The sequence below is a fragment of the Anomaloglossus baeobatrachus genome, chromosome 5 (genome assembly GCF_048569485.1).
Source record: "Anomaloglossus baeobatrachus isolate aAnoBae1 chromosome 5, aAnoBae1.hap1, whole genome shotgun sequence".
Lineage (NCBI taxonomy): Eukaryota > Metazoa > Chordata > Amphibia > Anura > Aromobatidae > Anomaloglossus > Anomaloglossus baeobatrachus.
The window spans coordinates 284996492-285068580 of record NC_134357.1 but is presented as its reverse complement, the minus strand read 5'-3'; positions in this window follow the sequence as shown (position 1 = coordinate 285068580).

Below are 72089 nucleotides of genomic sequence, written 5' to 3'. Positions count from 1 at the left end.
ACAGACCAGGCAAAGAGACAGACCAGGCAAAGAGACAGCTCTGGAAAAGAGACAGCCGGGTAAAGAGACAGCCGGGCAAAGAGAGAGCCCAGCAAAGAGACAGCCCAGCAAAGAGACAGACCAGGCAAAGAGACAGACCGGGCGAAGAGACAGACCGGGCGAAGAGACAGCTGGGCAAAAAGACAGACCTGGAAAGAGACAGCCCAGCAAAGAGACAGACCAGGCAAAGAGATAGACCAGGCAAAGAGACAGACCAGGCAAAGAGACAGTTATGGAAAAGAGACAGCCCAGCAAAGAGACAGCCCAGCAAAGAGACAGACCGGGCAAAGAGACAGACCGGGCAAAGAGACAGACCGGGCAAAGAGACAGACCAGGCAAAGAGACAGCCCTGGAAAGAGACAGCCCTGGAAAGAGACAGACCTGGAAAGAGACAGACAGGCAAAGAGACAGACGGGCAAAGAGACAGATGGGAAAAGAGACAGACAGGCAAAGAGACAGACCGGGCAAAGAGACAGACCAGGCAAAGAGACATACCGGGCAAGGAGACATATCGGGCAAAGAGACAGCTCTGGAAAGAGACAGCCCTAGAAATAGACAGTCGGGCAAAAAGACAGACCAGGCAAAGAGACAGACCTGGAAAGAGACAGCCCTGGAAAGAGACAGACGGGCAAAGAGACAGATGGGCAAAGAAGCAGCCCTGGAAAGAGACAGACCTGGAAAGAGACAGCCCTGGAAAGAGACAGACGGGCAAAGAGACAGATAGGCAAAGAGACAGATGGGCAAAGAGACAGACCTGGAAACAAACAGACCTGGAAAGAGAGACCTGGAAAGAGAGACCTGGAAAGAGACAGACGGGCAAAGAGACAGATGGGCAAAGAGACAAACGGGCAAAGAGACAGATGGGCAAAGAGACAGATGGGCAAAGAGACAGACCTGGAAAGAGACAGACCTAGAAAGAGACAGACTTGGAAACAAACAGACCTGGAAAGAGACAGACGGGCAAAGAGACAGACGGGCAAAGAGACAGACGGGCAAAGAGGCAGTCCTGGAAAGAGACAGACTGGGCAAAGAGACAGCCCTGGAAAGAGACAGCCCTGGAAAGAGACAGCCGGGCAAAGAGATAGCCGGGCAAAGAGACAGCTGGGGACAGAGACAGCCGGGCACAGAGACAGCCGGGCACAGAGACAGCCAGGTACAAAGACAGCTGGGGAAACTGACAGCCGGGGAAAGAGACTGCCGGGGAAAGAGACAGCCGGGGAAAGAGACAGTCAGGGAAAGAGACAGCCGGGGAAAGAGACAGTCAGGGAAAGAGACAGCCGGGGAAAGAGACAGTTGGGCAAAGAGACAGACCGGGCTAAGAGACAGACGGGCAAAGAGACAGACGGGCAAAGAGACAGATGGGCAAAGAAGCAGCCCTGGAAAGAGACAGCCCTGGAAAGAGACAGACTGGGCAAAGAGACAGATGGGCAAAGAGACAGACGGGCAAAGAGACAGACGGGCAAAGAGACAGACCTGGAAACAAACAGACCTGGAAAGAGAGACCTGGAAAGAGAGACCTGGAAAGAGACAGATGGGCAAAGAGACAGATGGGCAAAGAGACAAACGGGCAAAGAGACAGATGGGCAAAGAGACAGATGGGCAAAGAGACAGACCTGGAAAGAGACAGATGGGCAAAGAGACAGATGGGCAAAGAGACAAACGGGCAAAGAGACAGATGGGCAAAGAGACAGACCTGGAAAGAGACAGACCTAGAAAGAGACAGACTTGGAAACAAACAGACCTGGAAAGAGAGACCTGGAAAGAGACAGACGGGCAAAGAGACAGACGGGCAAAAAGACAAATGGGCAAAGAGACATATGGGCAAAGAGACAGACGGGCAAAGAGACAGACGGGCAAAGAAACAGCCCTGGAAAGAGACAGCCCTGGAAAGAGACAGCCGGGCAAAGAGATAGCCGGGCAAAGAGACAGCCGGGCAAAAAGACAGCCGGGCACAGAGACAGCCGGGCACAGAGACAGCCAGGCACAGAGACAGCTGGGGAAACTGACAGCTAGGGAAACTGATAGCCGGGGAAAGAGACTGCCGGGGAAAGAGACAGCCGGGGAAAGAGACAGTCAGGGAAAGAGACAGCCGGGGAAAAAGACAGACCTGGAACGAGACTGACAGACAGATAGAAGAAAGAGACAGACAGACACAGACAGACACAGAGAAAGAGAGAGACACAGAGATAGAGAGAGACAGACAGAGTGACTGATACAGACACAGACAGAAAAACTGATACAGACAGAGACAGACAGAAACTTGAAGAATGACAGTTACTATCCCAGGCAACGCCCGGGTGCTACAGCTAGTATAAAATACAAATCAAGTACAACAGCAACAAACTGGTATAGTGGAAAAGCAGGTCCAATGGTTCTCATGGAAGCTCAAGTACATAAAATAAACCTCTATAATTGTGACACTAAAAATTCTAATTCATATTGTATTATAAAATCTCTCATTCATTGAAAATTTTTAGCGACTGTCTGCAAAGGATTAAAATAGTGTCAGACTATTGTTATGATTCTTATGCAGCTTAATGAGGTGTAAATAATTGGTTCACTGTCTCTGCTCATTCATTATTTTTCATTTACAGCTAATAAGTTCTTTCTATTATTAGTCTAAAGAATGAATCTTCACAAATGTGCATAGATATTTCCTATTAGGGAAGATCCCATAAAAACTAGCAATATCTAGTGGATTTACGTTACATAGTTTTGATAGTTACACAATAATTTAGTGTATTTTCAATTTAGATTAATAGAACCTTTCACATCCAAAAATGCTATTTGCCTGCAGATATAATCATAATCTTCAGTTGGATAGTGGTTAATTCATGTCTGGCAGACTTATTGAAAGTGTAGCTACAGAGTAAAAAGAAAGTTATATTCTCCCAGTAGCCCTTCACTTTCAGTCATCGAGGTGGTGCAGAGAGCTGTTACATTGACACACCAATCATTGAGCGTGCTGTAAATTGCAGGGTAATGATTATAGCATATTTGCAGCATAGGAATTGGTGAATGTAACGTCCGTCACTGCACCAATGACCGAAAGTGAGCAGGGTGCAAGAATATAACTTCATTTTCTACCTGTAGCCGCTTCTCCAGTAAGCCAGTAAGATATTATTTAAATGCTATTTACTGACAAATAACCACTATATCTGCATATTAATAGTGTTTATGAAAGTAGCGGTTCCCTTAAAAAAGGTTTAAAGAATTTTTTTTTTAATTTTAAACTTTTCTTTATCAAGGGATAGCAACAAAAAATAGCAGTGCAGTTGTGCTTGTTATGGCATCTGAGCCTGTTCATGTGAGTACCAAAGCTCAGGTGAGTGAGAACGAGCTGCAATGCAATGCATTTTTTGGAATGCTGTTCCCCCCTTCTGCATATTACCTGGTATAATGGGGCTCAAGAACCCACAAAACATACGATGATGGCCTTAAAGTTTTCATACTTTACATGCATAATACGGAGATCACAAACAAAAGCAATCATCGCAGAAAGCTGGTGATGATATACAGCTTGGCTTTAGCTGTAATAACAAGCTTTAGAAAATTATATGATCCCAGCAACGTAAACTTTTAGATTCTCCACTAAATAACTTCCCTGGTGTCTGTTTAAGACAAAACAATCACTGATCTTGGGGAGACCAGCCAGAGAAAACACTGCCGGAAGCCAGCGAGGGCGCTCAACACAGTGAAATCCTAGGTGCCTTACCCCCTGGGAAGTATGCAAATCAAAAAGGTCCGTGGAGCCTCTGTTAGGAGTCTCATCACAGAATATTTTCTGGCTATTTTCTGTGTTGAGACTCCTAACAGAGGCTCTACAAACCTTTTTAATTTGCTTGTGTCTGTTTAACAGAAGGAGAGGCTTTCTTTGTCAACCCATTGATGCCCTGTGATATTTTTGCAGAAACCTGATGTCTGACACTGACAGGAAATACTGCTAAAGTTTACAATTAGAAATGAGCAAATCAAGAGGTTGAAGGTGAGCTGAATTTGTATCAAATATTACAAAATATGAGATTCTCTTGCATTTGAAGTTTTTTGAAATGCTTAAAAGGGTTGTCTAGTATAAATCCACAAGTCTGCATTCACGCACTGTGCGTTGTGCGGATTTGCCAGTCCAAGAGTCGGGAACGGCGGTCATATCTGCGTATCGCGGTCTCCTGGCCAAAATCGGACTAGATGGGGGTGGCCTTGCTCAATGTAAGAGAATTGAGCAAGGCTGTGCCCATCTAGTTGGATTCTAGCTGGGTGTATGTATATTGCATACATGCACATGACCAACCCTCCACCTGCAAATCCTTGCGGTGCACAGCACATGCGATGTGAGGAGTCACAAATCTCCAGTCACATAGAGTGACACAGAGTGACTGCAGACTTGTGGATTAGACTGGACAACTCCTTTAATGCAAATTCAGCAACAAATGGTGACAGTAAGACATTTTTGCTTAATTTTATAAGGTCAGGTAAGAGGTGAATAACATTTCCAAAATGCCATTGAAATGGCTTGGAAGTGCCGCTGCTGCAGATTTTCGGAAAATCCGCAGCTTTTCCGCGAGAAATCCGCGGCAAAATCCGCGGATTTTCCGCAGCGTGGACACATGGCCTTATAAGAGATCAGATTTGACTTTTGATCAGAGCCTAATGTTGGACATGAACAAAAAATTAGGCAATACATTTAATTATGAATGTCAATTACAATTGCATGAGATTGGGGGCATTTTTAATATGTTTTTCATGCATTTTAATCCAGAAAAAAAATGGTACAATAGAACAAATTTTAAAGGTTTTACCTTATCAATAATTTCCTAAACTATTTTATTTTGTAATGGAATACTGATCCTAACTTTATTCAAGAATTTGTGTAGAGATGATTATTTATTTACTTATTTATTATGTTGATAAATTTATATGCATTGATTTTTTTAATGTGTGGTTTTTTAATGCTTTATGGAGCATAATCGATATGTGCATGAATTATTTCTTTTGTGTTTTTTTTGTATTACTTATGATAAGGTTTAAAGGAGAATAGAGGAAGATATATTTTCAATTGACAGATTTAAGTATATTCGTTACCCACTTTAATAAATACATTATTTTCAAAGTATGTCCATTGAGTTAAAAATGTTCTATTAGATCATGTGTGATCACAATATTCTACTATCCCTATGTCAAGTTTAGAGGAGTCTATGGTCTAAAAAATGTAACACAAAGAAATATTTTTTGAGGTCTTCATACTTATGCTGCTTTTTCTGTCCCTAGCTGTAAATGTAGCAGGCCTGAAGAGGCAAAATAGCTTTTGACTCAACAATGATTTTTTTTTGCTTCCAGCTACCTATATATTCACCCTGAGCATTTTTGTTAGCAAATGTTCTTTACACTATTACAAATCATGTTTTGAAGACTACTGGACTCTTATGTATGAATTCCAAGTATTTTGAGAACCACTGTAATATGAAGAGCGTAAAATGACAGCAGAGTTATATGAACAGCTAAGAAAAAAGTAGTCACTTGACTGTACTATTGTAGATGCTTCCTTCTCGCTATGCACTAATCCCTTCATCCCACAGATTCCCCTTTGAATGATGACATGACACCCGCTTGGATAATTTGGCCAAATCGGCCTTTATTATACAAACATGACATTAAATAAATATCTTTCTTTAAAGCGAGGAGGGTTCTTGGAGCTCCAAAACCTGGCGGACGTTCCCATAAAATTGATAAACCATCCGGAGTTGTCCCCAGCCGCAAACGACCACAAGCTCGGGGACACCATGACCGGAAAACCATTTCCCTAACACCGACTCCCAGGGGACCCCACCCTGGAGAGCCCCAAAGTCTGCCAGGTAATTACCATTCCAAATAAAAGAAGGGGGGTTACCATCCACCTGATGTACAACCCCCCACCACCATTTTACCACCAACTCCAAGAACCCCACCTCACTACCGCAACATGACAGAAAATAAATAAAAAAAATAAAATACCTGGCCGAAATGACGCCGACACATTACTAAAATATACAAAACTTTCTCCTGATGAAAACCCACACACCCAGCATAACACAGGGCGGGAGGGCGGGACCTTTTCTGCTGGCTTCACATGCTGTTCTGATAGTACCCACCCCTTCTACTGATTCTATATTCCCAACTGACCACCCCTAGCACTTAAACCCAGCCCCCTAAACTTCTGACCCCCCACAGCCCGCGCTTTCTTTCCCTGCAACCAGTGTTAACCCCTCGTTGCCCTTCAAAGTCAGTCATGAGTCACTTTGCCCATGGCTCCGCTGTGGGCTCCGTTCAGCCTTGACTGTACTATTGTAGATGCTTCCTTCTCGCTATGCACTAATCCCTTCATCCCACAGATTCCCCTTTGAATGATGACATGACACCCGCTTGGATAATTTGGCCAAATCGGCCTTTATTATACAAACATGACATTAAATAAATATCTTTCTTTAAAGCGAGGAGGGTTCTTGGAGCTCCAAAACCTGGCGGACGTTCCCATAAAATTGATAAACCCTCCGGAGTTGTCCCCAGCCGCAAACGACCACAAGCTCGGGGACACCATGACCGGAAAACCATTTCCCTAACACCGACTCCCAGGGGACCCCACCCTGGAGAGCCCCAAAGTCTGCCAGGTAATTACCATTCCAAATAAAAGAAGGGGGGTTACCATCCACCTGATGTACAACCCCCCACCACCATTTTACCACCAACTCCAAGAACCCCACCTCACTACCGCCACCACGAGCATTACCTGAGACCTCATAATGCGAGTCACCCCACCAACAAAGCGCTCGCTCCACCTTCCTGAACACCTGCTAACCACAGGTGCATCCACCGCGCCAACCTGTCCGTTCCAAGCCAAGAAACTCCCCACTTCCCTATCCACCTTAATTTCAGTCCTGTCGATCCCCTCTATCGACCGAACCACCAGTAAGGTTTTGTAGGCACAATATCCGACCGCATCATCTTCACCTCTCGGGGAGGCGGAGCATAGCTGCAGTAAACCTTGGCAAATAACTCCAATTTAATCCCCCATAGGGGGATATCCCCACATCATTTTCACCCGTGTGCAACACCAGCACATCGGGGGCAGGATCCAACCTTAAAATGGTGAAAATCCAGTGTTACCGTAGACCACTCATACCTGGAACCAGATCCAAAGCACTAGAACGTGATCTCTCAACCAACCCAGCTGGCACTCATTCCTCCCCTCATCTGCCATCAGCCCCCCCCGAATTCAGGGCAGTGACCCAATTATCCAACCAGTGGTGCACCGCCTAGTAGAACGTAGAAAAAACGGGGGGGGGAACATTTTTTTTTTTTTTTTTTTTTTTTTTTTTTGTTTTTTAAATTATACTTTTTGCAGGAAGTCCCCCACTTTTCCACCTTGGTTGAGGCCCAAGGCCACCAATGGGTCTGAGCGATCACCCCCCCAACAAAAATAAATACCCCCTGCAACCCTCTACCGACCGCCTTATCAACCTCTTTACTGCTCACAACCTGACCCCCCCATTTTTTAATATTTATTTAAGATGTATTCAGTTTGACCATTCCAACCAAACATTCCATGGGGTAGGGTAACCCCACAACAACCTGACTCAACATGCCACCTCCACTTGACGATGGAGCCACCAATTCCCCTAATTCCCCAAAGAGCAACTAAGAACAACTAGCCGAAAACCACTTCACCTCAAATGGGGGAATTACTCACTGGTCTTGGCAGTGCCCACTGTTCCAAGCAATTAACCAGTCCAGTTACATAGTTACATAGTTACTTAGGTTGAAAAAAGACCTAGGTCCATCTAGTTCAACCTTCCTCCACCAGTTAAAGGACTCATCCCGCAAATCCCTCAAAATTTGCACTAAACAGTTTAATGACATCAACCAGACATTGAAACTTACAACCAGTATTGGTCCTGAGCCATAAATTATTAACCTCAGACCTTCCTTCAGCCGACACCCTACGTAACCAACACAGCAGTGCCCCTACCAAATCCTCCTCAGACTCCCCCGTGCCGAATTCCTGACTCCGATCCCCCGTTGCCTCACCAATCCGCCTCATATGCTAACCTAGTACCCCCAGCAAAGGATACTGTAATGCATAATAAGCCTAGTGCCCAAATACCACCTCACAAAGCTCCTCCGGCCACTTGCAGCTGGTGGACTCTGCCTCTAGTGCCAGGTACCAAAAGCTATCCCACTATCATTGAAAAAGAGCATTAACGCTAATTTCCAAACACCTGGTGCCTGCGCTGCCACTATCTTTGTACTTCTTTGTACTAAAGCAAAAAGGCGCCGTAACCCAAAATGCCTCCATAGCCCTGTTAACGGAGGAGAAACACCAAAAATTCGTTGCCAAAACACCTGTTGACGCAACGTAAACTGATGTTTTTATTGCTGAAGTAGTCCCCCCAATTGGAACTAGCCACTACCAAGAAAAACTCGAACAAAATCCGATTTTTGGTAAAATACTGCCTCCACCCAAGATTGTGGCTCTATGTCCATCCCCCATTTGCCCTGCTGAAAGCTCTGTCAACTAACCCAACCTGCCGCTACAGTAAAAGTTCACAATCAAAATAGACCACAAGCTTCAAAACCCTAACGACCATCCATTATAACTACCCAGGAAAATATATCCTGGCCCCCACTGCCAGGTCGTTGAAGAATTCCTCCGGCAACCGTATACAAAGCGTGGGGGCCTTGCCCCCGCCATAGCCACCTTCTCACTACCCGAAAAAATTCCGGCTATGGGCACATGCAAAAGCAAATTAAAGCATGCCCAGCAACAACCAAAGGTCTGCCACTGCATTTGATTTTTCTTATTTATTTTTTTAAATATATAACCCGCTTTGCCCACTTCAGTGAGGAAAGACACACTTCCTTGTCCCGTAACCTGTACTCAATCCCCCCCTGCTCTCCATCCTCCTAGAATCAATGGAGATTCCCAAGATGTTCAGACAATTGCCAGGGCCCTTCTTCCTCTCCTGGCAAACTGCTGAACTATCCATGCCCTAGCCCTTAGCAAAGATGGCAAAAAATGGGGAGCTGACCGCCCCATGTACAGAAAGTTGTTGTCTTATTTTTTTTTTTTTTTTTTTTTTTTGAGGTAAGACATCATCAGCAACCCAGCCATACTGCAACCCCCCATTCTAGAAATGAACCAAACCCTTCCAATAGGCACAAGAAAATAGGGCAAATCATAAGTAAACACCAGATCACAAAATATGAACCATCCCCAAAACAACCTAACAAATGCATGCTGTCAGGACGCCCTGGCAACGAATGGCATGTCAGAAACGATAACTCACTAGTGACCCGGAATTTATTCGGCTCCTTCTTCTGCACTACCCCTAACGAAGAAAAACCACCAGAACCAGAAATGGCAGAGATAAAACTGAACCGCCCAATACCTGCACGATACCTCGCACCAAAATTATTATTATATTTTATATACATTTATTATTATTAATATGATTCTAGAACCCACCGCAGCCTGAACCCTGGTATCTCAACGAGCCGTAAGGCCCCATCACACCCAAGAACAAATCCCCGGCAGATCCGCGGCCACAGCGAAACCCCGGACACACCGCTCCATCTGTACACAGCCACAAATCTGGCACTGATTGTCCGCAACTTCACCGTGACCACCGATCCGCCGCAGATCCATCCCCGCGCGCGACAAGACCCCCAAGGATTCATGCAGTGTCACCCATCCTTCCACTGCCTGAACTGCCCATCATTTCAACACCGGGTGTGATCGCCACAAAACCAATGAACCTTCCTTGTAGCAGAACACCCCTGAACAATTCTCAGGCCCCCCCCCCTTTTTTTTTTTTGTGTGTGTGTGCCTGGATGCTTGCAGAATGGCAAACACCTGAAGCCAGTTAACAAAATCGAAAGTTTAAACACTCACCCTTCTCTATCTGCCCTGACACCGCGACCCCCACCACAAGATGTGGCCTAACTTGATGACCAACCGGCGACCTGCCTCAATGCCCGACCCCCAAAACAGAAACGGGGGACCCCATTGACCCGACCTTTGCCTCCTCCACACGTTCCGGCAACTCCTTCCCAAACCCTAACATGCTGCAGACCCTACTAACTGACCCCACAGAGGCCCCCCAACATGCTAAAACTAAGACCGCCGCCATTTCCCCTGGGCCTAATAAAACACCTACCCAGGAAAATCGCACTAGATGAACACACAGAACATATAATTAAACTCACCAGGCTGCGTGGGGGCATGGGACCCACCAGCCGGAACACCCGATTCCAGCCGATGACTCTCCTCAGGATGTTGAGGCACTCAAGACGCTTAAGCAGCTTGCTTAGGGAGACCCCAGCAAGCCGCCGCGCTCAAACCTAGCGGGACCACCAGGGAGCAGACTACCTGTTGAACGATCTCCCAGGACGTGGATCATCCCCTCCTAGATGACGACCTCTTCCTCGACACGGACCTCATCCGCGAAGACGAGCCCCTCCGTGCTGCGGACCTCCAACATAAAGGCGACCTCTACCGTGATGACGACAGCCTCCTCCTCAATGCTGACCTCCTTCCAGATGCCGATCCCTGCGCCGACCTCCTTACCGATAACCATTACCGAGCTGAAAATGACCTCCACATTGACCTCCAGCCAGATGATGACCTCCGCACTGACCCCCACACTGAAAACGACCTCCACGCTGACCTCCAGCCAGATGATGACCTCCGCGCTGACCCCCTCACCGAAAACAACCTCCATGCTGACCGCCAGCCATATGATGACCTCCGTGCTGACCACCTCACTGAAAACAACCTCCCTGCTGCCCGCCAGCCAGATGATGACCTCCGCGCTGACCACCTCACTGAAAACAACCTCCATGCTGACCGCCAGCCAGATGATGACCTCCGCGCTGACCTCTGTCCCCGATGCCGACCTCTGCGCTGACCTCTGTCCCCCGATGCCGACCTCTGCGCTGACCTCTGTCCCCCGATGACGACCTCCGCGCTGACCTCTGTCCCCGATGACGACCTCCACGCCGACCTCTGTCCCCGATGACTACCTCCGCGCCGACCTCTGTCCCCGATGACTACCTCCACGCCGACCTCTGTCCCCGATGGCGACCTCCGCGCCGACCTCTGTCCCCGATGGCGACCTCCGCGCCGACCCCTGACCCCGATGACGACCTCCGCGCTGACCCCTGTCTCCGATGACGACCTCCGCGCTGACCCCTGTCCCCGATGACGACCTCCGCGCTGACCTCTGTCCCCGATGACGACCTCTGCGCTGACCTCTGTCCCCGATGACGACCTCCACGCTGCCCTCTGCCCCGATGACCTCTGTCTCTGAGTGTTTCTCCGGATGTCCAGTTGCTGCCACCACAAGCAGTCCCCCCACAGGTATATCACTGGGAAGGACCGCCGCCATCTTGTTGAAGCCCTGATCACTAGAGGCTTGAGCCAGAGCCTCGGTCACATGATACACCGAGGCCCCGCCCACCTCCGCAGGTCCCGGCTGCCTTGTAAGATTCCTCCCCTGTTCCATCTAGAAGCCCAGGATGGAGAGATGGACAGGGAGGGTCCCCGGGGAGGGGGCTCTTGCAGCAGCACTGAGACCTCAGGAGCTGCTCCTGGTGGCAGACTGTCAGGCACACTCGCCCTGCGTGCCCACTGGGGAAGTGGATCTTCTGCAGCATCCCCCACAGCCGAACCTCCCAATATCTCCAGCACCTGTGCTCTGATGCAGCTCCATCCACGCTGCTGGCAGCACCCTGCAGCTGCTCCAGAAGTTTTAAATCACCATGATTACAGTCACAGCAGGAGACGAGGTGAAGGGGTCTCAGCACCTTTTCTGCTGGCTTCACATGCTGTTCTGATAGTACCCACCCCTTCTACTGATTCTATATTCCCAACTGACCACCCCTAGCACTTAAACCCAGCCCCCTAAACTTCTGACCCCCCACAGCCCGCGCTTTCTTTCCCTGCAACCAGTGTTAACCCCTCGTTGCCCTTCAAAGTAAGTCATGAGTCACTTTGCCCATGGCTCCGCTGTGGGCTCCGTTCAGCCTTTTCACTTAATCAATAGGTAGTGGTCTTGAGTGCTATACAAAACAAAAAAAAAATCAAAGTTTTCACTGAATACTGGAAACTTGCAATAACTTCAATCCACTTAAGGGGGTTGTCCAATATGCTCTGCTTTTCTACCTTCCAAATCCCTGCTTCCTAAGGTGGTGTGCTCTTGAAAGTCGTACTGTTGATCCAAACTCTGTGAACATATATGTTGTAAATAGGGCCCTCTTCCCTCTGTACTAGTCTGTCTACTGTAACTTGTACATGTATTTTGTATGCAACCCCCTTCTCATGTACAGCACCATGGAATCAATGGTGCTCTATAAATAAATAATAATAATAATAATAATAATAAATAGAGTCAGCATTAACTGAAACATCAAATGTGCTCAGGGGCACTGTTAGAGATGAGTGAACCAGAGGTTTGATGTTTGGATTCAGAAACCGACTACAAAAAAACTAAGTTCAGGTTCAAAGTTTGAGTTACTTACGAGTATAAACCAGCACTGTGCTTGGGTGTGACTGATGATCAGCCTTGTGCGAGCCACTTGCAGTGTTTGAACGGCTCGCATTTGGGGTATAATTAGTGTGATCAGATGTAGTGTTCACACACACAAAAAATAAAAATTTGAAAAACAACGCCCACCCTCCGTCGGAAGTGGTCTGCTTATTGCTGGCTTGAGGGTTTCTTGAGAGATGCTATACTGGAGTATCTCAAGAAAAATAACCTTATGACAGAGTATCAACATGGGTTTATGAGGGATCGATCCTGTCAAACTAATTTGATCAGCTTCTATGAAGAGGTAAGTTCAAGCCTGGACCAGGGAAATGCAGTGGATGTTGTGTATATGGACTTTTCAAAAGCTTTTGATACGGTGCCACACAAAAGGTTGGTACATAAAATGAGAATAATGGGGATAGGGGAAAATATGTGTAACTGGGTTAAAAACTGGCTCAGTGATAGGAAACAAAGGGTGGTTATTAATGGTACGTACTCGGACTGGGTCTCAGTTCATAGTGGGGTACCACAGGGGTCAGTATTGGGCCCGCTTCTTTTCAACATATTTATAAATGACCTTGTTGGGGGCATGCGGAGTAGAATTTCAATATTTGCAGATGATACTAAACTCTGCAGGGTAATCAATACAGAGGAGGATAATTTTATATTACAGGGAGATTTATGTAAATTGGAGGATTGGGCTGAGAAGTGGCAATTGAAGTTTAATGTAGATAAATGTAAGGTCATGCACTTGGGTAGAGGAAATAACATTTATGATTATGTACTTAATTGTAGAACACTGGGTAAAACAGACACAGAAAAAGACTTGGGTGTATGGGTGGATGGTAAACTTCACTTTAGTGGACAGTGTCAGGCAGCTGCTGCCAGGGCTAATAAAATAATGGGATGTATTAAAAGAGGTATAAGTGTTCATGAAAAAAATATAGTTCTACCTCTGTACAAGTCACTAGTGCGACCGCACTTAGAATACTGTGTACAATTCTGGTCACCGATATATAAGAAGGACATAGCTGAACTGGAGAGGGTGCAGAGAAGAGCGACCAAGATTATTAGAGGAATGGGTGGGCTGCAATACCAAGACAGGTTATTAAACTTGGGGTTATTTAGTCTGGAAAAACGAAGGCTTAGGGGAGATCTAATCACAATGTATAAATATATGAGGGGACAGTACAGAGACCTTTCCAAAGATCTTTTTACACCTAGGCCTGCGACTGGAACACGGGGGCATCCGCTACGTCTTGAGGAAAGAAGGTTTAATCATAATCACAGACGAGGATTCTTTACTGTACGAGCAGTGAGACTATGGAACTCTCTGCCGCATGATGTTGTAATGAGTGATTCACTACTAACATTTAAGCAGAGCCTGGATGCCTTTCTTGAAAAATTTAATATAACCAGTTATGTATATTAGATTTTATGACAGGGTATTGATCCAGGGAACTAGTCTGATTGCCGGATGTGGAGTCAGGAAGGACATTTTTTCCCCATTGGAACTTGTTTGCCACATTGGGGTTTTTTGCCTTCCTCTGGATCAACATGTTAGGCTACGGGTTGAACTAGATGGACTTAGAGTCTCCCTTCAACCTTAAAAACTATGATACTATGATACTATGATACTATGTGGGTGGTGCCATGAACTGGTCAATTACAGACTTCCATTTAGGTTCAGATTAAGTTGGGGTCACAAACCAAACTTTTTTAAGGTTCAACTGCTCTCTACTAAAGTTGGACTTTTCCAGAGCATAGCTTCCAGGCTTAAAAGTAAAAAAACATGCAGCCAAATGCTCCTTGGCTACATAACTGGCTATCTCTGATACCCTGGCCACCATCAATACACAACAGAAAAGGATATTAGAATGATGAAAACTGAGACACAAACCCAATTGGGAAGCTGTTTATTTTTTAAACTCTATGTACATAAAGCTATAATAATTGAGGAAAATAATTGATTTCAGAGGAAAATATAACTTCCTACCAAATTTTCATCCTTCCAACTTTTTTTAACCCCTTATCAATCGCGGGTCGTACTGGTACATCCTAAGCCATATAGGTGTAATCACCTGCAGCTGCTGCGAGCAGCCGGCGATGATTCCTACAAATTTCAGCTGATTTGAACAGCTGACATGTGTGCCTTGCAGGCATGGGTGGATCTGAGATCCACTTGCGCCTGATAACCCCTTAAATCACGCTATCAAAATGTGACAGCGCAATTTAAATGCCTGCTGCAGTAAATCTTTACTCACCTGGTTTCATTAGCGATGCCGTGACATGATCACTGTAAGCTGATGTTTGCCATGGTAGCAAAGGGTCATGTGATGATTTGGCTGAGTGCTGCCTGTTACAATACATGAGCATTTTTTGTGATCTCAGCTGTGTAGCTGTTATCAATAGAAATAAGTGAGCAATCAGACTGCTGATCCTTATAGTCTCCTAGGGGGACTAATTAAAAAATAACAAAATTAAAGAAAAAGTTTTAAAAAATGTAAAAAAATAAAAAAAATCTTAAAGTTCAAATCACCCGCATTTCAATCCATTGAAAATTAAAGGGTTAAAAAAGTAAAAAATAGACACACATTTGGTATCATCGCGTTCAGAAATGCCCAATCTATGAAAATATAAAATTAATTAATCTGATCAGTAAACGGCGTAGCAAAAAAATTCCAAACGCCAAAATTATTTTTTTTGGTCACCACAAATTTAGTGCAAAATGCAATAACAGGTGATCAAAATGTAGCATTCGCATAAAATGGCACTATTAAAAACATCAGCTCGATATGCAAAACATAAGCTATCCCTGAGTCATAGATCCTGAAAAATAAGAGCGCTAAGGGTCACGGAAAATGACGCAAAAGGTGCGCCACTTCTTTTGGACAAATTCTTATTGTTTTTAACCTCTTAGATAAAAGTAAACCTATACATCTTTGGTGTCTACAAGCTTGTATCGACCTGAGACATCACACTGACATATAAGTTTTACCATATAGTGAACAAGGTGAATAAAATATCCCAAAAAACTATCATGCAATTGCACTTTTTTTGCAATTTTTCCGCACTTGGATTTTTTTGCCCTTTTCCATTACACTATATGGTAAAACTCATTTAAAAGAACAACTTGTCCTGCAAAAACCAAGCCCTCATATGGCAAGATTGATGAAAAAATAAAAAAGTTACGGCTCTCACAATAAAGTGAGGAAAAAAATAAAAAAAAATGGAAAATTGTGCAGGGCTGAAGGGGTTAAACAGATGTACACATTCAGAAAATCCTACACAGTATGTTCTAAATAATCTCTATATTGGCCCCAGGTTTAACATTGAATCTGCCCTGCTACCTATTGTTTCTGATATTGGCTACAGCAATGACAATATGAGAACTGAGCTCAGCATCTCTTTCCATGTAGACAGAACAACTCACTCAGAGCCCTTCACCAACTGACTACTATCATGATGTCAGTGTAAAACAGGTGCAAGATGCAACTATGATGACTTAAAAACAGTTATTTTTTCTACAGAAAATTAAGAATTAGCAATGCTAAAGAATGATCATAGGAAGCACAGATCACTTTACAATCAGTATTAGGCTATGTGCGCACGTTGCGTTCTCTGCAGTGCGGAAAAGAACGACCCTCTGGCAGACTGGAGAAATGTAAACACTGCGTTTATAAAATAAAATGCATCCACAACGCATGCATTTTGGATGCTTTTTCCATGCGTTTTGTATGCATTTTTGTTAGTGCGTTCCCCCGACAATTCAGCTCTGCTACATGCCGGCTCACAGCCGACACAGACAGAGTCGCGCGATGAGAATGAACTCGGGTGAACTTCACCCAACTTCATTGTCATACCGCGGCTCTGTCTGTGCAGTGTCCTGATTATCATCTTCACCGAAAACAAATCCCGACATCACCGCACACATCACAACATCACCATACAGATCCCGACATCCCTGCACAGATCCCGACATCCCCGCACACATCACAGCACACATCCTGACATTACCGCCGACGTCTCCACACACATCCCAACATTACCACCTACATCCTCGCACACATCCCGACATTACCACCGACATCACCGCACACACCCCAATATTACCGCCGACATCACCGTACACATCCTGACATTACCGCCGACATCCCCGCACACATCCTGACATTACCACCTACATCCCCGCACACATCCCGACATTACAATTACAGTCAACATCCCCGCACACATCTCGATATCCCTGCACACATCCTCACATTAGCGCCTACATCCCCGAACACAACCCGACATTTCCGCACAAATCCTGACATTACCGCCGACATCCCCGCACACAACACGATATATATATATACACAGTATATCTTTGTATCTATAGGCACGCTAGGGTTAATGTAACCCTAAAACAATCCACCACTCCACAAGTCCAACTTTAGCAAATGGCTTTTCTTTCTCAGTACTGTGCATCACAACAGGAAGCAAAATCCTGCTTACTCAGATTCTACGCCTGGGCGTATGCTCTGTCTTCAGTGCTTTCGGGATCTGCTGCTGTAGAACTGTCACGCCCTGAACTATTCGGGTCGTCACAGAGTTCTGCACACTCTGCCCACCCCGTGCAGGGCTCAAACCCCATGGTTCTGGGTCTCTATCCTGCAGTACTGCCTTCACCAGCATTCACAAATCCTAGATACATCTTGCACCACATCTGTCAGGCACACCAGTGGGCTGCTTAAGCAGGAATAGGGCCGCCCACCTAGGGGTCAGACAGGGAGGTGGGAGGTGTAAGTTAAGTCAAGTAGTAACCCTCAAGCTGTGAGGAACTCTGAGGAAGCGGGGAGTTGTAGCCCCCAGGGGAGAAGCAGACTAGGTTGCAGACGGAGGTCTGAACCTAGAGGAGTCGGACCCCCAGTCGCAGGGGATTGAGGCTAGGTGCCTGGAACCTGTCAAGGAGGATGGTCAGCAGCCTGGTGCTATCACCGGTCCGGGACCGAAGGCACATCGGGTTACATGGACCCTAAGTCGGGGAGAAACTTCAAGCGACCCGGCAATTAACCTGCGGAAGACAGGGCCTTTATGGACTGTTCCCACTAAGCTCAGATATCGGGGGCACTAGCGCAATGAGGGGGTTAGGGCTTTCCTTTTCCTAGCAAGCGGTCCACTGAAATCCCAAGCGTTAGCTCCTGAGAGCAGGCTCCTTCACTTAGCCACAGTGGGGAGCGGGGCCCAGAAAGCTCCAAGCTACCGGGCCACAATGGACAATCTAAATTTTATGAAAGGAGGCAGGTCACGGACCACCAAGCAGTGCTGCAGGGGATGGGACCCGGACAAGCTTCCCCAAGAGGGCAGCGGCGCCCAGAGACTTGGTTTACCTGATTTTCAGTGCCTGCTTTCTTACTGAGTGAGCGCCCAGTTAACCTCTGCAACCAGCGAACCTGCGCAGTCCCCTGCATTCTACAGCACCCTCCATAGTCCCAGGGCGTTCCTCCTACCCGTGGAGGGCAACGTCATCTTGCTGCCTCACTCCATCACCCCGGGTACTACCCAACGGCAGGGGCGGTACTCCCAATTACCGTACACCATGGGTAGCATCACGAACTATATCTCCCTTGTAAATACCCCCTTCTTCATTTGAGTGTGGCCCCTAACTCCTGGGTCCGGACACCCTCGAGCCATGAGTAATCACCACCCCCGGACCCGAGCGGTTCGATGCGCTGCAGGGGCGGCACAGAACCCTTCTGTTGCCATGGGGCTATTAGCCCATTCTGATGCCACACAACTCTTTGGGTGCAGGCTTTGGCACCAACTCATCAACTTCTCAGCAAGGCCTTTTATATTTTGTAACTGGGACACAACCCGGCATTTATTCAAAACTGTTCCTTGGGGAAACACACATTCCACTTTACAGCTCTTGCTGCCTTTTGTGGCCACATGGTGATGTTCTTCTGCAGACATGATGGGATATCAATTTGGTATTTCTTCTCCTATCCAGCTCCCTTACATCAGTGCCACAGTCATTATCACATACTAGGAACAGAGTTGCAGACCCAGCGGTGGACTTGGGGATGGTGAAAAATGCATGGTTTTTTATATAGTAAACTGTGTCATGAAACCAGAATATATTGAAAGGGTGTGACAGACTCTTTAAACTTTGTCTACAATTATTCAGTCACATTTTCTAGGAAATGTGTATTAAAATGGACATGTTGCGATTACAAATTGGCCAGTTGAATGAAAATGTTATTGCAGAAATCAAGGATTTTAGGAGGAAAATGTATTTGGCAAGATACAAACTTAATGAAAATACTTCAATCTGAATTAACCAGTGGCAACATAAAATCAAGTAAATTGCAAGCAAAAATAAAAAAAAAAAAACCTTAAAAAACTTTTAATGGATAAATCTAAAAACATCAAGGTAGACCCAAATATACATATAAAGTTACCATAGGAGGAATTTTACAGTGTAGGAAAATGAGACAGTAGGGAAGGGGTTAAGACCCTAAATTTGTAGGATGGTGCCACTTCTCAACATTGAACAGCTCTAAAAGTCTCAACATAAACCCTTTCTATAACCCAAATATTCAACTGATATTGAGTACAGTTTTGAAACAGGGATGAGATAAAAGACTAATCATACATATACAGTATACTGTATGTGTATATATATATATATATATATATATATATATATATATATATATACATACATATGTGACACCCTGGCCGGGCCAGGCAGTCACAAATAGGGCCCCGCATTACACCCTTCCCTGACAGGTAACACACAGCCAATCTTAAAACTCTAGTCACCCCCTCAGGGCTTGATAGACACACCAGGGGGCGGGACCAGGCGGTTGGAAGATGCTCACCAAGGAGCATAAACAGCCCGGGGCGGGGAAAACAACAGTCCTGTTCAAGAGATCAGTTGTAGCGTTCAGTGAGCGTGGAGGTCAGGCCTGTGTCTGGACCGGAGGAAAACTGACAGATACCAGGGTAGGAGCCCTTGTGCCTTTGGTTAGGAGGCAGATGGTGGTCTCCGACTGCAGGAGCCAGGAGGACGGCTCGGTGGAACCAAGGTGGACTGGGACAGGGTAGTGGCCCACCGGTACCGACCTGGGGAACCGACTCGGAAACTGGAGCACACAGGGGGGGTACTCAGACCCTGAAGCTAGGTCCAGAAGCAACTGGGACTAGTTAATTAACTGATTGCGGCCAGGACTAGAGGTCCTGTCCCACCCAAACTTCTGATTGAAGGCAACAGCCCACCGAGGGGGATAACAGGCCACCGCCATGGCTCACAGATCCCACGGGCCAGCGTCTGCGGGCAAAGGGCTCCTTAGGCAACACTTAGCCGGGAGTGGACTCCTGAAGTTGCAAGCGCAAGTAGTCCACGATTCCAAAACAGGTGCAGGAGAAAGACAGAGACCACCAGCCGGGTGGGGGAACCCGAATGCAGCTGGTTGCGGGCACCGACCACCATCACCTTGGTTTACCAGAGACTCGTGTGAGTTTCTAATATTGAGTACATCAGCACCGTGCGGTCGCCCATCTCCCTGCACCACCAGTCCCCAACGGGTCACAGGGCCATCATCCCTGCCCATGGAGGGGTTAACAACTTGCTGCGCAACATCTTCCCCGGGTGCCCCGTAACTGCAGCGGTGGTGTCCAATATCACCACATACCGTGGGTGGCATCACGAACTCCGTACGGCTCAGCCCGTACATATACGTCCTACACCCACCATCCCATCACTCCCCTTTTCATTTGAAGTGACCGCGAGACCCCCGGGTCCGGAGACCCTCGAACCACCCACAGAAGGACCGAATCCGAGCAGCTCGGCTGCCGAGAGCGGGGCGGTACACCTCAAATTTCTGGCGTCACGAACCGAATACTTACCCATCCACTTACCTTGTGGAACTGCGCCTTGTATTGAAGCCAGCGGTGATCAGTTGCAAATTTTCAGAATCCGCCATCTTGTCGCCATCTTGTTGGTGTGAAAATTCCCGCCCCCGAGAAAGGGCATGAAACTGAAGCCACGCCCCCTGGGAACACAAAGCAAAGCCGAAAGTCTAAAAATGAAACTTACCGGCCGGAGAGAGGAGTGCCAGGAAAAGACCAAGGGGGACGGGTGAAAATTCAGTGACATGTGACCGAGCAGTTAAAAGGCAGGGATAAGGTGATCGCCTACGCAAGCCGGAAGCTTCGGCCCACGGAAAGAAATCCCGAGAACTACAGTTCCTTCAAGTTGGAGTTCTTGGCACTCGTCTGGGCAGTAACTGAGAGGTTCAAACACTACCTGGCGTCAGCAATGTTCACCGCCTACACGGACAATAACCCGCTGACGCACCTGGGCATGGCCAAATTGGGGGCCCTGGAGCAGCGATGGGTCGCCCGGCTGGCCAACTATGACTTCACCATTAAGTACAGGGCTGGCCGCAAGAACACCAATGCGGACGCACTGTCTCGAATGCCGCACCTACCCGATGAAGGGATGGAGGAAGACGGTCTGGAGGAGATCGATCTGCTCACGTTTCATCAACCAAGGGATGACAAACCCTATATTGGCAAACAGCAAGCGAACCTAGACCCGATGCCCAGCAAGGGATGGCAGGGCATTCAAGATCAGGAGCCCGCCGTCCAGCTCGTCAAAAGGATGATTGCCCAGGGTGCTTCCCGATTGGAGGCTACAGCCCCCTCCAAAGCTCAGCGGTTGTGGGAAGAGAGGGACTGCCTTTACTTACAACAAGGGAAGCTGTGCAGAGGATTGATTAACCCGAAAACCCATGAGAAAGTCTGCCAGCTGTTGGTGCCGCAGGCATATGTGCCCAAGGTCTTGGAGGCTTACCATGACGGAGCCGGACACTTCGGCTAGAGGAAATTGGAGATACTGCTGAGAGAGCGCTTCTACTGGAGTGGGATGTGAGAGTCCGTAGAGGCCTGGTGCAGGGAGTGTAGTCCCTGTGCGCTGAGAAGACGGGATGAAACCAGTCAGAAGGCCCCCGCTGCAGCCGATTAGCACACGTCAGCCGTTGGAGTTGGTTGCTCTGGACCATGTCAAGCTTACGCCTAGCCGAAGCGGGTATACCTATGCCCTGAACATCGTAGACCACTACTCCAGGTTCATGGTGGTGGTCCCCGTTAAGGACTTAACAGGCTGTACTGCAGCCAGGGCCTTCCAGGCGTACTTCTGCCGGCCGCATGGCTACCCAGAGAAGATGCTCACGGACCAGGGCCCGGCTTTCGAGGCAGAGGTGTTTAAAGAATTCTGCAACTTATACGGGTGCAAGAAGATCCGGACCACGGCTTACCATGCCCAGCAGACTAATGGGATGTGTGAGAAAATGAATCACCTGGTCCTTAACCTCCTCAAGACGCTGCCCTTGGAAGAACGGAACCTGTGGCCTGAGTAGCTGCCCGACTTGGTGGACATGTACAATAATATCCCCTGTGGCTCCACCAAGTGCACACCTGCGTACCTGATGAAAGCCTGGCCGGGGAGGCTGCCGGTGGACCTGGAATTGGGCGTCGAGGTACCTGACACTCTTCCTTCCACTGCTAATTGTGATATCAAACGACAGAGGCAGTACCGGCAGATCCAAGAGTATGTGGAAAAGAACCTGCATCAGAGGCGGGAGAGGCAAGAGCAACGCTTCAACAAACGGGCTCAGGCTGCCCCGTTCGGGCCCGGGAATGTGGTGATGAAACGGAAAAGGAGGACGTATAAGCTCGATGACCAGTGGGAGAGGACCCCCTACGTCGTACAACCTACTGGATGGGAGGACAGAAAGACATATCTGATTAGTCGTGACCAGGGAAAGACCACAGCCACTGTTTCCAGGGACCAACTGAAGAAGTGCCCGGGGCCCTTGCATTGACGGACGAGATTCCTGTTCCTACGCCGAGGGTGGAAAAGAAGAAAGAGGTGATCCACACAGTGATAAGTGATTTTCCGGCTGACTGGCCTATGCAGAATGGCGTGGTGATTGTTCCCGTTATAATGTTTCCACAACCCGTGGAAGAAATAGAGCCAGAGAGTTCCATCAGCGAGTCACTAGAGCAAACACCCAGGGATGCACCTAGATCACGCCCCCGCAGGTCTCTGCCGGCCATACCTGACACTTGAGAAGAGGGACCTGTCGTCCCCTCTCCTCCATTGCCCCCACCTGAGAGTATTGGGCCCAGGAGGTCCGCACACCAGAATTTAGGTCAGCCCCCGCTTAGATACCAGGTGACCGCAATGTAGGGGTGTTGCATGTTGATCGTGTAAATAGATGTGTGAATGAATGCCAATCAATCGATATTCTCACCTGATTCCGAAGAATTTTAAGTGGTAGCGGTTCCTGTCTACCTTTCTGCAAGTCCCCGTTTAGACCCTGTTGACATTCCCATTTAATAAGTTAAATAATGACATGGCTGAGAACTTGCAGGCCAACCCAAAAACTATTGGGTCTTGTAAATAGTCCCAGACCACCCTTTTCATCATGCCGCAGTCTCTGAAGAGGCTGGTTGTAGGAAGGGCCTGCGTCAGAGTAGACCGAGGTCCCGTTACCATGGCAACCGGTGACTACCCTCTGGGTCAGGGGTAGAGATGAGCGATGTTTGAGGTTCGAGGTTCGCCAATTTCATGTTCGAGTGATTTTCGGGGGAGCTCGAGATTGAACTCAAACTCGAGCTTTATGCTAAAAGCTCGACACCTTGAGTTACGTTCGAGAACGGTTCAATCACCAAAAATGTGGCTTTTCACAGTAAGGCTATGTGCACACGTTGCTATCTGCATGCGTCCTGCCTCCCCAGCACAATCCCTCTCCCTTTCCAACTCATCGATCACGGGCGCCTCGCTCCATGTCTGTCACAAATCTGCGGCGTCTTTTCCTCTTTAGAAAATGGCTGCCGCTTCATTAGTCAATTAGTTATTCATGCTTTCCCCGCCCAACGGCTCTTATGATTGATTGCAGTCAGACACGTCCCCAAGCTGAGTGACAGCTGTCTCACTGCAACCAATCACAGCCGCCGGCGGGCAGGTCTATATCGTGCAGTAAAAAAAATAAACAAATAAAAAAAAAAATGCGGTTTCCCCCATATTTGATACCAGCCAGGATAAAGCCACACGGCTGGAGGCTGGTATTGTTAGGATGGAGAGCTCTACGTTATCGGGAACCCACTATCCTAACAATATCACCCAGCAGCCGCCCGGAATAGCCGCGTCCATTAGGTGCGACAGTCCCGGGGGACTCCATCCAGCTCATCCCGAATTGCCCTGGTGCGGTGGCAATCGGGGTAATAATGAGTTTAATCATGCCAGGCGTCTCCCCGAGATACCTTTCATGATTAAACTGAAAGTTAAAGTAAAGAAACACACACCGCGAAAAATCCTTTATTTGGAATAAAATACAAAAAACACCCTGGTTTACCCCTTTATTAATCCCAAAAATTCCCCTCCAGGTCTGAAGTAATCCACACGACACTGTCAGCTCTGCTCCCTGAAGATGTAGTGGTACTGTAGCAATGAAGTGACTCACGCGGTTAGAAGAGACTTCAGTCAGCACTGCAGACTTCAAGATTACCAAATCTGCCTATCTATATCATTAGAGGCATGAGACTAGTGGATAAAGTGCCTGCCTAAGAAGCATAATGTTGTGAGTCCTGGTCCCAGTCCCAGTAAAGAATTAAATTTTTTTTTTTGTTTTTTTATTTTTAATTTTAAATTATAATTTATTATCTATTTATAAAGTGAAAGAAAATAAACACACACCATTTTATTAAAATCCTCCAATACCACACCAGGTCCGACGTAATCCACATGACACTGTCATCTATGCTACAGAACACAAGTGCTCTGTATGAGCTCCACGTAGCAATCAAGTGAATCACGTGGTCAGTTGAGACTTCAGCAATCCAGAATTCAATATTACCAAATCTGCGCATCTTTTACATTAGAGCCTATAGCTGAGTGGATAGAGTGCTCATCTAAGACGCACAAGGTTGTGAGTTCTAGACCCGGTAAAGATTTTTTTTTTTATTTTAAATTATATTTTTAATATAATTATAATTATAATTTAATTATGCACTGAGGGGAGGAGCTGGCCAACAGCTGTGAGCTCTCTCTCTCTCTCTCTCTCTCTATCTCTCTTCTTTCTCTCTCTCTCCTTTCTCTCTCTCCTTTCTTTCTATCTCTCCTTACTCTCTCTCTCTTTCTCTAATTTCTCTCTCTCCTTTCTCTCTCTCCTTTCTTTTTTTCCTTTCTCTCTCTCCTTTTTCTCTCTCCGTTCTCTCCTTTCTCTCTCCTTTCTTTCTCTTTCTCTCTCTCTCCTTTCTTTCACTCCTTTCTTTCTCCATTCTTTCTCTCCTATCTCTCTTTCTCATTTCGCTCTCTCCTTTCTTTCTCTATCTCTCTTGCTCTCTCTCTCTTTCTTTCCTTTCTCTCTCCTTTCTCTCTCTCCTTTTTCGCTCTCCTTTCTCTCTCTCTCCTTTCTCTCTCCTTTCTTTCTGGCTCTCTCGTTCTCTCTCTCTCTTTCTCTCCTTTCTCTCTCTCCTTTCTCTTTCTCCTTTCTCTCTCTCCTTTCTCTCTCTCCTTTCTTTCTCTCCTTTCTCTCTCTCCTTTCTCTCTCTCCTTTCTTTCTCTCCTGTCTTTCTCTCCTTTCGCTCTCTCCTTTCTTTCTCTCTCTCTTTCTCTCTCTTTCTCTCCTTTCTCTCTCTGTAATTTCTCTCTCCTTTCTTTCTCTCTCTCCTTTTTCTCTCTCCTTTCTTTCTCTCCTTTCTCTCTCCTTTCTCTCTCTCCTTTCTTTCTCTCCTTTCTCTCTCCTTTCTTTCTCTCCTTTCTCTCTCTCTCCTTTCTCTCTCTCTCCTTTCTCTCTCTCCTTTCTTTCTCTCCTTTGTATCTCTCTCTCCTTTCTCTTTCTCCTTTCTTTCTCTCCTTTCTCTACTTTCTTTCTCTTTTTTTCTCCTCTTTCTCTTCTTTCTCTCTTCCTCGCTCTTCTTTCTCTCTCTCTCCTTTCTCTCTCTCCTTTCTTTCTCTCTCTCCTTTCTTTCTCTACTTTCTCTCTCTCCATTCTTTCTCTTCTTTCTCTACTTTCTCTTCTTTCTCTTTCTCTTCTCTCTCTTCTTTCTCTTTTCTCTCTCTCTTTTTTCTCTCTTTCTCTTCTTTCTCCTCTTTCGCTTCTTTCTCTCTCTTCTTTCCCTTTCTCTCTCTCTTCTTTCTCTCTCTCTCTTCTTTCTCTCTTTCTCTCTTTCTTCTTTCTCTCTCTCTCTTCTTTCTCTCTCTCTCTCTTCTTTCTCTCTCTCTTTCTCAGACCTGGCGATGATCAGCTGATGCGGTCACCTGACGGAATCAGCTGACACTATAAGTTGAGCGGTGAGGCCGGCTTTTTACCGCCCGGCCGGCTAAACTATAAGCTGATGCCATCGGACAGAAGTCTGCACTGAAGTGTTTAGTTTGTTTTGATTTTTTTTCCACTGATGCATCAGCTGATTGTATAAAAGCTGTTTATACAATCAGCTGCTGTGTCATGTGATTCAGGCCCTTGAACCTGACACATCATTGGATTGCTTTGCCTTCCAGCAAACTGATCAGATGATATTGGATCCGGATTGGATGGCGCGGGACCGTTTACCCAGGATTACTGCGGAGGGAGGTTCCTTATTTCAATAAAGATGGAGTCACTAATTGTGTTGTGTTTTATTTATAATAAAAATATTTTTGTGTGTTGTGGTTATTTATCGGTACTAGAAATTCACGGTGGCCATGTCTAACATTGGCGTCACACCATGAATTTCGGGCTTAGAGCCAGTTGATAATATACAGCTAGCCCTAACCCCATTATTACCCAGCGAGCCACCCGTCAGCAGGGCAGCTGGAAGAGTTGAATACAGCGCCAGAAGATGGCGCTGTTAAGAAAGCTCTCATTTTCTCGCGCCATTTTCTGGGGCGGCTGCGGACTGCATTTCTCAGCAGAGGGGCCCAGAAAGCTCAGGCCAACCTGTGCTGTGGATTCCAATCTCCAGCTGCCTAGTTGTACCTGGCTGGACACAAAAATAAGGCGAAGCCCACGTCATTTGTTTTTTAATTATTTCATGAAATTCATGAAATAATAAAAAAAGGGCTTACCTATATGTTTGATTCCCAGCTGGGTACAAATAGGCAGCTGGAGTTGGGGGCAGCTCGTAAGTGCCTGCTGTACCTGGCTAGCATACAAAAATATGGCGAAGCCCAAATGATTTTGGGGGTGTGCAAAAAACTCCTGCATACAGTCCTGGATGGAGTGTGCTGAGCCTTGTAGTTCTGCAGCTGCTCTCTGTCTGTATGGAGGAGAGCAGAAAGCAGCTGCAGAACGACAAGGCTCAGCATGCTCCATTCACTAGTGTATGCAGGAGAGCAGACAGCAGCTGCAGAACTACAACGCTCAGCAAATTCCATCCAGGACTGTATGCAGGAGTGTTTTGCCCACCAAAAAAATGACGTGGGCTTCGCCATGTTTTTGTATGCTAGCCAGGTACAGCAGGCAGCTACGGGCTGCCCCCAACCCCCAGCTGCCTGTTTGTACCCGGCTGGGAACCAAAAATATAGGGAAGCCCGTTTTTTTGTAATTATTTCACTTATTTCACGAAATAATTAAAAAACAAATGACATGGGCTTCGCCATATTTTTGTGTCCAGCCAGGTACAACTAGGCAGCTGGGGATTGGAATCCGCAGCACAGGTTAGCCCGAGGTTTCTGGGCCCCCCTGCTGCAAATTGCAATCCGCAGCCGCCCGAGAAAATGGCGCTTTCATATAAGCATCATCATCTGGCGCTGTATCCAACTCTTCCAACAGCCCTGGAGCCGGGTGGCTTGCTGGGTAATCATGAGTTAATACTAGCTTTGTTTTACTAGCTAGTATTAAGCCAGAGATTCTTAATGTCAGGCAAGTTTGACCCAGCCATTAAGAATCTCCAATAAAGGGTTTAAAAAAGACACCACACAGAGAAAAAATACTTTAATAGAAATAAATACACAGACACACTTAGAGACTCCATGTGTATTACTCCCTCTTATCCCTCCACAATCCTGCTCGTCTGTCTTCTTTCTCCTTCAACACATGCAGCTGTGCTACATCAGCAGCGCTGCATTGGAAAAAGACGTTGCTGCTTCCCAAGCAGTCTTTTCACTCCGTGAGTGTTCAGAGGCTGTGTGCTGTTAGCAGTGACGTCACCAATGACAGGTGCGTTGCTATAGCAATGGTGATCTCTGTTATTGACTGGCTGTGGCAGCCGGTGAATAACGGAACAGGGAAGTAGACTGGGAATCCGACCGTGTGCCAGAGCATGTCGCCGGTACACGGAGATACACAAACGATCACCGCGTACTGGAGAGATGCACTGACAGGTCCTAGCATGATGTCAAAGCCTTGTGACCAGTCTGTAGCCAATGAGATAACAGACACGTGACTGGTCACATGCTATTTTGACTTCACGATAGGTCCTATCATCAGTGCTGGTTACTAGAGATGAGCGAACCGGCCGTGGTTCAGCTCGAGTTCGGTTCGTCGAACGGAGGTCTCGTTCGAGTTCGGTTCGGTGAACCGGTTCGGCGAACCACTCGAACCGCATAGGAAACAATAGGAGGCAATCACAAACACATAAAAACACATTATAAATGTAAACATACAGTTAATAAACATTGCCATAACACTTACTGGTCCCCGCGATCCCTCCTGCACTCTGTCTCCTGTCGCTATTCCATCCGATGATCGCTGAATTCTCCCGGTAACCAGCACTGCCAGCAGTGATGCAGGACCTATCGTGACATGAAAAATAGCCATGTGACCAGTCACGTGCCTGTTATCTCATTGGCTACAGACTGGTCACATGACTATGACGTGTCATGTAGGACCTGTCATTGCATCTCTCTGTTACACGGTGCACGTTTGTGTATCGCCGTGTACCGGCGACATGCTCTAGCTCGACTTCCCGCTCTGCTTCCCCGTTCCCTTAAGGTACCATCACACTAAGCGACGCTCCAGCGATCCCACCAGCAACCTGACCTGGCAGGGATCGCTGGAGCGTCGCTACACGGGTTGCTGGTGAGCTGTCACACAGGCAGATCTCACCAGCAACCAGTGACCACAGCTCCCAGCCAGCAGCACGCGTGGAAGCGATGCTGCGCTTGGTAACTAAGGTAAATATCGGGTAACCAACCCGATATTTACCTTGGTTACCAGCGCACACCGCTTAGCTCTGACTCCCTGCACTCCTAGCCAGAGTACACATCGGGTTAATTTAACCCGATGTGTAGTCTGGCTATGTGTGCAGGGGGCTGGCACTGGCAGCGTGAGAGCGGCGGACGCTGGTAACTACAGTAAACATCGGGTAACCAAGAAAAGGGCTTCTGGGTTACCCGATGTTTACCGTAGTTACCAGCGTCCGCAGAAGCCGGCTCCTGACCGGCTGACACAGCCGGTCAATCACGGAGATCACCGTTGCCATAGCAACGCGCTTGGTAGTGGTGACGGGGACATCCCGCTACCAGCACGCAGCAGCACCGGAATCACGTGATCAGAGCAGCGTTGCTATGGCAACCAGTGCCACCGCTTACAACCGGGAGCCTGTGGTCACTCTCACAGAGTGATTTCTGCACGGAGCACAGCGTCTTCCCCCATGCAGCTGTGCTGTCTGATGGAGCAGACAGAGCTGCATGTGTTGAAGGGGAAAGAAGACAGAAGAGCAGGATCGTGGAGGGCTGACAAGGGGTAATAAAGATGGAGTCTCTAATGTGTCTGTGTATTTATTTCTATTAAAGTATTTTTTCTCTGTGTGGTGTTTTTTTTTAACCCTTTATTGGAGATTCTTAATGGCCGGGTCAAATGTGCCTGACATTAAGAATCTCTGGCTTAATACTGGCTAGTAAAACAAAGCCAGTATTAACTCATGATTACCCAACAAGCCACCCGGCTCCAGGGCTGTTGGAAGAGTTGGATACAGCGCCAGATGATGGCGCTTCTATGAGAGCGCCATTTTCTGGGGCGGCTGCGGACTGCAATTCGCAGCAGAGGGGCCCAGAAACCTCGGGCTAACCTGTGCTGTGGATTCCAATCCCCAGCTGCCTAGTTGTACCCGGCTGGACACAAAAATGGGGCGAAGCCTACTTCGTTTTTTTTTTTGTTTTTTTTAATTATTTCATAAAATTCATGAATTAATTAAAAAAATGGCTTCCCTATATTTTTAGTTCCCAGCCGGGTACAAACAGGCAGCTGGGGGTTACGGGCAGCCCGTACCTGCCTGCTGTACCTGGCTAGCATAAAAAAATATGGCGAAGCGCACGTCCTTTTTTTGTAGTTTTTTGGCAAAATAAATAAATAATGCTTCCCTGGATTTTCCATTGCCAGTGAAGGTAACACCAAGCAGTGGGGGTTAGCAGCCAGTAGCTGCTTGGATTACCCTTAGCTAGCAATACAAAAAATGCAGCAGGAGCCCATATATATTTTTTTTAATTATTTATTTAAATAACTAAAAACAAAAAGGGCTTCCCTGTATTTTGATTGCCTGACATGACAGTGCTGTAAAAATAAATCTTTAAAAAAAATGACGTAGCGCTCTGCGGTATTTTTGATTCTCAGTGCAGATAAAGCAGACAGCTATGGGTTGCCATCCCCATCTGCCTGGCGTTACCTTGGCTGGCAATCAAAATACATTGAAGCCCATTAATTTTTTTTATTTAAAAAAAAATAGTAAAAAAAAAAATGATTTTGGGTCCCCCCATTTTTGATAGCCAGCTAGGGTAAAGCAGACGGCTGTAGCCTGAAAACCACAGCTGGCAGCTTTACCGTGGTTGGGGATCCAATGTGGAGGTCACCCCAGGCTCTTTTTTTATAATTATTTTATAAATAATAATAATTACAAAAAAAAGTAGGGTCCCCCCCAAATTGGATCACCAGCCAAAGTGAAGCGGACAGCTGTGGTCTGGTATTCTCAGGGTGGGAAGGTCCATAGTTATTGGGCCTTCACAGCCTAAAAATAGCAGGACACAGGCACCCCAGACATGGCGCATCCACTAGATGCGCCAAACCTGGCGCTTCACCACAGCTCATCCCGTGCCATGGTGCAGTGGCAAATGGGGTAATAAATGGGGTTGATACTAGTTGTAAAGTCACCTGACATCAAGCCCAGCAGTTAGTGATGTCATGGTGTCTATCAGATACCTGACATCACAAACTGTCAGTACTAACAAAAAAAATCGACAAAAAATATTTATTTGAAAGAAAACTCCCCAAAACATTCCCTCTTTCACAAATTTATTGTAAGGAAAAAACGGGAACATATCCTCCATTTTCTAGGAGTGCAGACCCTCCATGTGAGGAGTGTGGGTGCAATGAATCTGCACCCACTCTCCCCGGGTCCACAGCAGCAGAGTCCATGTCGTAACGGTTGCTACCAAAGCTGCAATGCCCTGCTCATGAGGTAAGAGCATGCCTAATCAGGAGAACTATTCTACATTTCCAAATATTGGTATTTGCTGATATTATTGCTATTCCACCTACTATATATTGGGGATAGGATCTTGGAGATGGAATACCCCTTTAAGTCCAGTTATCCAGCTGAATGAATACTAAACAACAGAGCTCGCTATTTAGATGTGTTTTCTTGTGGCGTATAACGGATTCTCATGTTTGGTAGTTGTTCAGCAGGGCAACTATAAAATCAAATGCCTCCATTTGGAAATGTAGTATATAGCTCTCCTGATCAACTATGTTCCTTACCTCATGAGCAGGGCATTGCAGTAATAATATATATTATTATATAGCACTATTAATTCCACAGCGCTTTATATACATTGCAAACACTGTCTTCATTGGGGCTCACACTCTAAATTCCCTATCTGTATGTCTTCGGAGTGTGGGAGGAAACCAGAGTTGCCAGAGGAAACCCATGCAAACACGGGGAGAACATACAAACTCCTTGCAGATGGTGTCCTGGGTGGGAATTGAACCCAGGACTTCAGCGCTGCAAGACTGCAGTGCTAACCACTGAGCCACCGTGCTGCCCATTTAGCTTACAGATGCATAACCACCACTCACTGTGTCTGAACACAGGAACTTGAGCTGACAGCCGCTCTTTGCATGCGGCAGCGTCTATTGTGAAGGAGAGGGCCGCGGGGGATCAACGCTGCACAGGTACCGTGGGACACCGGGGAACACCGGTGGAGTTATAGGGGGTGACCTGGCAGGGCCTGGGGAGGAGTTTTCTGTCGCATGTGTCATGGCACATGCGACAGAAATCAGAGGAGTAGGGTGAATGCGGCCGGCGCGCTGCTGTGCACGCGGCCATCTTGGATTTCTGGGAGGGCATCAGGGGGGGCACTTTGGCGACACCGGGGGACCGGAGGGGACCGGGTAGGTGATTTATCATGTTTGTTCATGCCAGATGGGAGATAAATAATTTTTTACCGACACTGTCATTTACTGTAACGTGATCATCGGTGTATGGTGTATACCTGTGATCACGTGAGCGGGGACCGGAAAAACCATCCTGAATCATGATCTCCAGGGTCTCAGCTACGCCTGAAACCCCGGAGATTTTCTGACGCTGGCGGGCGCTATTCACTTATTTCTGCCTGCTGTTTATAAACGGCAGATCAGAATAAGGCTACATTAACACGACCGATCCATTTTTGAGGTCTGCAAAAAACAGTCCATTTTTTTTCACGGGTGCATCCGTGTGGCATCCGTTTCTGTTCCTCTTTAACCAATTTATTATTAAGAAAAACAAATCCAGGTCTGGTATAATCCAAGGGGTTCCCATGACGATCCACACTGTCCCAGTCAATGAAGAGCAGGATGTTCCCCATTGGCTGGGAGAGCAATGCAGTGACCTGAGCTAACATCAATGGGTCAGCCCAGGTCACTGCCGGGGAGGACAAGTGCTGCTGTTAGCTAAGTACATTACCTGCGCTGATCTCCTGCACACTGACTTCAATCATCTTCACAGCCAAGTATCGCGAGCGGCCCGAGACGTCACCGCTAGTCAGTCTCGGGTCGGAAGCGAGAGAAGGTGATGTGACAAGCGGCGGCCATGGAGGACAGTGACAGTGCTGAGGTCGGGACTACATCACCGCAGGTAAGCCGAGCGGGACCATGTGTGCAGACTGCCAGGTGGTCGGAGCCTAGCGGGGTAATGTGTGCAGAGTGCAAGGTGGGCAGAGCCAAGCAGTGCCATGTGTGCAGAGTGTCAGGTGGGCGGAGCCTAGCGGGATAATGTGTGCAGAGTGCAAGGTGGGCAGAGCCAAGCAGTGCCATGTGTGCAGAGTGCCAGGTGGGCGGAGCCTAGCGGGGTAGTGTGTGCAGAGTGCCAGGTGGGCGGAGCCTAGCAGGACCATGTGTGAAGAGTGTCAGGTGGGCAGAGCCTAGCGGGGTAATGTGCGCAGAGTGCCAGGTTGGCGGAGCCTAGCGGGACCATGTGTGCAGAGTGTCAGGTGGGCGGAGCCTAGCGGGACCATGTGTGCAGAGTGCCAGGTGGGCGGAGCCTAGCGGGGTAATGTGTGCAGAGTGCCAGGTAGGCGGAGCCTAGTGGGGTAATGTGTGCAGAGTGCCAGGTGGGCGGAGCCTAGCGGGGTAATGTGTGCAGAGTGACAGGTGGGTGGAGCCTAGCGGGGTAATGTGTGCAGAGTGCGAGGTGGGCGGAGCCTAGCGGGACATGTGTGCAGAGTGACAGGTGGGTGGAGCCTAGCGGGGTAATGTGTGCAGAGTGTCAGGTGGGTGGAGCCTAGCGGGATGATGTGTGCAGAGTGCCAGGTGGGCGGAGCCTAGCAGCGCCATGTGTGCAGAGTGCCAGATGGGCGGAGCCATGTCTGCTGGCGGCGGAGTGCGAAGTGGGTGGAGCTCAGCGGGGTCATGTGGCGCTGAGGATGTCAGTGTCGTGGACTGCATGGCTGGGGACAGGTGAGTGTGAGTGTGTGTGTGTATGTATGTGTACATGCCGTGTGCAGGAGGGGGCGGAGCGAGCTGAGCGGGGAAGTGTCGGCTTCCTGCACAAGTAACTAGGATAAATATCGGGTTACTAACCAAAGCGCTTTGCTTGGATACCCGATGTTTATCTTGGTTACCAGCTTCTGGCAGGCTGCCAGCGATGGCTCCTGCACACTGTAGCTGTAAAAAGCCCTGCTTTTTGCTGCTAGAACCATTCTCGAACGTAACTAGAACTATCGAACTTTAGCAAAAAGCTCGAGTTCTAGTTTGATCTAGAACACCCCCCAAAATCACTCGAACCGCGAACTGGAGAACCGCGAACCGCAAACCGCGCTCAACTCTACTGGTTACGGGGAGGACACAGTCATCATCGGAAGGAATAGCGGCAGGAGACAGAGTGCAGGACGCGTCGCGGGTACCGGTAAGTGTTATGGCAATGTTTATTAACTGTATGTGTACTTTTATAATGTGTTTTTATGTGTTTGTGATTGCCTTCCATTGTTTTCAATGGGGTTCAAGAGGTTCTTCGAACAGCTCGTCGAACCGAACTCGAACGCGGCGTCCGTTTGATGAACCGAACCGAACTCGAGCCTCTAGAGGCTCACTCATCTCTAGTCAGGGGTCCCCTGGACGTGGGGCTTCTGAGAGAGACTGGAACTTATTACCCGTATGGGGAACACCCGGACCCGAACCTGTTTCCAGGACTGGGGAAAAGGGGTGCGCACCAGTGCTTAGCGGTGGCATCAGGGCTAGGTTTGGTTGGGTGGGCAAAAATGAGAAGGACCCGGTCCCATTCCGGTTAATAAAAATGTTTTATACAACGTTTAAGCAACCTGCCTCCCGTAAGGGAATGAAACAAATATCCATATAATGTAAATATGTTAGTATAATTGTAAATATGTCTTTTATCTTTTCCAGTTCAAAAAGCAAAATAAACCGGTGGTGGTCAGACAGCCCGCGGACGATCTGTGTTTAACCAAGAGGAGTGTGACGCCCTGGCCGGGCCAGGTAGTCACAAATAGGGCCCCGCGTTACACCCTTCCATCACAGGTAACACACAGCCAACCTTAAAACCCTAGTCACCCCCTCAGGGCTTGATAGACACACCAGGGGGCGGAATCAGGCGGTTGAAAGATGCCCACCAAGGAGTCTAGTTCAAAGGTAAACCTGGGCACACACAATCAAGAAAAAGGAGAGTAGATGTCTTTTGGTTTGCTTTTATTTATGCAAAGATATGAAAAAAATAATATCATATGACGTTTCGGCCAAACACACAGGCCTTTAACAAACAAATGATCTGGATGACAAAAAGAAAAAACAACCGTAAATACAGGTTTAGGTGTAACATATTATTACATACATGCAAATAGATTCTTTACAATGCATGAAAATAATTTTTTTTTTGGTGGAGAGCACCAATACTAACACACCTACAATGGACCCAGGTGTTCAAATTGAGCGATTTAAAGCTCTCTATCCCCAGTCCTTTCACTCCACCTGAAACACATCATCCTGTAGAGACTTTCATTGGTTTGGTCACTTCTGAAACATCTAAAGTGATTAGTGAAATTATGGGTGGCAACATGCATGTACACAACAATCTGACACCGGAGGAAACACAGGCCATCCGTGGCCTTAAAGAAAATAAAAAATTGGTTATCAAACCAGCTGATAAGGGTAGGGCCATAGTTGTCATGGATAGGTCGTACTACATATCTGAGATCTATGGACAGTTGAAAGACTTAACTACCTATTCTCCCATTTCATGTGACCCCACACCCCGGATTTGGCAACGCATTAGGATGTTGGTTGATGAATACTCTGGACTAGGCATTATTGATAAAAATTTGGCAGAATTCCTTATCAAGGATTATCCCATCACACCAGTATTCTATATTTTGCCCAAGATACATAAAAATCTTAGTCAACCACCGGGCCGTCCAATCGTGGCATCAACCGAATCTATCCTTTCCCCATTAGCCATAACATTGGAAAAGATTCTAACTCCACTAGTCCCCTCCATCCTTTCTTACATTAAAGACACTTCTGACTTCCTCCGGCACCTCGGGACACTAGGGGTTATTTCTCAAGAAGACTTCTTAGTGACACTCGATGTCAATAGTCTTTACACAAGCATTGATCACCAGCAGAGCATGGAAGCCGTCACCATTTTTCTTGATCAACAAGTAGATTTTTCTCCACTCCAAAAAAAGTTCAGTCTAGATCTCTTTGAGACAGTGTTACATAACAATTTTTTTCTATTCTAAGAATCAATTTTATTTACAGAATAAAGGGACTGCGATGGGATCCAAAATGGCACCACCTTACGCCAACATCTTCATGGAACACTTTGAAGATTCCTTTATTTGCACCCATCATCTGTATTCTACACACGTTATTACGTGGTGTAGATACATTGATGATGTTTTCATGATTTGGCATGGTGATCGGGACTCTCTGTTGTATTTCTATAATGACCTTAATGGTTTTTTACCCAATCTATGCTTCACGTTATTATTGTGATTCCAAGAACATCAGTTTTTTAGACACCATGATTATGAAGTCTTCCGATGGTAGGTTAATCACAGACGAATACACAAAGCCTACTGATAAGAACAGTTTGCTCCATTTCACGAGCGCACATCCTAGGCATGTAAAGAAGGCCCTGCCATTATCACAAATTAAATGGGTCCAACGGATCGTGTCTGATCCAGTTTTACAAGAACAGCGTTGTGCCGAGATGAGTCAGAAAAACATGGCTAGAGGGTACCCACATAATATTGCTGTCCCTGGTCCTAGTAACAACCAGCAATGCACTGTACAAGGACCTAGGGTTGCCTACGTATCCACATACCATCCCTTTCAGTCCCGTGTCAAGGGGGCCATTCTTAAACATTGGTCCTTATTAGGGACTTCCTACCCTAATGTGGCAGCTTTTCAGAATCCACCTTTATTTTGCAACAGGCGCCCCAAGAATTTGCGGGATACCCTAATTAGGGCTGATGTGGGTTCTCAGAAAAAACAGCTCCGTCAAACTACCTTGTACACCATGCGCAAGGGCAACTTCCCATGCTTGCATTGTACGCAATGCTTGAATTTGACAAAAGGGAGCTCCTTTACCCATCCTCACACTGGCAGGGTCTTCCAATTACAGGATTTTTTCACTTGTGATTCATCCTACGTGGTCTATCTCATAAAGTGTCCCTGTGGTCTCGGATATGTTGGGGAGACGACCCAACATATCTGAGACAGGATCAGCAAGCACAAATCCACAATTAGGTGCAAGCATAATCTCCTCCCCATTTCGGCACACTTTATGAAGGCAGGCCACTCGGTGGCACAATTACGCTTTCAGGTAATAGAACATGTCCCCCAGAGCAGGAGAGGTGGTAATAGGATTAAAAGGTTAAAAGAGAGGGAGGCCTTTTGGATCCACACCTTGCAGACCCTATAACCAAATGGCCTCAACCGCGAATATGAGGTATTCTATTAATAACTTATATAATATGCATATTATTTAACGGACGTGCCCTATCAGATGTACTTTATTTTAGCAAACTTTACATTGTTTTATATGTTTCTGTGCATATTGTAATATAACTCAATTACATTGGTCTAATTCTTTTTCTTCTTTGTCTCCCCTAGGCACATTAATCCCTCCCACGGAGCCTCCTCACCATCTGCGCTATCTAAAGATTCCACTTTCATCACATTCCCTGTGTGTGCGCACGTGCGTGCGCGGTCACGATCGCTACTGTAGCCGGCCCGCGCTTGCACCTGTCACACACAGAGACACACCTTCCTCACCTCCCAGCACCGTCTGTGGGTTGCGAACTGCGCATGCGCGTGGGACACCGCTCGCGTGGCTCCTCTGTGCATGCGCGGGCCTGCGTTCCAGGGTGGCGAAAAGGTTCACAGGCAGGACTTCCTGCACATTCACACACTTAGCCCTCCCACTATGGCTTTAAATGGTGACGGTCAGGCACAGCGGCCACACAGGACTCCACGTGGTCTATTACCACGTTCACCACCCGGACTCACGAAACTCCTCTGCCCCCCCTCACGGGAACCACCACTGCATCCTATCCAGGAACCAGAGGCCAACCCCTCGTAACAGGGTCAGCATATTATTCACCAAGTAATCAATAGCAGCATAATCCCTGATACACCCCTTTATTCACTGCATGTTATCTAAGCAGGTTTTTTCCTCTCACCTCTAGAGACCCCCCACTGATGACCTCATGAACCCACCCACTGATGACCTCATGGACCAACCCACTGATGACCTCATTGATCCACCCACTGATGACCTCGCCGATGACCTCGACCTCGCCTCGCCGATCAAAACTACACAGTCTAGGCCGCATCATCACATGACTGACACACAGCCCAATGACATGCATAAAACTTCAAGAGGTTTCCATTTTGGATCTCTGTTCCACACAGCACAACCATATTCATTCTACACAGTAATGAGTACTAATGGCCAGTATTATATTCTTCCGGGAGCTGAACAAATTTTACGCATGTTACCTTTCACAACGTTGTCTATTGAAGCACTGACCCTTAATCCCATTGCTCCTGTTGTCACTAGAGCTATAGTGGAGGCAGGAGGGGTGACTATTCAAGATGACAGTTGAGTTATTGTTGAAGTATGTGGTCAGATAGCCGTTGGGGAAATAGCAGTGACTAAATCTGGCAATCTTCCCTGTAGAATGATCATACATGCTGTGATCCCTACCTTTGACCATATGCACTCAGATGTTAGTGCTCAACAACTTTGCACTGCAGTAACGCACATTTTAGAATATGCAAATATTGATCTGCAAATTGAGACCTTGACAATTCCCGCAATCGGTTCTGGCATTTAAGGGTATGCTGTTCATGCATGTGTAAGAGAAATAGTCAGAGTTATAATGAACAAGTCAAGTCGTTCCAAACATTACCTGCCTCTACAAAATCAGGTTATTAGTAATAAGGACAGGACTGTTATGGCTTTTAAGACTGCCTACATCACCTGGACTCCACCCCATGATATTGGAGCTATCCGAATAGGACCCCTCAATCCAGGACTGCTACCTCTTCCTGCTCATCATATGCAAGTGATTACACCTATACTCACGGTGCCACCTCTACTCCTGACACAATTACTGTCTTCATCAGTGATGCCAGTTAAGCCCACCCTCCTTGTCAAGTTCACACCCCAACAGGCTGCTACCCTGCTGAATCAACTCCAAGATCCAAAAATGCATCCATTGCCTTTCTATAGGAGTATGCTTCAAATTCAAAGAAATTTCTACACTACATGGCAGGATCTTATCACCCTGACAACTCTTAAAGCGGGTGATGCATACTGGCCTGTCATGGAAACAGCATTCAATGACGCTTCACTTGTCAGTGACACTACATGGAACTCTGGTGCTCAGTTCTGTCAGCAACTAAAGACATGGGCTTTGCATAAGCTGTCAACATCTTTTAAGGATGTCACACAAGGGCCAGGGCAGTCGGTGGAAAGATATCATGCTCACATAACCCAAATGTTCAGTGACCTTGGTTTCAATACCCAATTTAAAATTCAACGGATTATCCTAGTCTCGCCCTTTGTCGAAGGTCTTCATGAAGCACTGAAGGAACAATTTCAAGCCTTTCAACCTGAATATGCCACTTTGGATCCTAAAGACGTCTTAACAAAGCCAAGGGAATTGAGAGGGCACTCCCCAAAAAGTCTACAGCAGTTCCTGGTAAAAAGACCCATATCTTATGGACCGATGTACAACACCAAAGCCAGTCATCTGTCTGTTTCAATTGTGAAAAAAACAGTCACTCTAAATGCAACTGTAGGAGCTTTCCTCAGGAACACGTATTTGAACACCACGGTGGAAACAATCATAAATTTGGCTATCCCCGTAATGACCAGCATTATTTACGCCAGGCACAAGCTCAGATCCATCCTGATGCCAGTCATACCGCTTCTCTGAGGGGTCTAAGTACTCAGTAGGACAAGGGCAAGCTTGTGTCCACTACTTTGGTCACCACATCTGGTCCAATAGCCGAAGTGACTATTAACATTCAAGGTAAACCCTTATCCTTAATGGTGGATACATGTGCAGCCAGAAGTATTATCAAATTACAGGACCTGTCTCTTCCCAATGTGATATGCTCTGAAGCCGTGATATGCGTGGGAGTAGATGGCAAGCTTACTTCTAACAAGCTCACCCACAAAGTACAGGTTGGACCATACAAAGATGTATTTATGTGTCTAGTGGTGTCTCCCACTTGTCCTACTAACCTTCTGGGAGCAGAACTTCTCCAAAAGATGAATTCATCAGATGGTCTTACCATCATCATCATTGCCTATTTATCGGATTGTCTCAGCATCACCATCAATGACCCGCTCGATCCGAGCGGTGTGTCAACTTCAAGGTGCACCTCTGCTTATGATGATGGATGAAGTCGTTAACACCGCCTCAGTGATGTCGCAAGTCTCATTTACTCTATGGTCTACTGGCCCTGAAGATATTCGAGGTCTTGCTGTAACTCCAGTATGGGTCATTCTTAAACCTGGAACTCAACTCCCTAGGGTGCCCCAATCAATACCCACTAAAATCTATCCAGGAAGAGTCTTTGGGCACTCAAATCAAGACTCTCCTGGATAATGGGGCACTAGTCAAATGTACCTTTCTCTGTAACATGCCTTTGTTCCCAGAAAAGAAAAGGACATTAAAAGGAGAAGCCCTAAAGTACCGTATGGTTCAAGATCTCCGGGCTTTTAACGTGGTAACTGTACTAAAATGTCCCATTGTGCCCAATCCACATGCATAGTTGTCAGAAATATCATCAGATGCCACAAGTTTCACCATCATTAATTTAGCCAATGCTTTCTTCAGCATACCAATACATCCAGAAGATTGGTACCTGTTTCCCTTTACTTGCAGAGAATCACAATAAACCTGGACGGTCTTACCACAAGGAGTACAGAACTCACCAAGTCATTCTCTCAGGCCCTTGGCTTTTGTCTGCAGCAGTGGAGAGAAGTTAACCATCAAGTTGTCCTTCAGTATGTGGATGATCTTTTACTGTGTTGTCCTGATTAATTGACAGCTGAATAGTGGAGTCTCAATCTCCTTCTTCACCTCTCAAAACAAACCCATAGATGACCTCATGGACCAACCTACTGATTACCTCATGGACCCACCCACTGATGACCTCATGATCCCACCCACTGATGACCTCATGGACCAACCCAATGATGACCTCATGGACCCACCCACTGATGACCTCATTAACCCACCCACTGATGACCTAATTGACCAACCCACTGATGACCTCATTGACCAACCCACTGGTGACCTCATAGACCAACCCACTGACCACCAATGGACACATAAGAGCATTTCCACTATAGAGCCAACCACGCACCCTTTTACTTGTTTATATAAGTCGATGGTCAGTTGAAATAAAGTCTCTTGGAGATGTGCCATACTCTGATCAAGGAGAGGCTTACATTTGACTCTGTCTGATGTTATTCATCCTTGTATGCACTTGATCCACACCAATTAGGTAAGGAGCAGGCAACTAGTGAACATATCAAAGTGTTCACTTCAACACTGACAGTGTGATATCCAACAGCTGTGGCTACAATATGGCTGGATGATGTGCAGATAAGATGTCTTCATGGGCAAAAACACAAACTTTAATGTTCCGAAGCATAAGGGTGTAAAAATGTTGATTAGTGTAATCACTGGTGGACACAGACTGAAAATAGCCCCTGTATAAGTGCAATATATGGACCCTTAGCATTTCAAAAGCTCATCAAAATACCCAATTTCATCTTCTTTGGAGATAGACATGGGCTCCATTACCACTGTGTTCTGTGTTAGGCTGCCCAAATTGCACCAATGATTTGACCGCCTCTGAGTATAATGTGAACAAGTTAAAAAGTTCTTCCACTACTAAAAAGTCACCTCCTTTCATTTGTCCAAACCTTTCCTAATTAACTCTTTCCTGATATTCTTCTGTTACCTACCCTGCTCTTGTAAGTTCATCAACACCTGCATCTCCTATATTCCTATGTTGAAGGTCTGTCAGTGCTATTTCCGATCTTGGGAGCGGAATCAAACACACTTAACAATATAAATTCTTGGTGAGGGCTGAGCTACTTTTCTGTAAGTGACATCAGTGGGTGCACGCATGCCCAGATCAGACTTCACTCTTCTCTCAGCCTGGTTTACAGTGTGGTGCTTTCCTCTGACAAGCGCTGCGATGTGCTGATCATTAGCTACTTTCAGTTTATATACTATGTAATGATTGTCACATTGCAGTGCTTATTAGATGAACGCACTGCACTGTAAACTAGGCAGGGAGTAGAGTGAAGTGTGATCTGGGCATACGTACCCAGACTGCTGTCCCTCACAGAGAGGAAGCTCATCCCCACCAGTGATGTGGACTGTTCAGTGCAATCGATTTCGGTTCACGGATCAAAAGTAGCACAGCCAGACATATTAACATACGACTAAAGCAGCCACATAGAGATAAGCTTACAGTAGCAAAGGTGGTAGCAGAAGTATATTAGAAAAGTGTTAGTTAGGAAGAGTTAAGACAAAGAAAAGGGAGTAACTTAAGGAGTGGAACACCTCTTTAATTATTTGTTGTATACAAAATGTTATTTCTCAAGAAACATGCTGCATAAAATACATGCATTATAGCATGTATTTTTGAAGTGGGTTTTTAAAACTTTTTCCCCCAATCATTTCAATGGGAGAAAAACACTACAAAAAAAAAGCAGAAATAATTGACATGCTGTATATCTGAAGTTGCATCAAATCTGCAAGGTAAAAAAAGGAACTTGTGAATGAGATTTTAGAAATCTTATTTTCTTTGCTGGGACAGTAATATGCTACATTTTTCATGGCAGAAAACACATGGAAAAAATGCAGGAAAAACATAATGTTTTCACATGCGCTAAAGTAATGCACCTAAATTACAGTAATCATATTGCTACATAAACAAGAAAGGGAAAAATACTCGGAATTACAGAACAGGAGAAGGAGTCGAGTATTCTGGTTTCAAATAAGCTAAGCAACAACTGCAAAGGCAAATATGATATTGAGGTGTATAAAAAAACAGATAAAAAGGTTGCACTTTTCTTTTCAACGTTAAAGATTTTATTGATTTTCAAAAAGGAAAAACACACAGAGAATCTGACAATACAACATATGCAGTGTCAATAGAGAAATATGAACTTAAGTAGGTGCCGCACTTTTATTTTCAACCTATTCAATTGTGTAAGATTATGGACATGTTTAACTTACTATAACTATTACAACACAGTCAGGGAAACAATAATACACTTGTTAAAAGCAATTCACAACCATTTTACCATGAAGGAGCTCCTATTCTTACTAATTCCTCAAAAGAGTTTTCAAGGTACTTTGTTAAAAAACACGGTTTTAGACTTTGAAGAGTGAATGTGAAATGTGGGATCACTGTATTGAGCAGAAATGGTAATAAACAGATATTACTCACACCAGATGAAGCAATAACATTATTTTCCTTTTTTTTATTCCTTAGAGGTTACTGCTCACCATGATACTCCATGTGTTTGACGTTCTCTATAATATGCGCCTGTACAGTAAGATTTAAGGACCATTCCCTCTGTGTAAATGATTCAATTGATATTCTACCTGTGTTGCGATTGTTAGGTTTTGTGAGGTTTTTTTTCTTAACGCTCTTTATTTCTGTGAACCACAGTGTGACTCAATTCCCTCATGATTTATGAAGCAATTTGCACAATCTGTTATTAAAATCTTGGGTTTTATAGCTTTTAAACTAAAAGTTTAAATTTGTGGTTGCTTTCAGCTATCTTACTCTCTTATGGGAGTTATGTGATGGCAAGTTAACTCCAAGAAATATCAAAAAAGTTATTGAAACTCTTTGCTCTAACCCTCACTTTATTAGAAGATTTGTTGTGCACTGTTTATTAAAAACTGGTTAAATTTAGCGATGTAGTGATCATGAGGCCAGACTTTTTTCTAGACTTGAGAAACACTATAGTTAGCCCCTACCAGTCCAACAGACACTGTTCCCATTAGGGATCACAATGTACATTTTTTATCAGTATGTCTTTGGAGTATAGGAGGAAACCAAAGAATCTAGAGAAACACATGAAAACATGGGAAGAACATCTTGCAGATGTTGTCCTCAGTGGGATTTAAACACAGGACTAGAAATGAGTGAACCTGAACAGTAAAGTTTGGTGTTTGTACCGAACATGAATTTTACAAAACAAAATCAGTGTTTCAGTTTGGAGTTCGGGTGTTAACTAGAGTTGAGCGCGGTTCGTGGTTCGAGGTTCTCCAGTTCTAGGCTCGAGTAATTTTGGGCCCTGTTCTAGATCGAACTAGAACTCGAGCTTTTTGCAAAAGCTCGATAGTTCTAGAAACGTTCGAGAACGGTTCTAGCAGCAAAAAAACAGCTAATTCCTAGCTTGGTTTCTGCTGTAATAGTGTAAGTCACTCTGTGAATCACACTATTATGACATTTCAGTGTATAGTGTGCGTGAATAGCGCCTTCAGATCACTGCTGTTTCTATAATCTATAATATTTTTTTTTTTCCTTGTCTTCCTTCCCTAAGCACGCGCGTGTAGTGGGGCGGGCCAGCATGTCAGCCAATCCCAGACACACACACAGCTAAGTGGACTTTTAGCCAGAGAAGCAACGACATGTGTGATAGGATGTCCATGTCACATGTCCCTGCATTATAAAACCGGACATTTTCCTCCAGGACGCCATTATCTCTTCTGCGTCTTTGGTGTCAGACATCACTGTCGCAGCTCTGTCCTTTGTCCTATCGCTGATACAGCTGTATGCGCTCCATACACAGCGCTGGACAGCTTAGGGAGAGCACTTTCTAGCAATCCTTTTAAGGGCTCAAACCGGCAGGGTCAGAGTTAATGTGACAGGTCCTGAAAACAGCGACAGCGTCTGTGTAGCCAAGGTCAGGGATTTCCTCCCTGCATTTCCCTATTAGGAGGGAATAGAAAGGCAGGCTTCCATTCCTCTACCCAGAGCCCCACAATCCTGGCACTGTACCCTCCCGTCCTCTGCACACTCCAACTCATTATAACTAAGCCATTATACTAGCAAATACTCAGTGTACCTAGTGGCATCCTAAACGTGGCTATTGGACTTTGCTATAGTCCCACTAGTGCAAAGACATTTGCAGAGCACGTCTGCCTGCATTGCACACTCCAACTCATTATAACTAAGCCATTATACTAGCAAACACTCAGTGTACCTAGTGGCATCCTAAACGTGGCTATTGGACTTTGCTATAGTCCCACTAGTGCAAAGACATTTGCAGAGCACGTCTGCCTGCATTGTACACTCCAACTCATTATAACTAAGCCATTATACTAGCAAACACTCAGTGTACCTAGTGGAATCTTAAACGTGGCTATTGGACTTTGCTATAGTCCCACTAGTGCAAAGACATTTGCAGAGCACGTCTGCCTGCATTGCACACTCCAACTCATTATAACTAAGCCATTATACTAGCAAACACTCAGTGTACCTAGTGGCATCCTAAACGTGGCAATTGGACTTTGCTATAGTCCCACTAGTGCAAAGACATTTGCAGAGCACGTCTGCCTGCATTGTACACTCCAACTCATTATAACTAAGCCATTATACTAGCAAACACTCAGTGTACCTAGTGGCATCCTAAACGTGGCTATTGGACTTTGCTATAGTCCCACTAGTGCAAAGACATTTGCAGAGCACGTCTGCCTGCATTGCACACTCCAACTCATTATAACTAAGCCATTATACTAGCAAACACTCAGTGTACCTAGTGGCATCCTAAACGTGGCTATTGGACTTTGCTATAGTCCCACTAGTGCAAAGACATTTGCAGAGCACATCTGCCTGCATTGCACACTCCAACTCATTATAACTAAGCCATTATACTAGCAAACACTCAGTGTACCTAGTGGCATCCTAAACGTGGCTATTGGACTTTGCTATAGCCCCACTAGTGCAAAGACATTTGCAGAGCACGTCTGCCTGCATTGCACACTCCAACTCATTATAACTAAGCCATTATACTAGCAAACACTCAGTGTACCTAGTGGCATCCTAAACGTGGCTATTGGACTTTGCTATAGTCCCACTAGTGCAAAGACATTTGCAGAGCACGTCTGCCTGCATTGCACACTCCAACTCATTATAACTAAGCCATTATACTAGCAAACACTCAGTGTACCTAGTGGCATCCTAAACGTGGCTATTGGACTTTGCTATAGTCCCACTAGTGCAAAGACATTTGCAGAGCACGTCTGCCTGCATTGCACACTCCAACTCATTATAACTAAGCCATTATACTAGCAATTTTTGCTGCCAGTTTAAGGGCCGTAGTTGCATTGTCAGGGATATTTATTCTTTATTATTCTGCTGTTAATAAAGCTAGACCACCACTGCAATCTACACCACCTCTCAATTTTTACTACCACATTTTCAGTCCACAATCTTGTCGCAATCAACATGAGTGGCAAAATGACAGATGCTGGTGGAAAGGGGAAGAGGCGTGGTGGAAAAGGCAAAAAAGGTTTTGTCCGTGGGGAAGGTGGCAAAGCTCCATTATCATCTGCTGAAGATAGACCATCTACCAGCAAAAGTAAGATGTCTACTACTTACCGTGGACAATCCGATGTGCTCCCTTTTTTACGGACTTGAACAACAGGAACAAAGGTAGATGATGGGCAAAAAAAGAAAATGCTTGAATGGATCTCAAGTGGTCCAACAAGTGCCCTCTCAGCCACTTCAAGTACCGCATCCAAAAAACACCAGTCCTCTGAGTTGTCATCCCAATCAAACTTGATTTCTCCCAGCTCTGAAGTCTCCATCAGCCCTGCACAGTATGGTGGAACTGAGATGGCTGAGTCTGCAGAGCTGTTCAGTCACACTATAGCCTGGGAATCAGAGGTCTGCTCCCAAGCTACAGTGAGTACAGAACAGGAAATGGTCTGCAGTGATGCCCAGAACCTTTGTGACTCTGATTCAGGCCGTGAGGACCAAGTTTCTGAGCATAATGTTGACCCTTTGTCACAAACTGTAACACCTGTGGTTATAGACAATGAGGAACATACTGATGAAGATGAGACTCAGATACCCGATTGGGATGACAACTTAAATATTCGGTCAGGGCAAGAAGAGGCTCGGTCTGAGGGGGAGGGGAGTGCAAACACAACAATTGATGATGAAGTTCTAGATCCCACCTACTGTCAACCCACAGTCAGGCACTAGAGGAGGTCAACAGAGGTGGTGGAGGAGGATGCAACTGATGACGAAGTTACCTTGCGCCTTCCTGGACAGAGTCGGAGTACTGGTAGCACGTCTACAACTGCATCCTCAGCCACCACTCTGCCTCTGAGCATTATTCGGGGTGGATCAACAGGTCGCATGGCCTCTAAGCCTTGCCTAGCCTGGTCCTTTTTTGACATAGAAAAAGATCGCCCAAATTATGTGATCTGTAAAATTTGTCATGGTTCTCTTAGTAGAGGTCAAAACCTCAGCAGTTTGACAACTTCTTCCATGAATCGTCACATGAATAAATATCATATGGCCCGGTGGGAAGCTCACCGTGCTGCAATGCGGCCTAGCGGAGCGAACCATCCACCGCCTGCCCCTTCCAGTGCATCCGCGCGCTCGTCATCTTCTAGGACTGTGGGGACAGCTGTCACACCTGTTTTTCCACCCACAACTTCCACCACTGTAACCGCAACAGGCAGTTTGCTTGGTAGGTCGTCAGTTGTTTTGGAAGGGGAAACAAGTGAGTGTGTACAGCTCTCTCAGACATTGATAGCACCAACTTTGGATGAAGGCAACATCATGTCTCCGCCTGCACTTTCCTCACAAACCTGCATTTTTCCAGGGACTCCCTACTCAACACCGTCTACACACAGCAGCCAGATCTCTGTCCCTCAGATGTGGACAAATAAAAGGCCATTTCCTGCGACCCATGACAAAGCTAAGAGGTTGACTCTATCCCTCTGTAAGCTGTTGGCTACAGAAATGCTGCCTTTCCGCCTAGTGGACACACAGGATTTTAGAGACCTTATGTCTGTCGCTGTGCCCCAGTACCAGATGCCTAGTCGCCACTACTTTTCTAAGAAAGGTGTGCACGCGCTACACCAGCATGTCGCACACAACATCACCGCTTCATTGAGAAACTCTGTGTGTGAATGGGTGCATTTCACCACCGATACTTGGACCAGTAAGCATGGACAGGGACGTTACATGTCGCTCACTGGGCACTGGGTAACTATGGTGATAGATGGTGAAGGGTCTGCTGCACAAGTCTTGCTGTCCCCACGACTTGTGTGTCAATCCTCTGTCTGTCCAAGTTCCGCCACTGCTTCTGCATCCTCCACCTCATCTGGGTCCTCCACCTCCGTCCCAAGCCTGCCTGGTCAGGACACCAGCGTTCTCACTGCGCAGAAGGAATCACGCACCCCTCATTACTATGCTGGCAGCAGAGCGCAACGGCATCAGGCGGTCTTTAGCTTGACATGTCTTGGGAATAAGAGTCACACAGCTGAGGAGTTGTGGTCAGCTCTGCAGTCCGAGTTTAATAAATGGTTGTCTCCACTCAACCTGCAGCCTGGTAAGGCCGTGTGAGACAATGCTGCAAATCTGGGTGCGGCCCTTCGCCTGGGCAAGGTGACACATGTACCTTGTATGGCTCACGTGTTGAACCTTGTCGTGCAGCAATTTTTAACACAGTATCCCGGCCTAGATGGCCTTCTGAACAGGGCACGAAAACTGTCTGCTCACTTCCGCCGTTCAAGCGCCGCAGCTGAGCGACTTGCATCGCTCCAGAAGTCTTTCGGCCTGCCGGTTCATCGCCTGAAATGCGATGTGGCGACACGCTGGAATTCAACTCTCCACATGTTACAGCGACTGTGGCAGCACCGCCGTGCCCTGGTGCAATATGTCATGACGTATAGCCTGGGCCAACGAGATGCAGAGGTGGGGCAGATCACCCTGATGGAGTGGTCTCAGATCAAGGACCTATGCACCCTTCTGCACAGTTTCGACATGGCGACGAATATGTTTAGCGCTGACAATGCCATTATCAGCATGACGATTCCAGTCATTTACATGCTGGAACACACGCTAAACACTATTCGGAGTCAGGGGGTGGGACAACAGGAAGGGGATGAACTACAGGAGGATTCATATGCACAAGACACAACAACATCACCAAGGTCCAGACGTTCATCATCACCAAGGCGCCAGGCATGGGAGCATGGGGGACAGGGATCAACAAGGGCGCATGGTAGCAGGCGAGATGTTGAGGAAGGTGCAGGAGGACATGAAGAAATGGAGGACGAACTGTCCATGGACATAGAAGACTCAGCAGATGAGGGAGACCTTGGTCAAATTTCAGTTGAAAGAGGTTGGGGGGAGATATCAGAGGAAGAAAGAACGGTTAGCACCTCTATGCCACAAACACAGCGTGGACTTGGTCCGCATGGCTGCACAAGACACATGAGTGCCTTCTTGTTGCACTACCTCCAACATGACCCTCGTATTGTCAAAATTAGAAGTGATGATGACTACTGGCTTGCCACACTATTAGATCCCCGGTACAAGTCCAAATTTTGTGACATAATTCCAGCCATAGAAAGGGACGCACGTATGCAGGAGTATCAGCAGAAGCTGTTACTCGATCTTAGATCCGCTTTTCCACCAAACAACCGTGCAGGTGCAGGGAGTGAATCTCCCAGTTGTAACTTGACAAACATGGGACGGTCTCGTCATCTTCATCAGTCTACACGTACCAGTAGGACCGTATCTGGTGCTGGTAACAGCAATTTTATGGAATCTTTTCATAATTTTTTTAGACCCTCCTTTGCAAGGCCACCAGAGACAACAAGTCTGACACATAGTCAACGGCTGGAGAGGATGATACAGGAGTATCTCCAAATGAACATCGATGCCATGACTTTGCAAATGGAGCCTTGCTCCTTTTGGGCTTCAAACCTAGAAAAATGGCCAGAGCTCTCAACTTACGCCTTGGAGATTTTGTCGTGTCCAGCTGCCAGCATTGTCTCTGAACGTGTCTTCAGTGCAGCTGGGTGTGTGCTGACAGATAAGCGCACGCGTCTGTCCAGTGACAATGTGGACAGACTGACGTTCATCAAAATGAACAAGTCATGGATCCACAAGGAATTTACTACCCCTGTGTCATCCTGGGGAGAGTAAATGCTTGTGGATTTGGAATGTGCTTGATGCAAATCTAGCTGTGAAGTGTACAACTAGGGCACAAGTGCTGCCACTGAAGGGGTGGGTGTGTGTGGGGCACAATTTTTGAAAAAAAGGGAGACTCCGCTTGGAGTAACCCTTGCTTACATTGTTTTTAAAAGAAGCCAAGATGAACAAGTCATGGTTCAGCAAAGACTTTGCTACCTACCCCGGTGTCATCCTGGGGACGGTTAATTATGGCGTATTTTTGAATGTGCTTGATGCAAATCAAAACATCCTGTTTGCAACTAGGGCCCAAGTGCTGCCACTGATGTGGTGGGTGTCTGTGTGGCCCAATTTTTGGAAAAAAGGGAGACTCCGCTTGGAGTAACCCTTGCTTGCTGTGTTTTTAAAAGAAGCCAAGATGAACAGAGCTGGGATCAGGAAAGACTTTGCTACCTACCCTGGTGTCATCCTGGAGACGGTTAATTATGGCGTATTTTTGAATGTGCTTGATGCAAATCAAAACATCCTGTTTGCAACTAGGGCCCAAGTGCTGCCACTGATGGGGTGGGTGTCTGTGTGGCCCAAATTTTGGAAAAAAGGGAGACTCCGCTTGGAGTAACCCTTGCTTGCTGTGTTTTTAAAAGAAGCCAAGATGAAGAGAGCTGGGATCAGGAAAGACTTTGCTACCTACTCCGGTGTCATCCTGGGGACGGATAAGAACGGCGTATTTTGGAATGTGCTTGATGCAAATCTAGCTGTGAAGTGTACAACTAGGGCACAAGTGCTGCCACTGAATGGGTGGGTGTGTGTGGGGCACAATTTTTGGAAAAAAAGGGAGACTCCACTTGGAGTAACCCTTGCTTACATTGTTTTTAAAAGAAGCCAAAATGAACAAGTCATGGTTCAGCAAAGACTTTATCTACCTACCCCGGTGTCATGCTGGGGATGGTTAATTATGGCGTATTTTTGAATGTGCTTGATGCAAATCAAAACATCCTGTTTGCAACTAGGGCCCAAGTGCTGCCACTGAATGGGTGGGTGTGTGTGGGGCACAATTTTTGGAAAAAAAGGGAGACTCCGCTTGGAGTAACCCTTGCTTGCTGTGTTTTTAAAAGAAGCCAAGATGAACAAGTCATGGTTCAGCAAAGACTTTGCTACCTACCCCGGTGTCATCCTGGGGACGGTTAATTATGGCGTATTTTTGAATGTGCTTGATGCAAATCAAAACATCCTGTTTGCAACTAGGGCCCAAGTTCTGCCACTGATGGGGTGGGTGTCTGTGTGGCCCAATTTTTGGAAAAAAGGGAGACTCCGCTTGGAGTAACCCTTGCTTGCTGTGTTTTTAAAAGAAGCCAAGATGAACAGAGCTGGGATCAGGAAAGACTTTGCTACCTACCCTGGTGTCATCCTGGGGACGGTTAATTATGGCGTATTTTTGAATGTGCTTGATGCAAATCTAGCTGTGAAGTGTACAACTAGGGCACAAGTGCTGCCACTGAATGGGTGGGTGTGTGTGGGGCACAATTTTTGGAAAAAAAGGGAGACTCCACTTGGAGTAACCCTTGCTTACATTGTTTTTAAAAGAAGCCAAAATGAACAAGTCATGGTTCAGCAAAGACTTTATCTACCTACCCCGGTGTCATGCTGGGGATGGTTAATTATGGCGTATTTTTGAATGTGCTTGATGCAAATCAAAACATCCTGTTTGCAACTAGGGCCCAAGTGCTGCCACTGATGGGGTGGGTGTCTGTGTGGCCCAATTTTTGGAAAAAAGGGAGACTCCGCTTGGAGTAACCCTTGCTTGCTGTGTTTTTAAAAGAAGCCAAGATGAACAGAGCTGGGATCAGGAAAGACTTTGCTACCTACCCTGGTGTCATCCTGGGGACGGTTAATTATGGCGTATTTTTGAATGTGCTTGATGCAAATCAAAACATCCTGTTTGCAACTAGGGCCCAAGTGCTGCCACTGATGGGGTGGGTGTCTGTGTGGCCCAATTTTTGGAAAAAAGGGAGACTCCGCTTGGAGTAACCCTTGCTTGATGTGTTTTTAAAAGAAGCCAAGATGAACAGATCTGGGTTCAGCAAAGACTTTGCTACCTACCCCGGTGTCATCCTGGGGACGGTTAATTATGGCATATTTTTGAATGTGCTTGATGCAAATCTAGCTGTGAAGTGTACAACTGGGGCACAAGTGCTGCCACTGAATGGGTGGGTGTGTGTCGGGCCCAATTTTTGGAAAAAAAGGAGACTCCGCTTGGAGTCACCTTGCGGTGTTTTACATGACTTTAGAAGGGCGTGCCATGCCTATATCTGTGTCTCCTCCTCTTTTTCCTTGTCCAGCTCTTTTGTTTTTGCATAAGTATATGTCCTTGTCACTTTCCCATGTGTTTGTGTTGTGTTGTGAGTTGTTTGTGACCTTTTGGACACCTTTGAGGGTGTTTTCTAGGTGTTTTTATGTGTTTGTGATTGCCTGCCATTGTTTCCAATGCAGTTCGAGTCCGGTTCGTCGAACGTTTGACGAGCCGAACTCGAACGGGACCTCCGTTCGGCGAACCGACCTCGAGCCGAACCGGGACCGGTTCGCTCATCTCTAGTGTTAACCACTTGATTGAGCTTATCTGTGCTTGGGTATATTCGGTGCTTGACCCAGTCTGATCCTAAAGATCGGGGTGGTTCGCCCATCAGTAGTTAGGACAAATAAAAGGGAGTCAAATTAGCAGTAGAAAACTTTTTTAACAATGAATGATTTTATTTTTAGCTCATCAGTGACAAACCAGACATCTATGTTTAAGTTTTCTTTTTAATAATTGCATGCTTGTGAATGCTCTTAAGGGGGCTTTACACGCTGCGATATCGTTAATTATCGTCGGTGTAACGTCGTTAGTGATGCACATCCGGCATCATTAACGATATCGCAGTGTGTGACACGTTCGAGTGATCTTAAAACGATCGCAAAAGCGGGCAAAATCGTTTGCCGCGGAGAGGTCGTCCTGAAACAAAAAATCGTTTTCTGCTTATTAGCGATGTTGATTGTAGTTCCTGCTGCACCACACATCGCTGTGTGTGACACCGCAGCAGTGACGAACATTTCCTTACCTGCCTCCACCGGCAATGCGGAAGGAAGGAGGTGGGCGGGATGTTTACGTCCCGCTCATCTCCGTCCCTCTACTTCTATTGGCCGCCTGCCATGTGACATTGCTGTGACGCCGCACGACCCGCCCCCTTAGAAAGGAGGCGGTTCGCCAGCCAGAGCGACGTCGCAGGACATGAAAATCCATGTGACGGGGGTAAGCGAGGTTGTGTGCGACGGGCAACGATTTGCCCGTTTCGCTCAACCGACGGGGGCGGGTACGATCGCTTGCAATCTCGCTGGCGAGATCACAGTGTGTAAACCCCGCTTTAGTGTGTACCAAGAACAGTTATTCATCCTTTGTCTGCTTTTACTGAACATGCATGACCATTTTGTACAACTATAATGGCCAATATAATCTAACAATAATATGGCTGTGTCAGTGTAAAGTTCACCAGTCATTTGCTGAATAGTTCTTTGATAATCAATCTACTTCTGTGTAACCTCTATGGTCACTTTAAGTGTTTCCCTTACAAAAGCCTGTGTCATAGTGAAACTACATCACACAGTATATCTATCAAAAAATGATAAAATAAATTATAAAATAATTTTGATGCATACTAAAATAGTACCTCAATATAATATTTTGTCAACAATCATGTCAATAGGGAAAAAAATGCAACTACTATAGCTATTGAGTAGATATGAGTGGACCCATGAATATTCGGATTACTGGGTTTAGCTGAACTTTAAGAAAATGACCCAGACTTGACCTGAACTTGTTCCCGGACCCCAAACCCTATAAAAGTCAAATGGGCTTACATAAAAGTTAATGATTAGGCAGTTCTGCTCTCCACCCACATACAGCGAGCCATACACAGAGCATTTCCGAGACAGGGAGGGCAGGGTTTTTGTTACACACAGCATCTGAAAATATTGTTTAAACCCCCAGCGAGAGTCATTTTAGAGACTGCAAGTGTCCTTCCCTGAGATGCGCACCCCGATTCTCAATTGAGTGCTTAAAATATGAAGAGCATCTGAAATAGGACAAAGAACTTTTTAAAAAGACCAGGCTGAGGTTCAAGTCCTAAACATGCAGTGTTCGGTACTAACCCCAAACTTGAGTCCACTCATTTTTACTGTTGAGTCAAAATAATTAGCTCAAGATATACTGTATATACTGTAAGTAAAAACAAATTCTGCTTCAACTTATAATACTTTAATGTATGATGAGCATAAAGTTATTCTTTCTCCTCCCCACTTACTACTTATTTTCTGATAATGCGAACTTGCGTCCGAACCCCGTGCTTGGACTTCCCAGTTATGGGATGAGGCAGGGGGTCTGTAAAATAAAGAATATAGTTAATAATAAACATTGTCATTATACTTACCGCTCCTGCGACGCATCCTGCAGACCCGCTCAGCCGCTGCCTCCTGGCCACTTCTGCTTCCAGGTGCGATCATTAACTTCTGGTGGTATTCACTGCACTGCTCGTCACTCGACAGTCTTCAGCTTTTTTCGCCCGTGTTCGCAGTGATGTAAAGGTTCACCCGAGTCTATGGCTTAGCCATGGACTCGATTGAACTTTGACTGTCACTGTCAGCCTGCTTATGTCTCTGTAGAGATCTGTAGAGATGCTTGTCTGTACAGAGCAATGAAGCAGAGCTGACATTGCTCTCTATGTGGACTAAGGATTTTTTTATAATAAAGTGGAGTCTCTAAATGTTTTTTTTTGTTTTATTTCTAATAATATTTTTTTTTTATGTGTTTTATGTGTTTTACAGCCCTGGACCCAAACTGGACCAAAACTGTAACACGGGTTTCCCAAAAAAACTCGTGTTCAGGACCCTGTGCATGAACACTATGTGTTCGGTACGGACCCCGAACTTTACAGTTCAGTTTAGCCCATCACTAGTCCTAAATATTCCTAACTAACACTTCTACCTGCATTTCTCTTATAAGCTGATCTTTCTGTGGCTTGTATATTCCTACATTGATATTTCTTCTTTGATCCTTTCGGTCTGGAAACCAGAATCAAGCATACTGAGCAGGACACATCACTGGTGGGGCCTGACTCTTTGTGAGTGACAGCAGTCCGGGCACGCAAATATGGCGCCCCCGAGGCTTCATGCGCCACAGGGTACTGCACCTGAGTTTAGGTGCTGTGCTCATCCCAAATTCCTTGGTGACCAGTGCCAATTCCATACAACACCACATACTTCCCACCGCAGACTTCCCTCCCCAATGGGGACTGGGACCAGGGTCAGGTCACAAAGGGAGGTCACCACAGCGGTTGGGTCTATAGGATACAATCGCATTAAGTAGTGACTCCCGATCCAATGGATCTGGGACTCAGGGTCGGGGAGGAGGAGTCCCCTAAGAATGGGAGGAGCCAAAGAACAGTTAGTGACAGTTGGAGAGAGGAGTCAGGAGGGACTTTGGTAGAGAGAGTAGCTCACCCAGTGACGTCGGTGGGACATAGGCGTTACAGTCGCCAGTGGGATATGGTGTCAGTTTTCCCCAGGACCGGCACAGTCGGGATGCAGAAGCCCTAGGTTAGAGGACGTTTCAAGCTCACCTAATAATTCTGCTTCAGAATAATTAGCTTCAAGCCATGGGGACCCACCAACAACAAAGCACATGGAGGAAGGGCCCACCAGTCATAATACCGGCACCGGGATCCGAAGAGTTTGGGATCGTCTGGAGCCCATCTTGGTGGAGACCAGCACCCAGCGGTCGTAAAAAACAATCAGTGAGTAAACAACTTGAACCGCAGCCCCTTTGTCATCTGTTTACTTGCCGTCACACTGTACCTCAGCGCCAACATCACATCAAACACCATCATTCTCCCTGGGGCCTAGCTCTGCATGCGGAGAGCTGGAACATCCTAGCATCACACCATCAGCCCCAGCAGTGAGAGACACTACGCAGAAGCGGCTCCCTCTCATAGCAGCACACCACAAGTGGCGTCGCAAACTTTATTTTATAGTAAATATAACTCCCATCATCATCCCCTTCCTTTATTGAAGAAAGACACCGCCACTGTCACAGAGCCGGACCCCGCCACCGCTGATGTCCCCGGACTAGTCCAGCCCGGTTTCGAGTACTTCCGGCCCTGGAGTTGGGCCTGTCACATGCCCATATCATGCTTTACTCTCCTCAAAGGGATCAAAGCTAGAACATCAAAATAGGAATATATGTGCTGGAGAGAGATCAACTTACAGGAGCAGGGTAGGTAGCAGAAGTATATTGGGAAAGTGCTAGTTAGAAATAGTTAGGACAAATAAAAAAGGTCATACTGTCATTTGAAAACCTTTTTAAATTTCACTGCAATCTAAAAGTACCAACAATCATGGGTCTCTTTTAGGTGTGCACTTTATCAGATGGCCTAACAACCCTATGAAAGGTGGGTCCCATTGATTCGTGATGCAGTAGCTCTTGACCACAATGATCAAAAGCTCAGCAGGGATTGAAGATTCTTCTGACCGTACATGTTAGGGAAAGAGCTTGGCTCTGTGAGTGAAGCACCGGCTCCTGGGTAGCATAGAACACCCATGCAAGACTAGAGCAGTAAAAAAAAAAAAAAAAAGCTCATACCAAATAAGGTCTACTTATAATAATTTTTCGGTAACTTAAAACATTACTATAAATATTATTAAGTGAGATAAACAGTATTACAACTTCTTTTTGTTATTTTATTTCTTAATTAGAAATGCTCAGAAAAGCTCAATTTAAGTGACAATCGTGAAAACACTTATGTATGCAAGTGTTGTAATGAGAGTTTTCTTAATCCAATGCAAACCTTTAAGTATTTCCAATATGAAACAAAAAGCCTTTGCTTTGTCTTTTCTAGTAAATTATTTTAACTGTGCAGCGCGGCATTCTTCATTCAGAAGTAGATCCACTGGCAATCTGAACAGCATATTTAAATGCTGGAGAGTCCAGAGGGAAATTATCTTTTAAATTACTTAGGAAAAAGGCAGCACTGCTTGACACCCAGGATTAACTGCTACTACACAAGTTAATTTGTTTTAAAGGATGTTACACTTTCTAGATATAGATTTGGATGGTTTAACTTTAGAACCAAAGTACTATCGGCAACTATGGCGAGCATTAGTCAAATATTTTTTTTTTCGTCCCAAAATGAATATTTAGTACAGATTAAGAATTAAAATATGTAATAAAATTATTATTAGGAGGCTATACATTACCCAGAGTTAATAAGGTTCTTCCAATTACAGGTTTCATTTTCCAAGGTGTATTGCTATTTTATATTCAGGCACTGTAAGTAATATCATTTAGGATTCCTCCACAGAAACAAATGTCTCTTACCAATAGATGAGTTGTGTTCATACTGCATCAAGTGTGTTGAGGACACTTATTAACATGCTTGTCATATAGATCAATGTATTTGATGTACTGAACAAAGTTGTACATTTTCCCTCGCTGGTTACTATGTGGAAGTGCCAACCTATTTTACATATTAATTAATTTGCTGACTTTTAAATTGATTGTTTTTCTATAGTTGATCATGAATACAGATAAGCATCACATGTAGAATCCAATTTACCTGTGCAAGCTATATGTAGGATCTTTTATCTTTTTCATTTTTTGGGAAATTAAGCTGAATAAATAAGAAACCAACAAATGTGGCATGAATTTTATCCAAATACACCAAAGGAAAAAAAAAGTAAAATCTAAAAACATTTTTCCACTATGTTTTTTTTTCTTCCTAAAGATCACTAGTAAACAATACAAATTGAACATGTTTTCCAGCATTATATTCAAGTTTTTCTTTTGTGTATCTTACATAAGAAGTGTGCACCAATCTTTTTTTCTTAGCTAAAGATATGAACTCTAATCCATATTCGCTCATCATTCTATTTAGGCCCCCTTCACATGTAAGTGGAAAACATACACATATTTCAGTGATGTGATAAAGGTGCATATGTCTCTCCATATGCAGTGATTTTGGCACACGTGTATTCTTCGTGTGCTATCCGTGGTAATACATGGAGATTAGGCACTTATACTCACCTGTCTATGCTGCAGCTCTCCGTGGTGCTGATGTGTTCAGCTCTGCTGTGTCCCCTCTGCTGTTACTTCCGAGTCGGCTGTACAGTGCATATGTATGAGCATAATAAGCCGGCCTGGAAGCAGAGACAGCACCGGCTGAGACAGCATCGCTGGAGACAGGTGAGTTTAATAAGCTTATTATCTTAAATGTATGTGATTTTTCTGGTACATTTCACAGACAACACCATTGTGTTGTCCGTGAGGCATCAGTGATGCCAGAAAAAAATTGAATTGTTTCCATGCGGAACACACGGACATGCGTGTGCACTGCATGGAAATACGGTCAGTAAGAAATCACGGATGTATTCGCAGACCCATTGATTGTAATGGGTCTGCGCATGTCCGTGATTCTGGTACATATAAAAACTGCAACACACGTACCAGAATCACTGACGTGTGAAGGGGCTTAAAGGGGTTTTCCAGCCCTCCAAAAAAAAAATTTGAAAGCAGTTTAAAATATTCTAGAATAGGAAAAGAAGCCAAATTCATATTACTGATCTCTCACTTTTAAGGTAGGTTCAAGCAACAGTATAAAAGTATAAAAAGTCGTTCCAATTTTGATCCAGAAAAGATGGATGATTTTTTTTTCTCACTTGTAATCCATGTGTTGTTCAGATGCAATCCATTTATTTTTACAGCAGCAGTTATTAATAATTTACAGGACCATTTAATTTTACAGAACTGTAATATATAGATAAAAATCCGATGACATACTGTAGCGTCCGATTTTTTTCTTGGAACCATAGATTTGAGACCGGTTTTCCTGAGTAAAATCTTTGCATGCTGTCATTTTTTTCACAGAGTGAAAAATTCAGTAGTCTGCTCTTCGACATGAAATAACGTGGGTCAGTGTGTTATCTGATAAAAATTGCATCGTGCACAACCATTTTATACTGTCATCTGAACGAGCCCTTATGATTCCTTGGCTCCTGATTTTTCACCATTAGTCACTTTTTGCTTGATCACTACCTATCTTCACTCTGTGGCTGCCTTTTTTTATTTATGAAAAGAGTGAGGCATCACAAACTGATGACTAAGTTATCAAAAGTTTCCAGAAGTTTCCGGTGGGGTCCAAACTCCCCTTTTTTTGTATGTCATGATCTAACAACCTTCCATGGCCACTCTCACTGTAAAAGCATGAAATCTTTAGCTCATGCTTTCATGGCAAAAGGGGCCAGAGAATGTTAAGGGATTCTGCTCTACATGCTGAGATCCCATAATCTGGAAGTTTGAACCCAAGTTTTGCTACAAAGATTTGCCTTTAGGAGGGCATTAGGGATAATTGTGATACTATTTTTTTATAGAAAATGTATCAGTCTATGGCTGTCCACTGTTCTTTTAATTGAAAATACGAACAACAGTCTGTAAATATCATCCACACCAAAACGTGACTATTGCCTCCAAATCATTAGCTCTATTGAGTCAATGCTTTGGCCAGTGATTGGCTGCAGCAGTTACAGGTTTGGGTCTAGAGAGTATTGCTAAAACAGGAATTAAGATCTGGGGTAGAACCCGCAAACCACTGGAGTGGTGCGGGGACAGTGTCTATGACTTTTTGTATTGCAGAATGGTCTAAAAAATTTTCAACATAGGATTTTCTGTTTTGATTACCCTTTTACCTTACTGTTTGGAAGAAAATTTACGTTTCTTGTTCATAAATAATACATATTTTTCTTACTTTTTTCCCCTGATGAAACTGAAAACTCAGGAAATACAGTTTTTAACATGGATTGCAAAAATAAAAATTTGGAAACCCTTTACAACAGATTGAATTAAATAAGAGTCACCCCCTGTAAACATGCCAACAACATTTTTTTTAATGTATTATCACAATAGGCTGTCCTGTTTATATATAATCAGATGTGGGGTCTAGTCGTGCACAGCCTCGCCTAATATGAGTGAACTGATCGAGGCCGGACATGTCTAGTATGGCAAATGGCATACTTGTTGTTCCATAAACTTTCACCCATGGCTCCGACACCGAAGAATCCTGACAACACACACACTGTGCTCTTTGAGGATTCACAAGTCTGCAGTCACTTAAAGTGACTGCAGATTAATGCTCCAACCTGGAAAATCCCTTTAATGTAGCCCTGTGATAACAGCAGGGTGCTATAGGGAACCTTTCATGTAATATTTCTAAATCATTGTCCCACTGTCATGTATGACAAACGTGGCATGTGCATTCAGACCTACTTATGTCTGACTCATGACAAAATATAAAACAAGCAATACAACAGGTAGGTGGGAACACCTTGGATACAGTAACAACGGTGGGCATTAGCTCTAGTGAGGGGGGGGGTAAAAGAGACACCTCCTGCACTAACTTCCAGTTATCCCTACCCTCCTAGCCAAGCCTTATACAGTCTCCTTGACTGTCACAGAACAGGAACCTAAGTATACCCTGTGGTGGCCCTGGCTAGTGCATTGGCAGGTGGAAGACACTAGCTCCACCGCTGCACTAATATGACACATGGGAAAGTAAAACAAAAAGGGGAAAACAGCAACAAAAAAGGATAAAGTCCAACGGCAGGAACAAGCCTTCACAGGACCTTTGACCGAGGCGACCAGAGAACAAACAGTATTGTATCTTCAGCAAGGAATCCTGGGTAACACCTCTACTTAAACCTAAAGGGGTGTGGCTACAAAGTAGCTGCAGCTGAAACACTCAGCTAGGACTGCTGGACAACAATACTGACATTAACTCATAATGCACTGAAGGAAATTAAAAAACTTTTAAATGTTATGTCCCACATGGAAATGAGGGATCCCAACCCTGAATCTGTCACTAGTCTCTAAAAATAGAGAGATAACCATGACAATTATACTGCCCCGGGGTTTTGCTAGTTTTTATCATTAGCTTTATGTGCAAGCTCCGGACATACACCCAAATTCAGTGTGCAATTTTGAGAAGGTGATGGACAGTGCGCAAGCACGGAAATTACTGGGAGTTTGCCATGACATCTAGCCAATGAAAGCAATTCATTAAACTGCAATGGGTGTCCATTATTTGAAGAGGACCATGATTGAAAGGCTACAAAGAGCCACGCTGATCACTGAGAGGGGTTGAGTTGCCTTCACCTAATGACTAAAACTAACAAGACCTTGGGGGCAGTTTAACCCCTTCCCGACCCTTGACGCAACCATATGCGTCATGAAAGTTTGTGCCCTCCCGACCTTTGATGCACCGTATGCGTCATGGTGGGTTTCCATTCCTGCAGCGCTTGTGACGGAGTTCACTGAAATGTCACCAGTGCTGCAGATACATAAGGACTTGTAGTTGAGCCCAGGGGGAGTGACTTTGCCCCCCCCCGTGGCTACGATCGCTCTGATTGGCTGTTGAAAGTGTCACTTTCACTTTCACATTCAATCAGAACGATTGTAATATTTCACCAATGAAACTTGGTGAAATATTACAATCCAGCCATGGCTGATGATGCATTATCATCGGCCATTGGCTGGAGCAGAATGACTTCTGTTTCACCACCCCCGCCCCCGATCTGATTGGAGCTAGCGTCCATGTGATGCTATTACTCCAATCAGAATTGGAGGGGCGGTGTGACCAGTGGGTGCCCTCCCCCTTCAACTTCCTGGCCGTGGAAGGTGAAGAGGGAGGTCCCCTGCTGCCGTCGCAATCGCGATCAATGCGCTGCCAGGATCTGCCGCCGATCACCTTGCTGCGAGGATCTGCCACCACCAATCACCGCGCTGCCATGTAAGATTTGCTCCTTTCTGCTGTCCTCCGCTCCCCTGCCATCCAATTCCACCCCCGCACTCCCACCCCGACCTCCGCCTCCCCGTCATCCGATTCCACCCCCTACTCCGACCTCCGCCACTCCGTCGTCCGATTACACCCCTCACCCCGACCTCTGTTTTCCCCCCTGCCCTGTGATCCCTCACTGCTCTGCTTCTGACAGCCTGCTGCCAGCCTGCTGAGTACTGTGAGGACCCTTGCCCCGGCCAGTAAGCACCCCCTCTGCCCCAGTAATCAGGCCCCTCTGCCCCAGTAATCAGGCCGCCCTGCCCCAGTAATCATGCCGCCCTGCCCCAGTAATCAGGCTGCCCTGTCCCAGTAATCAGGCCCCCCTGTCCCAGTTATCAGGCCCCCCCTGCCCCAGTAATCAGGCCCCCCTACCCCAGTAATCTGGCCGCCCTGCCCCAGTAATCAGGCCCCTCAGCTCTGTGATCTCACCCCTACCCCAGTGATCTCACCCCTGCCCCAGTGATCTCACCCCCTTCCCCAGTGATCTCACCCATGCCCCAGTGATCTCACCCATGCCCCAGTGATCTCACCCCCTGCCCCAGTGATCTCACCCCCTGCCCCAGTGATCTCACCCCTGCCCCAGTGATCTCACCCCCTGCCCCAGTGATCACCCCCCCTGTCCCAGTGATCATCTCCCCTGCCCCAGGGATCACCCCCCCTGTCCCAGTGATCACCCCCCTGCCCCAGTGATCACCCCCCCTGCCCCAGTGATCACCCCCACTGCCCCAGTGATCACCCCCCTGCCCCAGTGATCACCCCCCTGTCCCAGTGATCACCCCCCCTGTCCCAGTGATCACCCCCCCATCCCAGTGATCACCCTCCCGCCCCTGTGATCACCCCCCCTGTCCCAGTGATCACCCCCCCTGTCCCAGTGATCACCCCCCCTGTCCCAGTGATCACCCCTCCCCTGCCCCAGTGATCACCCCCCCTGCCACAGTGATCACCCCCCCTGCCCCAGTGATCACCCCCCCTGTCCCAGTGATCACCCCCCCTGTCCCAGTGATCACCCCCCCTGTCCCAGTGATCACCCCCCTGTCCCAGTGATCACCCCTCCCCTGCCCCAGTGACCACCCCCTCTGCCCCCAGTGATCACCCCTCCTGCCCCAGTGATCACCCCCTCTGCTGCTGCTGGCCCCTGCATCTCCTCAGCCCCGTGCCTGAAAGCTCCCGGCGCCTGACTGCTCCCCGCCTGCCCTCCCCGCACCTGACAGCCCCCTCCTGCAGTAGAAAGTTTTGCCAAACACTCGCACATACACACGCACACTATAATAAAAGTTTAGGGGATTTTTTACACATGCTCACAAAATGTCCCACTCGTCCCAGTCACAATGGGTGTACTCAGCTGAGGAGGCACATGGGCGAGGACCCCACTTTTCTCTATTTCTCCCACTCTTCCTCCTCCAGTGACACAGACTCGACGACGCAGGACAAGAAATCGTCCGGAGGCCAGGAGGAGAAGACCCGGAGGCCGGGAGGAGAAGAGCTGGAGGCCATGGAGGAAGACCCACAGTAAGGTGTGAGTAACCCCCAACCTAGCGCTAGTGCACCACACACACCAAACTGACGTACATTACACCACACTAACCTGAAATACACTACGTCAGGTTGGTATGTGGTGTTTTATAGTGTACGTCAGGTTGGTGTGTGTGTTGTAGTGTACATCATGTAGTGTGTGTGTGTGTGTGGTGTATACTACACCACACATATCAACCTGAGGTACACTACCTTATATCACACTGCACACCAACCTGATGTACACTACACTATACCACACTGCACACCAATCTGACTTAGTGTATGTTAGGTTGGTGTATGTCAGGATGGTGTGTGTAGTGTATATTACAGCACACATACCAACCTGACGTACACTACACCACACACACATCAACCTGACCTACACTACACCACATACCAACCTGACATACACTACATCAGGTTGGTATGTGGTGTAGTGTAGGTCAGGTTGATGTGTGTCTGTGGTGTAGTGCATGTCAGGTTGGTATGTGTGGTGTAGTATACACCACACACACCATCCTGACATACACCACACACCAACCTAACATACACTCAGTCAGGTTGGTGTGTGTGGTGTAGTGTATGTTAGTTTGGTGTGGGGTGTATTGTACATCAGGTTGATGTGTGTGTGTGTGTGTGGTAAACACCACACACACCAACCTGACGTATACTATACTACACACACACACCAACCTGACATACACTACATACTCTCCATACGCCACATGGTGTCCGTAAATAATTGGAGCTAATTTTCCATTCAAATTGTTAGCAAGACACCATGTCGTGTACGGAGAGCCCCTGTATGCCTAAACATTGGTGCTCCTTCAGAAGTGACCCCATTTTGGAAACTAGACCTCCCAAGGAACTTATCTAGATGCATAGTGAGTACTTTGAACCTCCAGGTGATTCACAAATTGATCCGTAAAAATGAACTTTTTTTTTCACAAATTTTCTTTTTAGCCTCAATTTTTTCATTTTCACATGGGCAACAGGATAAAATGGATCCTAAAATTTGTTGGTCAATTTCGCCTGAGTACATAGAAACCTCATATGGGGTCATAAACCACTGTGTGGGTGCACGGCAGGGCTCGGAAGGGAAGAAGCGCCATTTGACTTTTTGAATGGAAAATTAGCTCCAAAAGTAAAATAGGGCTCCTTGCCTTCCGAGCCCTGCTGTGCACCCAAACACTTTATTTCCACCACATATCAGGTATCGGTGTACTCAGTCAGGAGAAATTGCACAATAAATTTTATGGTATAATTTTTCCTGATACCCTTGTGAAAAAAAAGCTACCTGGTTGAAGTAACAATTTTGTGGTAAAAAAAAATAAAAATATTTTCATGGCTCAAAGTTATAAACTTCTGTGAAGCCCCCAGGGGTTCAAAGGCCTCACTAAACATCTAAAAAAAATTCCATGAGGGGTCTAGTTTCCAAAATGGGGTCACTTGTGTGGAAGCTCCATTGTTTAGGTACCTCAGGGGGTCTCCAACCGCAACATGGCATCCGCTAACGATTCCAGACAATTTTGCGTTTGGAAAGTTAATCGGCGCTTCTTGCCTTCCGAGCCTTGCCGTGCACCAAAACAAGTGATTTCCACCACATATGAGGTATTGGTGTACTCAGGAGAAATTGCACAATAAACTTTATGGTGTAATTTTGCCTGATACCTTTGTGAAAATGCAAAATTTTATGGCTAAACTAACATTTTTGTGTAAAAAAGTAAATTTTCATTTTTTCCTTCCATATGGCTTTGATTCTTGTGAAGCACCTAAAGGGGTATTAAACTTCTTGGATGTGGTTTTGAGTAGCCTGAGGGGTGCAGGTTTTAGAATGTGGTCACTTTTGGGTATTTTCTGTCACCTCGGCCTCTCAAAGTAACTTCAAATGTGATGTGGTCCCTAAAAAACGTTTTTGTAAGTTTTGTTGGAAAAATGAGAAATTGCTGATGAATTTTGACGCCTTCTAACTTCCTAACAAAAAAAAAAATTGTTTTCAAAATTGCGCTGGTGTAAAGTAGACATGTGGGAAATGTTATTTAGTAACTACTTTGTGTGACATAATGCTCAGATTTATGGCCAGAAAATTTCAAATTTTGAAAATTGCGCAATTTTCTAAATTTTCGCCAAATTTCCGAAATTTTCAAAAATGAACGCAAAAAAATATTGGCCTAAATTTACTACTATCATGAAGTACAATATGTCACAAAAAAACAATGTCAGAATCACCAGGATCCGTTGAAGCGTTCCAGAGTTTTAACCTCATAAAGGGACACTAGTCAGAATTGCGCAAAATTGCGAGGTCAGTAAGGTCAAAATAGGCTGGGGGCTGAAGGGGTTAATATAGAAAAATGACATGACAAGTTCCCTTTAAGGGGCAGTCCACCTAGCCATGCCTGACATTATTAGTACGCTCGAGACAGTTCAGCAGTGGATGATATCGTACCAGGTGGGTTTTATTTAAACAGATCCACATGAATCAAATCATTAACTATTTGAATTCACATGTTACTTTCAGGAAATTCCACTCAAATTCGAATATCCAGAAATCAATTCAATCATCGCTAGTTCTAGGACTATTTTCAATGCCCAGCTCTTATAAAAGTGCTATATATTAGAGCCATTACCTGCTTCTCTGCTACCACCAATTGTAAGTAAAACCATACAAACCTTTTTTGTACCTATTTGGATATCAGTTTCCATTGGATGTAAAAGAATGCATCTGAAAAATGAAAGAAATATGCAGTTCTCATCTATATTCACATCAAAAGTGTTACCTTTCATCAGGTATAATTGTTTCTGCAATTAGGCATTCATTAAAATGGCTATACAGATGCTTAGGAAGAAGAATTCTCATTATGCAATCCGCAGCCAGTCATTGCACAGGAGATGATGTGTTGTTGATGGGTTTAGCAATTAAATGTGTTTTCACTATCAAACCTAAGTACTTTACAATATTCAAGAAACTTCTGGTAGATGAGCTAACTATCAGCCCTCACAGTAGGCTCTATAATGAATGGTGCTGCTTATATTATTGTATATATAAATTCATGTGGTTCTCCTACAACCTTCGGTAAATGTACCATACTCATATGTAATAATCCATAGGGCTTGGGAAAGATGTAAAAGCAATGGAGGACATTACATGATTATTTATTCTTCAATATATGTATAGAACCAATGTAATCTGTACACAGATTGTAACACCTTATGTTACTCTCTGTCCCCAGGAAGGGTTCATTCTTTGATTCCCACACTCTTCTTATCTTCAAAGACTTGATATCTTATTTTAGTATATACTAGTAGAGAATACGATTCTAGAGTCTCAGTAACAACTTCATGACCGTTTCTTTGCATTTGTTTTTTTTTCCTCTTCTTCCAGTAGCTATATTTTTTCATTAAAACACAATCCCTAGTCTATAAATACAATATCTTAATAGCTTTTTAGTGCATTATTTAGATGATTTGCATCAACCAAAAAGCTGCAATGCTAGAGTTTGAATTTTATATTTCTTTACAGCTTTTAGTATATAGGTTATTTAGTTCTATATTTTTATAGATTTGACTTCTTGATGCAACAATATCAAATATGGTAATGTCCCAATGAGTAACGGTTTGGGAGAGTGACTGAATGGGGGCCCCCTGCGCTTACCCTCAAGCTAAGGGGATACCCTAGGCTATCTCACAACCCAGAAGTACGCTTGAAGGTAGCAAGGTCTGAGCCCCCAGCCTGTTCCTGTCTCCTGTTCTAGCCCTGATGGTACGAGCCCCTCTACACTCACCACCCAAGGGGCCAGGCAAGAACAGAAGCCTCCAGACCCCACCAACAAATAACAGACAGAAAGTGGTAACAATTGAAACACATAGACACCTATACCCAAAACCAGGGGACTACAAAAGATGTACAGGGAGGTGTACTAAAGAAAAGGAGAAAGTAACTACACAGGGTACTTTGACACAACACAGCAACAGATGACAGCAGCAGCAACCACCTCCTCACTGCTCCAGGCCTAGCTCAAGTACGATGCTGAATAACCGGCACCCCCAAGCCGGAAGTGGTCATCACCAGGAACAGCTGAGCTTCACTGTCTCCTGCTACAATGGAAACTGCCATTAACTCCTCGAGCATCTAGAGAATAAAACACGTTTAATGTGTATGGTCTCATATGGTAAGAAAAACTAGCCCTGAGCCTGTCGCTAGTCACAAGGTAAGTAGAGATAATCGTGTCAGGTAAATTTTTTAAAGATTGAAATGGTGTTCTTAATTTTTGCATAGTATTTTATAAACAATTTTTTATACTTTTATGTTGACCTTTTGGTTGACTTAATTTTGTGATCATCTTTGCTTGTTCTATATTCTGCAATACCCTAGTATGGGAGTCTTTAGAGAAAATGATGAACTCATATGAAGCTCAACCCAAGGTTGAGCATCACATGAGTGTCTACATGGCAGCTGTGGGAGGCTTCAGCAGGCCATGATAAACCATTGGCATCCTGCGATTGTGTTTTGCAAGTATCAAATCGTAGCACAGAACTGCATGTTCTACTAAATTGCATGCCTTAAAAGTGCAGTGTCAAAAACTGACAAAAGCATTTAAAGAGTAAATGAATGTCACACAGATGGAACAGACTCGGCATCTGCTATGTACAGTATGGGGTCCGCTCAACAGCTCGCTCCAATCACAGACACTCAGCATTATTTCTTAATCTGATGGTCACCTGAAAGGTATTTGAATCTGAGGAAACATCATGTGTTGGCTATAGACTCATTCAGGAAATTTTGCAATATCTTTTGTGGATCAGTCAGTGAAGTAACAAATGAACTCAGCTGAGATTGAACAAGCATTCCCATATTTCCTTAAAGGTGTAAATAGCCTCGTCTGAAGGAAAAGGACGTGCTCTTTAGCACCACTTATTGGATATAAAAATCTTAAAAGTCAAAATTGACCCTTTAATAAGCTTTGACACATGACTTGGGATAAAAAGCCAAACCAAAAACTCAATTTGCAGATGTGTTTTGGGGTGTTGTCCCTCCTCAGTACAAAGTAGGAGATCTGATTTGGTTACATAAGAGGCATCTAACTAGGATTCTAAGGAGGAACATTTCTCCTTGTAGAGAGTGCCAAGACAGTCAAAAAAGGCTTAAAAGGCATGCATTTGTCCTTTGGCAATTTAAATATGCAAATAACCTCTTCAGACTGCAGACACTTTGATGCGTGGTGTCACCTATTGGATATATAAATCCTAAATGTTAATACTAACCCTTTATCAAGTCTTGCCACATGACTTAGGGCAAGAAGCTAAACCAGAAACTCTATTTGCAGACAAATGTTTACCCCAAAACACGTTGTCTTTTCTCAGTGCTGTTATGTCAAATGATACAGATTATAGTGTTTGACAACACACTAGAGAAGAACGGGTAACATACAATTATCTACTAGTCATATAAGTTTATGCCAATTTGACTAAATGCCGCTTTACACACTGCGATATTGGTACCGATATCGCCAGCGTGCGTACCCACCTCCATCGGTTGTGCGTCACGGGCAAATCGCTGCCTGTGTTGCACAACATCGCCCGGACCTGTTACACTACTTACCTTCCTTGCGACGTCGCTGTGATCGGCGAAACGCCTCCTTCCTAAGGGGGCGGTTCGTTCAGCGTCACAGCGACATCACAGCAGCGTCACTGAACTGCCGCCCAATAGAAGCAGTGGGGTGGAGATGAGCGGGATGAACATCCCGCCCACCTCCTTCCTTCCGCATTGTTGCCGGGAGGCAGGTAAGGAGAGGTTCCTCGTTCCTGCGGTGTCACACAGAGCGATGTGTGCTGCCGCAGGAACGAGGAACAACTTCGTTACTGCTGCAGTAACGATATTTGAGAATGGACTCCCATGTCACCGATGAGCGATTTTGCACATTTTTGCGACGATCTAAAATCGCCCATAGCTGTCACACGCAACGGCATCGCTAAAGCGACCGGATGTGAGTCACAAATTCCGTGACCCCAACGAGATCACTTGAGCGATGTCGTAGAGTGTAAAGCCTGCTTTAGTCTGTGTTTATAGAGCTTGAAAAGGGGATGATTCTTTTCAAAGTATCCTCATGTAATACAAATTAAAGGCTTAAAGGGTTATTCCCATGTGCAAGATCCTATCCCAATTTGTAGTAGGTGTAATAATAATAATATTACCAAATATCTCTAATTAGAAATGTAGTATATGACTTCTGATTCAATATGCTGCTTACCTCATGTGCAGTGCATTGCAGAACCTTAGGTATCCAGGGTTATGACCACGCATATAGTTTCAGTTAGGCTGGAGTCACACTTGCGAGTAACTCATGTGTAATACGTGCGAGTCTCACATTGCATCACCGGGCACGGCCGTACACTCTCCTGACAGGAAAGGGTCAGCTGCATGCATTTCTATGCAGCTGAGATGCTCCTGTCCTGAGAGCAGCAGGCCGTGCTGGGTGATGCAATGCGAGACTTGCGCATATTACACGTGTGTCACTTGCAAGTGTGACTCCGGCCTTAGCTAGTTAGTTGCTTGTGGCTGTAGCCATAAATACCTAAGGTATTTCAATGCCCTGCACATGAGGTAAGCGACATAGTGAATCAGAAGAACTATACTACTTTTCTAATTGGAAGTATTTGCTAATAATGTTATTATCACACCTACTACATATTGGGATAAGCTCTTGGAGATGGGAATAGGCCTTTAACGGTAGTTTTAAATTGCAATAAATTAATTGCTAATCAATTTTTTTCGAACATTTTTATGCAGCTGGTGATATAGAATTATTTATTATTATTATTATTATTATTTATTATAGTGCCATCAATTCCATGGCGCTTTACATGTGAAAGGGTTATACATAATAGGAACAAGTACAATAATCATAAACAATGCAAGGCACAGACTGGTACAGGAGGAGAGATGATTCCACTGTGTTTAACAAATCTAAAAATATAATTAAGTCAGTTACAATTTAATATAATGTAATAATATAAAACTAACTAAAAATATAAGATAAAATATTATTTTTTGAAAAGTGATTACTACCATAAAAAATATAAAAAATGAATGTGATGATATCTATATATCTAGATTCTATAGCGCAATGTGTAAGATTTATCTTAATGTAATCAACTAAGCCTCATATGTTCTGAATTAATTATATCAATGCTTTTCTTCCATTTAACTTGGGAGCGTAAGAAGAATATTGAAATGTACTTGCTGATTCATCTGCTTGTTTAAATCTCAGTCTTATTTTTGATGCCTGGGGCACAGAGAGATAAAGACTTTCTAAAGGTCAAATGAGAATTGATTTGGGGATTAGAGAGGGCTCTGTGTGTTTAAGTTTTTGGCTTCTTAGAGGATATCATACAACTAATATATAACATTGGCCATGTTTCAGGCTATTAGTTTGTCACTTTTCTAGTACTTTGTCAATGCTGTAGCTCAGCATACGTTATACATAATATTACCCAGCATGTGGTATTCTGTTACCGTTTGTGCTACATAATATTGAAGTATTAGTTTTTCATCTGGGCAACAAGTACAGAAGTTTTATTGGAAACTATAAAAACGGAACATCTATCTTACGGGGTTCATCTCCAGAGAACAAAATTTGATATCTATCAACCGAATAAAAAAGACATACGTTTAGTCATTGTCAATGGAGTAGTAAAGGTATATCCAATCCTCAAAAGAGGATAAAAAGTTCTAAACTTTTCACTGAAACTGCAAAGTATTAACCATCAATGTTAAAAGTTTGAGCAAACACGTTCTTATCTTCTTGGAGAAAAGATGCTCACGCAACCTATTTCTGCTAGATAAGTCATGCATTCAAACTGCTGCGAGATCATAGGGAGCTTTCTGATATATGAAATGCACTTTGGTGATAAAGAAAACAAAAAATGAAAAATAAAAAGTAAAATAATCCTCTTCTCTAGACTATAAAGCATACGAAAAAGTTATCAAACAGTTCTAAATTTCAACAACAAAGAATGAAAAAAATATATAAAAGCCACCAACAAGGCACTAAGAGATATGATTTTTTTATTTTGTTGCTTAGTCTAAACCTTCTTAATCTCATTGGGCAAGGGGTCATATCCTAGGGATAGGTACAATAATATGTATCATGTGGACATGGTGTATAGATATTTTAAAATGGTTCTATAATTACATAACTACAATCACTGAGCCAGACAAACCTTTACTAAGCAGTAGCGAGAAGTAATGGTAGTGGCAGTGCCTTGGTTAAACAGGAGGTGGATATGTGGTTGGAGGCAGAAGTATCTATTCCTTTAATGCAGGGATCCTCATCCTGTGGCTCCGGGGCCACATGTGGCTCACGGGCCTATGATGTGTGTCTCGCGCTATCTACCAGCTTAGTGCATAAACACCTATGAAACAGCAAACAGCTATGAAGAAAAGGTCTAAAGATGGTGACTTTTGTGAGTAGTCCTACATAGAAGAGCAGATATGAATGGGGGTATTTTAGGAACCCCAGGATATTGGTAGACTACTTCAGTGTGACTTCTGTGAAAAATATTTTGCTGTCGTTATATGGGTAATGAGGGCTCTGGGTGTCACTACTTTGAGGAGAGAAAAAGCTGCATGTGTCTTGCAAACCTTTCTCAAAGCTGGATGTAGCTTGTGACCATCTTTCAGAGCTGGATGTAGTTTTCAAAGGTCAGAAAGGATGGGAACCTCTGCTTTAATGTATAAGGCAATTGTCTGAGCATCAGGAAAGCTGTGGCAGGATGGTACCAAGCTACACTATGTACATGGATTGGCAGTGGGAAGTATCAATCTCCCAGGCATTTCTGGGACTTAAAAAGATTGCTTCTGTGAGAGTTTGGGAATTTCAGTTTAA